The sequence below is a fragment of the Crocodylus porosus genome, unplaced genomic scaffold, assembly GCF_001723895.1.
Source record: "Crocodylus porosus isolate Cpor-Errol unplaced genomic scaffold, CroPor_comp1, whole genome shotgun sequence".
Taxonomy (NCBI): domain Eukaryota; kingdom Metazoa; phylum Chordata; order Crocodylia; family Crocodylidae; genus Crocodylus; species Crocodylus porosus.
The window spans coordinates 108,624,501-108,693,778 of NW_017728931.1; the positions used below are offsets into that span (position 1 = coordinate 108,624,501).

Genomic DNA, 69,278 nt, shown 5'->3' on the forward strand with positions numbered 1-69,278 from the left:
GGAGTACTGTGTCCAGTTCTTGGCCCCACACTTTAGGAAGGATGTGAAGAAACTTGAGAAAGCCCAGAGGAGAGCCATGCACATGATTAGAGGTCAAGAGAACAGGCTTTATGAGGAGAGGGTCCAAGCTATGGGACACTTCAGCCTGGATAAGTGAAGGCTCAGGGGTGACTTGGTGGCAGCCTATAAGTATATCATGGGTATGCATGAGGAACTGGGAGAACATCTGTTTACCAGGACACCCCAAGGGAAGACAAGGTCTAATGGTCACAAACTCCTGGAAGACCGTTTTAAACTGGCATAAAGAAAAACTTCTTTACCATCCCAGTATCCACAGTCTGCAACAGACTCCCCCTGAAAGTGGTGTGAGCACCTACTCTGGATACCTTTTAAGGAACGCTTGGATGTTTATCTTGCTGGGGTGATCTGACTTTAGCTGACTTCCTGGCCCTTGGGTAGGGGGACCTGATGATCATGCAAGGTCCCTTCCAGCCCTTATGTCTATGTAATCTATGAAACATAAAAGACCCCAAATTTCTGGCTGGCCACTCAAAATACCTCTATGCCTGCACCATGCTCTTTTCTTGAAAGCTTTTTTAAGTTCCCTTCAGCCCAGATATCTCGATCTCTGGGCTGGGAGAGGTCATTTGTTTCAGTAATTTCTGCCCCTCTGAGATTTCGCTCCAGCTGATGCTGCTAGCTCATTCAAACCCCGCTCCTTTTCAAGGCCCAGAGTCCTTTAGTGGCTTGATGGAAGGATTTATCTAAATACTTAATTAAGCAGTGTGCTCTATGACTCCATGTAAGCTGGCTTCATAAAGTATGGTGACTTTTCTATTAGCATAATAAAATGTTCTGTTGTTATACAGGAATGCAGAAATCAGACACTAATGATGGGATGTGACTGAAATTACAGAGGAACATGTATAAGAAAAGATAGTGTGACAGTGTTTTTTTTGAGGGGAAGAATAGGGATTCCAGATCTCTTGTATGGGAGGGATAATGTTAGTAAGAAGTGGAAGGATTGCAGCACTGACTTGGACACCAAACAGGTAGAAACAGCACTGTAATGTCATGGAAAAGATACAGTAATAACCAATTTGACCACAAGCTCAATAGGATGTTCTATATTTCCAATGCCTGCTGAAAACACTGTGCTTACAGCCACATACAGTGACACCTGAGTAGTGCCAGTGAACTTCATGTCCTTGTTTCTATTACAAATGACACTGATACAACAGACTTGAAAGATGTTACTGACACAGTTCCACTGAAAAGTGAAAACACTGCCCCAAACCTGTTGGGATGTCTATAAGCTAAGATTCATAGAAGAACTAAATCACTTCTGAGATTTAATTTGCCCCTTATCCTATAGTTAATGAGTAACTTTTATAGCAGTTTTTTTGTACCTGTTGTTTATGCCCTTGTAACTTTCTATATGCCATTTTCATGTATGCTGGCATTAAAAGGGGAGACCTATGGATCTTATAGGAATAGATTAGTAAACACTTTATGGGTATGCTCACTAAGTTCCATGTTTTAAAAGCCTACAAATCAAGTCAGAGCAAGACTTTGTTTGTAAACATATATTATATAATTATATAGGACCCATGTGAACGGTTTCTTCATATTTATTTTGTTGTCTAAATTTCAGGCCACAGGACAGCTCACCTGCATAAGATTACTTAGATACAAATGAATTCTTAGGATCAGGGCCATAGTTAAGAAGGATGCTACTATTAAGGATGCTAGAAAACCTTGTTTAGGGACAATGAACACAACAAATTGGCCAATTGTACAAGCTTCTCTGATCATGAATTAGGTTTCTGTCTTGCATCCTGAAAAGGTAAGTTGCAATTGATCATGAGCCATCTAATGGGACAACCATTATGTATTGGAATTCAGAGATCACTGGGCACATTTACATGAGACAGTTACTGAGCAATTGACTGATTAACTGTGCAGAAAACATCTCGGCAGCTACGTGTGCCCCTTTTTAGACACACAAAACTAATTAACTCCACAGCAGAGGAGTCTTGTAAAATACAAGTGCTACCCTGCTACAGATTCACAGCAGTGCATGTGTAGACAATGTCCCAACTGGCTGGGACACAAGGTACTTCAGTGTGGGGCTAGTCAGCAGGCAATCCACATGCTGAGGCACCCAGCCAATTGCCCCACAGCATGTAGATACAGAGGAGCAACTGCTGCTGCTGCTAGCTGTGCTGCTGGCTAGCCCCATGCTGAAGCAACCTGTACCCCAGCCAATTCACCCACAGGATATGGAGCCTGGTCAGAGCAGCTTTGGGTCCCCTGCCAGCCCAGGTTGCTCCGACCGCTTAGCGTGCTGTACACAAATACACTCTGAGGCAATATGCTCCAGAGCTTTTTGCTCCTGGATGCACATTCAAATGGCGTGCTTGAGAGCAAGAAACTCCAGAAAAATAAGCTCCAGAGTTTATTCATCCACATTAATTGCATGTGTAGACATTCCCACTGAGTAATAATTATAGCCAATGTTGTGCAGGAGATCAGGCTCAGACTAATCTCTCTAGCCTTAAAATCTATGGACATGTTCTTGTTCCCAAATCAGTGACATTTTTATTAATTCAAATGCTTCAAATCAATGAATTTTTTGCCATTGACTTGAATGGGAAAGCAGCATTGGGTTCTGGGTTTGTATTAGGATATTACTGGAATTATATTGTTTCATGCATGAGAACAGAATATTATGATGTTAGGAAGCAACACTGCAATATTGTATGTGACAAATGCAGAGTAAAAAGCAGTAACTCAGTGGTGTTATTCTTGGCTGGCTTTTCTATGGAAGTATCTCACATTTAAATCTGTTTCTATTTTGCTCATTCCAACCCTGTTATGAATATTTATATGCTGAGAAGCCCTTATTGATATGACTCAAGAGGATCTTTTATTTGATTAAATAACTTCAGATTACTGAAATATTTGTGGCCCTATTGTCATTAAAACTCAAAAGTCGGTACTATAAGAAAGCATGTGCTTGAACTAACATGCTCAAGCTATCTTTGACTCCTAAACCCCAAACCATATTTGGGATTCAAGGTTTAGTCCTTCACTGTTTTCTCTAAAGATATTTTTCAGCATTAGATTCTGAGAAGAAGATTCTTGAAAATGTTCGTAACTTACCATGGGAGCAGACTGAAAGAGGGATGTGCCAGGCATCTTGTTACAGCTGCCTGCCAACAAGCATCTTAGCTACTTACTTGCAAGGTAATTATTCCTATAGCTTCTAAGCATATTAGACCAGTCTTGAATGTGTTTATTCACATAGCACCAACTGAATGTGGGAGATCCAATGGCTCTTACTTTATAGATGGGGAAGTGAGGTACAAAATGTCACATGACTTGCCCAAGGTCACACAGGAAGGCTTTACGGAAAGGGAAATTGAAACTATTAATCTACCAAGTTGCAGGTCACAACCCTAACCACTGAAATAGTTTTCTTCTTGGTAAGAATGAAGGGTGTCTAATCTTAGGCCCTACCCCCCCTTTAATATATATTTTAAAAGTCCTCATTCAGTAACATGATTTTTCAGTGAATTTTATACCCAGTGCCAGCAATGTGAAGCTTGTGCCTTCAGTCAGGAAACTTCAGGTTCAAAAGGAGTGGTAGCTGGCTAATTTTTAAAAATGTGCCCAATCTAGATTTATTAGGGCTTTTACAATATTAAAAATAGAGTTTCTCTAGTATCCTGCATAAAGGTCTAATTTATAAGAAGGACACATGTTTTCAGATGGGAGCATCTGAATGGACCTTGGACAGTACATAAGGTTACCAAATAGGCACTTGGCAGAAATGGGAAGGTTAATATATTGTTAAAATCAGAAATAATAAGTATCTAGCAATATCACCCTGAGGTCATACGAACAAATATTTTGAAATGTATTAACAAATATATACAGTCTGTTTCAAAATACACAAGCACATACAAACTCTTACATTAAGAAAATGTAATGACTGGGCATCTATTGGCAAGAAATTCCAACGTATGTTCTTTTTTGCATCAATAATTCTGCCCTGCTATCCACATATTGCCTTTTCTATTATTGTATAGTGTGGTGGTAGACAACCCCTGGCACGCATGCTAGAGAATGCCACACAAAGGCATTTTGTTTGGCATATGCGCCTCAGGGCAGGCAGCAGGGATGGGGACAGTGCTATGCTGCCACAACAAAGATCAGGCCCCTTGCAGCTTCTCCACTGTCCACCCCCGGCACACTAACATCATACAAATCAAGGTTGTGGATGTTTTAGGCACTCTTCCAAAAAAAAATTGCTGAAACCTGGTATAGAGTGGCAACTTTTCTACTTTAAAATTACAGGCATATATATGGTTTCAGAAATTGGAAAGCATCTGGAAATAAGTACATAGCCAGAACTTACTGCCAAAATGTTGTTCTTAACAATACCATAACATAACAGTAGTACTTTGTTATTAGAGCTATTCCATTCTAGTATCTCAAAGCGCTGTATAAATGTTAACATGTTCAGTCTTTCTGCTGACACCCAAGCCTGAGTAGCCAGAGTGTTTTACACTAGTCCATGTCTAGCCAGGAGCTGACACTTCTGGTATTCAAGCAACATTCTTTCCTCCATTTGAGTATGGATGTGTATGATTAATGCAAATGTTGCAATCTTTACAATGCATTAAATTTTAAAATAATGATTTATAAATTGAAAGCCAAAACAAAAGCTTGAGAAAGAGAAGAAATGATGGAAAGGCTTTTACCAATATACGAGAGTAAAAGAGAACAAAAGGTGAATGAGGAAAACTTAATAATAATGATGACTAAAACAGCAATCCCTTTTCTGTACTGAAATTTGTCCTAACCAAAATAATATTGGAGTTACCAAATATTGCTCAACTATACCTACACATATTACTCCTGAACAGACATTGTGCCTCCCAGACACTGCACAAGCATCACTACTGCATGTGTGGGGTGCAGCTTCTAAACCCACATAGCAGCTAAGCCAGGAGGGGTAAATTAATTGCGCTGTCATGTCCCCGTCTCCCTTGGGGTGCTGCTCTCTTTCTAGCTGATAGTATGGAAGATGTTCCATGCCCACGTAATAGCAGACAAAGAAACAGTTTGAGAAAGAGATGCCTGCCTACCTCTTTCTCTTTGCCATACCTGCACAGCTAAGGGCAACACAGATGCTTGGGCTAGATCTCCTTCAGTACAAAAGGGAGAACTGTTTGCAGGGTTTTTGGTGTCAGGACACTTCAGTTTGGAAACTTGCTCTCCCTTTGGGTTTGAAGCAGCCTGAATTTGCTGCCATTAGGGTCTCTCGATTCTCCATATGCTCTTTTTTTTTGGATTGTGTCTGGATTCCTTCAAATCTAATATATTTAAGTTTTAGAAGCAAATATTCCATTAAATCTTACTTGTAAAACTAATGCAAATTGTTGGATAGAAATGTCAACATCATTAACCAGAGGGAGGTGTTTACTGGGGTATAAAAGTAATTGTTTTAGGTCTGGTCTTTAAAAATTTTCATTAATTATCTGGGACATGACATTATATAAGCAGCTTAGTAATGAAAATAGGTAGCTGGATGCAGTACCACAATGCTGATGGCAGTATAAATAAAAACATTCACTGAAGACAGTAAAGTAGCTAGACATTCACTGAAGATAGTAAAGTAAGAGTGACTGCAAATATGAGCAAGACTGCAAAACTAATATAAAGGGGACTTGAATTAGAAACAAGGTTAAAAAATAACCAGGGTAGATGCAGCTTAGAAAAATATAAAGTACTATGCCTGCTGAAAAACAAGCTAATATTGCATGAAAGGAAGAAACTTGTCATGCAATACTGCTGCAAGAGGTTTAACTTGGTGGAAGTCAGTAAATGTTTGCAATTTGCTGATATGAAAGATAGTGGCCTGCATACTTGGAAGCATCACATCACAGAGTGGAAAAGTGATAGCTCTTCTCTCTATTGGTTTTGCTGTGACTGCACTGCAAATTTAGCTTAGAAACACAAAAAGGTAATGCTGAGGAAGATAAGATACTGTACTGTACTGCACCAGTTGGATCAATACTGGCTATTCGTATTGTTTACCAGTTCAGTATCCTGCCAGTAGAGGGCTCTATTATCCCTCCAGCACAGGAAACAGAAGCACTGCTGGAGGGGCTGAGGCTGGGAGAAGAGACTTGAAGGTGCTGCATTAGAACAGGAGTTTGCAGGCAGGAGATAGCAGTGTGGGACTGGGAGCCAGCTTTGTGGGGCTGGAGGCATCAGGCAATCAGGCATCATGAGAAGTAGGGAAGGAGGGCCTCAGAACAGCACACACACATCCCTGTGGCTGCTAGGATGCTAACAGGAGACCAGTACCCAGGAGTTAACTGTGGACTGTCATCTTTACAAAGCTCAGCTAGATGTCCTCAAAGGGATGAGTTAAGATCTGTTGTGTTTCTTGTTTTAGGTTGAAGCCTTTCAAACAAATATGTAAAAAAATGGCAACACATATTTCCTGCAGCCCTATACAGCAAATAAATAAACACACAGTAAAGCAGGGAAGTGGTTATGGGGACCCACCAAGGGGTACCTTCCATTTCTGGGAGCTTCTGCAGAGCTGTACTGTATTCCTAGCTCACGGCAGGCTGATCTCACTAGCAGTTATCCTGTTCTACCTGCTCCCTGAGGCACACTGCAGAGGACTGGCCGTGGTATTGTCAAACTGGATGGAATCCAGAGCAGAGCAACAAAAATGATAAGGGAAATGGAGGATTTACATAGAAGAAGAAATGGAAATATATTTTTGACTGATAACAGTATATTTTCCCCTCTGTTCAACACTGGTGCGGCCACAGCTGGAGTCCTGCGTTCAGTTTTGTAGTGGGCCACCCCACTACAAAAAGGGTGTGGACAAACTGGAGAGACCACAACAAAAAGGGTTAGGGGTTGGGGCACACCACTTAATGTGGAGAGGCTACAGGAACTGGGTTTATTTAGTCTGGAGAAGAGAAGACTGAGAGAGGATTTAATGGCAGCCTTCAACTACCTGAAGGGTGGTTCCAAAAAGGATGAAGCTGGACTATTTCCAGTTGTGGCAGATGACAGAAAAAGGAAAATCACTAGATGTGAGGGCAGGGCCCTTAGGGCGGGGTGGGTGATGGATCCGCGGGGCCGCGCTGAGACGCCCTGATGAATGCCCAGGGGGGCTGTACCGGCTGTTCCCCTCCGCAGGCCATGGCGAGTCTTGTGGCGGGGTAAGGGGTGCACTGCTTCTGCTTGGCACGCTCTAGCTCAGGGGCAGGCAACCCTGGCCCGGGATTTTGCTCGGCACTTGTGCCTGAGGCAGACAACGGGGAAGGGGCCAGGGCTGTGCTGCCACAACAGGGATCACACCAGCATCTTCCAAGCCGAGGGTGCAGGTGTTTAAAACGTGGCTGTGGCGGCAGCAGGCGGGGACAGGCCGGCTCCCCGGGTGCATGGCCGCTCCCTCCCCCTCGCCTCCCGTCTCTCCTCCCCTTTCCCCTCCCCTGTTCCTTCCCTCCTCCTCCCGGCTCCTTCCAGCCGCAGGTCCCGCGCTGAGCCGCGGCCGCGGGCGGCTCCGGAAAATGTCCGAGCGCGGCGGCTTCTACAAGCAGGAGCTGAACAAGACGGTGTGGGAGGTGCCCCAGCGCTACCAGAACCTGACCCCCGTCGGCTCCGGCGCCTACGGCTCGGTGTGGTGCGTGCGAGCCCGGCGGGAGCAGACAATGCGCGGAGGAGGCGGGCGCCGGGCGGGTCCCCGGGTGGGCGGCGGGCCGTGCTGAGCCGGGAGCCCGAGCCCAGCGGCACACATCGGGCCCCGGCCCCGGCCCGCGGGGGATGCTGCGGGCGGCCGTGGGAAGAGCGGGTGTGTGGAGGGCGCTTCCCCCGCCCCCGCGGGCCGGGACAGGCGGCCCCACAATAGCGGCGAGCCCGAGCGTTTCTTCGGGGTTGCCACGGGAACCCGGGCCGGGCTGGCTGCTGCGGAGAGGCTCCCCGCAGCCTGCGCCGGAGGAAGACCCTCCTCATCCCCGAGCCGCAGGCGGGCACGGGACCAGGCCCTGCTGCCGTGGGCGGGCGAGGGGGGACCCGCCCGCCCGGCCCTCGGGCAACTTCACGTTTCTTCCCTGGGACGAAACTTCGGGTGGGTAGATCCCGGGGCCGTCTTTCCCCTGCCCCTCGGGTATCTTTTCGCTAGCCGGCGTTGTCCTGTGATCTGTGAAGCCTTCACCTCCAAAGACTTCGTGTGAAACCTGTTTGGGGATGTAGGAAAACAAGGCGGAGGTTTACTTGCGTCCATCAAGGAGGCGTTCACTTTCTGACCACATCTAGCTCACTGCACATTGCCACACTGACGGGATCTGCGCAGTCATTGTCTCTGGGAATGGGATATCAAGGCTGCCTGCCTGCCTTGGGAACGGGGGAAGGAAGCATTGAGGGATTTTTGGCATGAATGTCAAAGTGCTGCTTATTCGTATTGAGAGAAACCTGGTTGCCTGGTGTCATGCTGGCTCTAGGGTTAGGGCTGAACTCGATTTTCATGCCTACAGCTCACTTGATCCTTATCTGTGGTTATAAGAATGCCCTCTCTAAACCATGTGTTTATGAGAGATACTAGTGCCTGGCAAAGAGCTTAATGATCATGATCATAGAATAGGAGCTGAAAGAATTAGGATGAACTGCAAGGAAACATCATTTGAGATGGGCAGTAGGACAAATGAAGAAGTTCAAGGGGTCAGCATCAGTTCAGTTATGCCAGCATAAATCCGTCAAGTCATTCTGGATCTACAGTGGTCTGGAAGAGAATAGGATTGTTCTTGCTGTTGTCACTGGGTTTCCAGGCCAGGGAAGAATGCAGATTGTTTGTCATGCAAGGATGTATGGCCTCTGCTTTCTCTTAAATGCTTCTATTCTTAGTAACTGGTTGCTTACCTATCACATACAAGTTATCCATTTGTGCTTCCTGTCCTAAAGGAACAAGATACTTTCCCACCTGATTCACCCTTTCCTGTATTTATAAGAAGCCTGGAATTGCTTTCAGAAAGTATGTTAATTTTTAAATGGCCATTGTCATTTGGAAAATATTTGTCTTTTCTGAATTATATCCATTGATTTATTTTCAAAATATATTTTTTACATTTTCAAACTATGTTTATCATCAAAGAAACTGAAGATAACTATTTTCTTGATTGATTTATGTGCAGTTGACAAAACCTTTTGAATAATAAGTTTCACTCTTGCCCCTGTACAGTCAGTTCCCCAGAACATGCTGTATGTTATTCTTTTTAATTGATATTATTTTTTTGGAATCTTTCATTTAGCCAAAGGGAAGAGAGAAACATTTTTAAAGCAGGAAGATATTAAAAGCTGTAACTTGATTTGGAGGGAGGCTCAGACTTGTGTAGTTCCTCAAAATTTATGTTAGCTAAATTTTAGGTTTGTCATTTTCCTGTAAACAAATGTGTGAACATCAGCATCTTTCCTTGCAACTAAAGAGGCAATCCAGTGAAGAATGTGCTGTTATGAATCGTATCCTTGTCCTGAATTAAGAACTCCCAGTTTGAAACAGAACTTTTTACCCCAATAGTTCTCAAATTATTTACTGGATTTACTGTATAAAACACGCACCACAATTTTGATTTTTGTCTTTTTCTCTTATGCTCAGCTACTTCTGAAACAGAGCTATTCCACTGAATCTGTAGTGTAATGCCAAAGGTTCTCCAACAATAAAAAAGGCAGTGGAAATGTATGGTACTTCACTTGCTGCACAGCTGGTCTGTTTTCAACTGCAATAGGAATTACAGTTTATTCCACTTACTTGTTTCCTCTTTGATGCTCAGGAATTTCTACTAATCAATCAATGAGGAAGCCCAGAAATTAAGACCCAGACTATCAGGAATATGCTTCCAGACTAGGAAGGGTGGCTAACTACTGGAATGTAAATTTGGGTCAAATTTAACCCCCTAACTTTGGTAAACTCTTACCTACAGCAGAAACTGGTTTGTCTGAGTCCAGGGCTCCTAATATGTCCCATCAAAAGAAAAAGATTGTACAGGCAGTCCTCGACTTACAATGTTTCGAGATGCACCGTTTATAAATTGACACCCTGTTTCAACTTTCTGATGACAGTTTTGACTTTACAATGCTTGATCTGATGTGATGCCATGCCAGCAAACAAGTTGGCTGTGTCACCTATCTCCCTGGAGAACATCTGTCCAAACTTCCTTGAACACTTTCTTTAAAAAAGCAGACAAGCCTCCAGAAAAACTTGCAGCCAAGACTCCTGAGAAGACTCCAGCCAAGAACCCTTCAGATAGTCCAGCAAAGTCACCTCAAAGAAGTCCTTCCAAATCGATATGATTGCTATTTACAATATAAATACATTACTATAGCTATATTACTCATCTATAATTGACTGAGTACAAAATTCTGGGGTATTTTTGGTGAAAATAGGGTATGGGGCCTTGGTTCAGGAACAAATCCCCCATTTATAACATTGTTTCTGATGAGAAAATTGGTTCTGAGTTACAGTGTTTCGACTTCAGATGTGGTTTTCAGGAACCAATTGTGTCATAAGTCCGAGGACTGCCTGTACAACAGTTTTAGTATCCATTGACACTTTGAATCTTTTCCACATACTGGAAACCAGTTGATAACTTGTGTATCTGTCTTATTCGGCCAGAAAAAATGGTCACTCTCCTGACTAATGTATTATAGTTCTTCCCTGAGTAAATCCGTGTTTCTTCAGCCAAGTACTTAAAGCATATTTAAGTCTTACTGAAATCACTGGAATTAAGCAAATTCCTAAGTGCTGTTCTGAACTGAAGCCATAGTCCTGATGTCCAAACATTTGGCTTTTAGGAGTATCAGATTTTCATTTTTTAATAGAATCAAACATTTCTTAGCAATAGTGAAATGCCCCCTGCCTTTCTAATTCAGGGCGGTTCTGTCATAGTGCTTCTCCTTCCATTTGAACGTAACTTCCCAGGCATATATAACAAGCTCGCACAATTATAAATGGGAATTTGTGTAACAAAAGTTGTAATCTAAGTATTTACACTTGGGCCAATTCCTGCTTGCCCTTTTCATACTGGTAGGTAAACTAAAATCAATAGAACAATTTGTGTTATGTGAATATGTTTTGGTCCAGACTCTAGATGCAACCAATTAGTTAAGATTCAGTAAAAGATTACGATCTTGGAGTGGTTTGTGTACGTTGGTTAACTTAGTAGAAATGCATGTATTTTCTTAAGACAGAGATAGAAATAAAGGGAGATTCATTCAAACTTTTTTCATAGAATCATAGAAAATTAGGGTTGGAAGAGACCTTTAAGTTTCTAACTTAAACTTCCCTTTCTGCAACTCAACACCATTGCACTCATTGTTCTGTCATCTACCATCACTGAGAACAGTCTAGCTCAGGGGTGGACAATTATTTGGGCCTGACGGCCACTTTTGGCATTTCGGTGAGCTGTCATAGACCTAGATCCAGGTCAGCATCCCTCAAATCACCAACCACCCTCCCCCCCACCCCCCAGCCCTCCAAAATATTGCCTACCCCTGATCTAAGAGCAGAGAGAATAAAGGTTAGGAGAACCTAAGCTTCGTTCCCCTCTTCTCCCTGCACCCTTTCCTCTGCCCAGAGTATCTAGCATGCAGCCAGTGCCTTGCTGTATTCCTGTGTGCCACCTTAGGCCACATGGGTGCAGCTCCCATCAACCTGGCTGTGTGATGGGGACTCAGAGCAGGGGAGAGGGTGCAGGGAGAACGGGGAAACAGAGTGCAGTACTGGCTCAGCTGGTCCCAGATGACCAATGGCTCCCAGCCCCCGTCTTAGTGCATCCCCTGCCCCACTCCAAGTCTCTGGAATGTGGCTGGGTCAGGCAAGAGCTGCAGCAGGTGTGCCCACATGGCCCAAGGCAATGCATAGGAACATAGCACAGCACTGGCCCAGCTGTACGCCAGGGACTTGGAGCAGGGGCGTGAAGGGAGAATAGGGCTGGGAGCCATGGGTTATCTGGACCCAGCCAGGCCAGTGCCACACTGTATTCCCACTTGCCACTTCAGACTGTGTGGGTGTGGATCCCAACCTGGCCACGTGCTGGGGACTTGGAGCTGGGCAGCAGCTGCACCAGCTGCTCAAACTGCGTCCATGTGGCTCGACCTAAAATACCATGCAGGAATACAGCACAGCACCACATTATCGGTGCCTGTGCCTCTACCAGGCCCCATCCCAGCAGGCCCTGGATATCTGTGGCTTTTGTCCCTCTTCCCCCTGTACCCACTCCCCCGCAAGTGGGGAGAACCCCACCTAAACTTCAACTCGCTGGGTGCCAGGCCGTCTGGTCTACAAACAGGATTGGTATGCAGACAGCCTTGCTGAGCAGAAGCCTAGCCAGGAGCTCAGCACGCCCTGCCTTGGAGCATATGCTAGGGGCTCAGCATATGCTGAGGACAGGCCAGCCAGGGAGGGGAGTAGCTACTGCTGCTGCAGCCAGCTGGCATGGGGAAGGGAAGAAGGAGAGGGGCAGCGAAAACCAGGGTGGTGCAGCTGGAACAATTCACCTTCAGAGCAGCAACCATGAGCCCAATAGAATTATTTGGTGGGCCAGATCCAGACTTCGAGCTGTATTTTTCACACGCCTGGCCTAGTACCACCCTCTTTGCAGGTAGCTGAAGTCAGCAATTAAATCCTCCCTAAGTCTTCTACTCTCCAGAGTAAATAAGTCAAGTTCCCTCAGCCTCTTCCTTAAGTCTTGCTTCCTGGCTCCTTAGCCATTTTTGTTGCTCTCTACTAGATTCTCTCCAGTTTATCCATATCCTTTCTGTAGTGGGGGCGCCCAAAACTGGACACACTAGTCCAGGCTTGTGGCCTCATCAGTGCCAATTAGAGGGGAAGAATCACTTCCCCCAGTCTGTTGGCAACACTCCTACCAATGCAGCCCAGTATGCCATTGGCCTTCTTCACAACAAAGTCACACTGCTGGCTCGTGTTCAGCTTATTGTCCACTGTAACCCCCAGGTCCTTTTCTGCAGAGCTGCTGCCCAGCTAGTCAGCCCCTAGCCTGTACCAGTGCATGAAATTGTTCTGTCCTAACTGCATGACTTTGCACTCATTTCTTCTTGAACTTCATGAGATTTCTTTTGATCCAGTTCTCCAATTTGTTGAGGTATCTCTGAATCCTAGTCCTACCCTCCAGTATTCTTGTAACTCAAAAACCTGATCAGACATGATTATTTGGAGTCTATTTTTAATTTTCTTTATGTGAATGCAAACTATATGCTTTAGTACCAGATGGAATATATAGACCAGTTGTTCTCAAACTTTTTCGAGTCATGGCAGTCCTCCTTAACTTTTTTTAATTTGGTAGCACCCAGGCTGAAAGCGACTGTTGTGTTGCCTTAGTGGTTGCCAGTCAGGGTGCCGCTGCCACTTTCTCAGCCACGTTGAACTATCTTGTGGTTTTTTGCACAGCCACGTCAAGAAGGGTGGTGGTAGGAATGTGTGCTGCTGCCTGCATTAGGGTATTCTGATAAGCCTGAAGTAGTGAGGAACACCCATTTTTGTGGCAGCCCTTCCCCGTCTGGCCCTCACCATGCTCCGCCAGGAAACGAAGGTGTGTGGGCCAGTTTTACCTGCTCCATGTGCCTCTATTACCAGACGATGCCATGCAAAGTCAAACCAGGAAGGACTGTGGCAGGAACGCATGCTTTAGGCTTGTCAGATAACCCTAGTGCAGCCCTTCCCAATCTGACTGTGCATGAGCCGTGGGAGGCAGTTCCAACTAGCTGCTGTAGCACCCCTGAAAGAGTCTTGTGGCAACCCTGGGTGCCATAGCACCCTGGTTGAGAACCACTGGTATTGACCGTTTCTGACCTAAAGTTCTGCTAATCTACCCATTCTAAAGGCAGGCAGTTTAGGGGCTCGTTCTTGAAGATCTGGGAAAGCATGCAGCAAGCCTGCCAAATATCATTCCAGAGAGCTCTGGTGATGTCCTTCCCTCAGGCACTGGGCCCTTGCAGTACATTCTTTGCTACTCAAGTAAGCTAACTCTGCAGATACACTGCACAGACTTCCTTACCTGCACACTTAGATTTGACCCAGTAGATGTTCATTCATTTACTTTGGTGGGTGACGAATCAGATCCTTTAAGCTTAAAACCCCAAGCCCTGTGAAAATAATGGTGGTATGTATAGCACATGATTTTCAAAGAGTCATAACTTATTCAAATAAAAAAACAAGTTTTACTGGAATACTCAAAAGCCTGTTTTCCTTGCAGAGAGCTGCCCATGTTGTACCAAATGTCAGTTTTCCATGCCAAGCTATTTATCTTGGAGTCTCTTTTTTAAAAAGTTGTGAAAAGAAGTTATAATGTAAAAGTATATCACTTTTATTGGCAGTTAAAAATTAATGTTTATTTTTAGTGCAGAATGTTTTAGCTCAGAATTGCTCTGTGGAAAAATTCAACATTTGTCATAGAGCAAGATAAACATACCAGGCAAGAAGAGAAGGCTTCAGGAAATTGTACGCGACTGGTAACAAGAGATTAGCATGGAAAGTGTTATGCAACTTTTATAACAATTACTTCTGTCATAATAAAAAAAGTGATTTATTAGAGAAACTGCCACACTAATATGCATTTTAGCATCTGCAATACAGAACCCTTTTTTGAAGAAATGCATTAATGCATTAAACATCTCAGAGGAAATCTTACATTCTCACTGACATTAGTAGAACTAGGAATTCACTCCCACTGCTTGTGAGTTTTAAAGTAATTTTTCCTTTATGTATATATTTTTTCGTTAACTTAGTGGTTGCAACCTACTGAAGTTTCCGCAGAGAATTTCTTAGTATCTGCCCATGTTGATTGGAAGGAAGTCACTTTGAAGTGTATGATGTGAAACTTTTCTTCTGTGTTGCCATCTTGCCTCAGCATTAGGGCAGGAAGAAAAAAAGGATTATACCATAGTTACAGGATGTGCTGCATTTTACATCTTCTTTTGTCTTCTTCAAGTACAGCCCTTGGGTGAGTGGCCTGCCTGTCTTGATCTCTTCCCAGGGTGGAACCATGTGATTATACCACTCTTTGTATGAACCCCTGGGGTGTCTCCCCTTTATTTCCCAAGTGCTAAACTAAAAGACCCAACTGTGTTTGGCACCTGTAAGTCTGTCCCTCCAGGAGCTGCTAACAGCAGCTGATTAACTCAGAAACCATTTTTTCAAAACAAAGCAATATGTATTCACTCAGAGTTGGACAGCGTGCAGGGAAAAGTATAGAAACAATAAGGTCTAGAGACATATTTCCTCTTTTTTACACTTAACTTTTTCCAGGCTATCTTTGTTAAGCTCTCTTCCACTCCATTGACCCTACCTCTGGCTAGAAGAGATACAGGTTTTTGCACTCTGTCCCTGGGTGTTTCTCTGTCTGCCTGCTGATAATCCAATCTTCTGCCTTTTTCCCTGAGACAGCATCTTTTTTTAGTGTATCCTTTGAGTCTAGGTTTTAGTCCAGGAGGAGAACACCTTGCAAGACTTGCTGGAGCCAGGCAAAATTATTCCCCAAACAACAGCATACCCCTGTTATCTCAAGGGCCCTAGGTGTTGTTTATGATGGCTCCTTCTCTATGCTAGTCTTTCATTTCCTGTCAGCTTTACCATTACAGTCTCTTAACTTAAGTACAATAATGTCATACAGACAAACTAAGCACTATGTACTTTTAAAAAGCAATACACATAATTTCTTCATTCTCTACAGACTATAATAAAATAGGTCCTGATTTACAAAAATAATCAGGTGCTTAAGGCTCCTTGATATTAATGAGACTTAACCATGTGCTTAAAGTTAAATTTGTAGGCATGGTTTAGTGGGGCTTTTTGAGGCATTTTAATCTAATAGCTGAATGAATCAACTTTCCCAGTGGAAGTGCCCGACCTACACAGATACTTTGGAGCCAGGTTAAACTAACGTGATGCTTCTTCTGGTAAAGTGCCTTTTGTTTTGGTTTGGTTTTTTTGTCATGTTTGTCAGCAGCCTAATTTAGCATGCTCTTCTAAAGTCCTTTCCTGAATTAGTCTCATTTTGTTTAAAAATATAGCAATATAGTCTCTAAATTCTAATGTTTCTCCCCTTCAATCCTGTAATACTTCTGAGCTTAAAATCACCAAATGCATGAGGGCTTAATGAGCAATGCCTTAAGGGCTGAAGTGATGGTCTTACAATCAGATCTGCATCAATGGATCCTTGTAGCCTCACAGAGTCAACAGATTTCAGGGTCTTTGCACAGTCTAAAGGGTGGTGTACCCATTTGAATTTGTTTGTTATATTTGAACCAGCATAGAATTTCTGGTCGAAGCAAAAGAGAAATCTACCAATACATCAGTGGGAGAAATGGGGATACCATCAAGCCATAGTCTTTCTTGGCCCCATCAAGCCATAGTCTTTCTTGGCCCCAATAGTATTTAATTACTCATTCAAATTGGAACAACTCCAGCAGGAGACATGGAGAGACTGGCTTTGTATCTCAGAAAATAGGGTAGACCAAGCAGACTCAGAACTTGAACCTGAATCTCCAGCAGTGCCCTAATGCAGGGGGTTGGATATCTTGAAACAGAGTCATCTCACTTTAGGCTCTCACTCTCTCACATAAAAATGATTCAAGTGTCACTTTCATTCCCATAAAGACTGGGAACACTTCCAAAATATTGGCCTTTTTTGCAAACAGTGAAAGATGTTTCCTGCCCAGATCTAGTTCTGATAAGTTCTGCCATGGTCCTGAGAAGGGCATTTGTTGAAGATGATTGCCAAAGTGCCTGGAATTCTTCGTGCAGAAACTTATAGTTATTTACAGGGGTTGGAAACCAGACTTTTCATATAAGACCTGGTAAACGATAACATGAAGGGAGTCTTAATATCTTTTTTCTATGATACTTTTTTTTTTTAAAGAGAAAAGGGAAGGAATCCTGCCAGGAAACAGGCTTTATGTTTCTAGATAAAAATTGAGGTACAATTCTGAAATAAAAATTGAACAGAACGGAGTCTGCTTTTCCTGATTTTTTTCAAAGCTCTGTCATTTTGGAGTTCATGTTATTCTTGAGCTCATTCAGTCAGTCCTCCCATTTTATGGTGGATCTTGATACTGATACAGCCTGCTTCTGATTGCTGGAAACTTTGTATTAAAGTTATTAATTATTATTTTTGTCATTTGTATTAAACACCATTGACCGAGGTGCTGTACAAACACACAGAATAAAAATATCTTCCCTGTTCCCAAAATGTTACAATTTATGTATTGGACAGTAGATGGATGTAGACAGGTGCACAGGGGAATGGAAGAAAACAATGAGATAATATTGGTCAACATAAAAGGAAGTGCACCATCAGTGCACCATCAGCTTAACAGTTGTCCAGTTTTTATAGGCATCATGGAAAATTATGTTTTGGATAAGATAACACATTCATTTTGTGAATGTTTATAATATGCTTCCCCAAACAGGAAAAAGCACAAAGCAGCTTGTTTGAAAATTTGGGAAGCAGGCAATGACACTGAGCAGAACAGAGATGGGAGGAGTTGAAGGTATGGGGCCATTTAAAAAGGGGAAGGTTCTAATTGTTATGTGTGGACAAGATGGAAATAGTAAGTGGGCATGTCTACACGGGATGCCTTAATGCACCATGGAGCATTAGCATGTCACAGCAGAAATCGTGCTAATATGCTAATACTCAGCAGAATTAGTCTACTGTACATTAAGCATCACAAAAAAAATATTTGCCTTTGCCACTGCATATTAGTGCAGCTACTGCACTTTTATCTAAGACCTTATATTAGAGGTACTAAATTTAATGCACAGTAGAAAAGGCACATTAACAAACATATAGATGCACCCAGAGTGTAGCAAACCCACTCCAGCTTTAAGCCCAAATGAAGCAGTGTTAAAAGCCTTTTGAAACTGCTCCAGATGTAAGATCCCTTACTTTGAGAAGTGAAATGAAAGGGAGATGGAGTGGTCAGTGAAGTTGAGTGCGGTTTTATTTAAGATGAGAACTAAAGTATGCTTGTATTGTAAGGGGAGAAGAGTGAGCACTAGAGTTCAGTAGGTAGGATAAGATCACTAGGGCAATCAGAGGAGTTAGAGGGAACTTACATGTCTGTGCTGGGGTGGAGGAAAGAGTTGTAGGAGGGAAGAGAAAGCAAGTGGAAGGGAGGACAGGCGAGTAGTGAATAAGAAATAAAAGGTAGAGTGAAAATAAGATGTAAATGAAATGGCAAATAATCACATTGTAGGAGGAAGGAAGGACTAAAGAAGTAAGTGTCAAAATGGTAGGTAGGATTGCAGCTAGGGGATAGAATTTAGTTGGAGAAGTAGAGTTATTTGGCTAGGAAGATGGCAAAACTGAAAGAGGAGAAAATTAATGTGTAGCTGAAGGAGCCAGCCTGATCAAGAGAGACGGTTTGCTGCACAGCAATAGGGCGGGAGGAAGTGGATGTTGGGAGTGAGCCAGGGTTGGGCCTTGTAATAGGAGATGGGGCAAAACAGTCAAGGGTGGAGGAGAGCAAAAAATACAAGAAACTAACGTCTATGAAATCTGTGAGTGGAAGAAGAGGAATAGAGGTCAGGGAGGAGAGGGCTGAGAGCAGACAAGAAATAACTAATGCTGCTGGACTGGAATGCCTAACAAAAAGGCAGAATAGTGATGACAAAGACTCAGTGATGATCAGAGAGGGAAAACACAGCAATAGAAAAATTAGTGAGAGCAGTGCCGGATAAACACCAAGGTCCTCTTTGATGCATGGGAGAGTTGACTTAGGGCTGTAGGTTAAATGAAAAAATGAAAGGGAAAGGCATAGCTAAACTTGCAGATGAGCAGAGATGTGAGTTTTCCAGAAAGTTTTGAATTGGAAAATTTTCCAATGCCCCAAATCTGATTTAACATGTTTATTTGGCTTATACTTAGTAAACAAAACCCCCATGTTAATTTTATGTCCCAATAGCCATAAGTATTTGAACTGAAATATTTGATTAGGAAAAAAATGACATGCAGCACACTTAATGTGGCTTAAATGCTATATTCAAACAAATTCAAAGATTTATGTGGAAATAAATTATTTTTATTGGAATGCTTGTAAAAATGTGAAGACTATACACAATAGCATGTACTGCCCCTTACATTGTTTAAATTTAAGGAAAAAAAAGAAGGCACTGAAAACTGTTGACACTAATTTTAGCACACCCAAAGAACTGTGCATGATATGCTGTGGTTGCCCACTCATCTACTTGAACAGAGTTTAACTCTCTTTCACTAAGGCCATTGTGGCACCTCCAGTTTCACTGTCACTATCTGTAGAATCACTTGCAGTACTTATTAGTTCCATTTCAGAATCAGATTGAGGCAAATCTGATTCAGAACTACTTGAACCCCATTCTCTTTCATTAAAGGATGGTTTTACCAATGAGTCCATGGGTAAGGGCAACTTATCATCACACGGCATCTTATTCACTAATTGAAGAAGATGCAGTGCGCTTCTGACTGATTCTCCAGAAGCAAAGAGATTTTGAGAAATAGAAACAAACTTAGAGGTGCGTTCATTTGTTAGGCTATTCCTCTTTTTCATTTTGATTGATCTGAAAGCCTTCCAGTTCCACTCACAAGAAGCTGCTGTTGGTGGGATGCTTAGGATCCTTAGAGCAATCCTGGACAACAGTCATGTGTTCCAGTATCCCTTCCACCATGTGAGATGAGACATATTCTCTGCTGCCCACCAAACGATGTCTTTGCTCCGAAGTTTTTCTATTGCACAATACTTGGCAATGTCTGTCATCATGGCTATTTCGTCCATGTTTGGGATATTCTTAGCTACTTCCATGACTGTATTGAGAGTAGTACATAATTCATCTTCTGATAAATGTTGTCCTCTGTTTTGAGGATCCAAAAGGTTTGCTGCCAGATGAACTGGATGAGAGCAAAACTCAGATCTCAGTTTGTTTTACTACTACTTTTTTGGATAGAAGTGAAGAAGGCAAAAGCTCAATTAGTTTTACAGTTAATTGTCTGAGTATCTCTGGAATATTTGAAAGGGTCAGTGTATCTCCTTCAAGTTTCTTGATAGCCACTGAAACTGGTAGTAGCAAATTCAGTGTTCCTTGAACTCGAACCCAAACCCAGAACACACTGTTATTGAGAATCTGCTTCCAAATGTTCACAAGAATAATCTGGGATACTGTGTCATCTGTTGAAGCATACTGCAAACAGTTCTTTGTGCACAACAAACTATGTAAACACTTTGTAGTCAAGCCCCATCTAGTTTCTTTTGGCAATAAAAGTTCACTTTCCTTTCCTGCTTCTCTTTCTGTAATTTCTTCAAAGTCTGATTAGCAACATGATGATTGTTGAATACCTTCACAATTGCTTTGCAGTTTGCCAATATTGCCTTCCTTGTATTAGCACTTATGATGTCCTTTGCCAGAAGATTAAATCCATGAGCAAGACAGCCAAATGCTATTCATTGGAATTACTTTTCCTTTTAATATTTGCCTTGCAGCTTTCATGTTACTCGCATTATCAGTTACAAGGGCTTGTATCCTGGAGGGACCTGCACTTTTAATCTCTTCACTCAGTAATTTGGCTATGTATTCACCCAAATGACAAGAAGATTTGGTAGCAATTGCTTTCAGGAATATTGGTTCAGGTGTTCAGTATTCAATAAAGGATTTCCTTGTACATCAGCCTATCCATCTGACATCAGAGTCAGTGATTCTGCTTGACCAGTCGTTTAACTAACTGTTGTTTGAACTTTGTCATACTGTCTATCGAAAATGTGATAATAAGCAATAACGTAATGGTAACTGATATGATGGGCAAATTAGTTTGTAATGTTCCTTCCAGTATTGATTTTTATTTATGGATAGAGGTGTACCACTTGCAAATATAGCTTGAGCTAAAATCTCATCTATGTTTTCTTAATCTTCTTTTGACATTTTGTCCACAAAGCTTGATAAAAAGCTTGACTGTCTTGAACACCTACTCATCATGGATCGCATATCTGGTGATAGTCATCTTGAAAGCAAGGATCCTGCTGCTTCTTCCCCCAGACCTGGCAGCTCGATATTTTCATTTTCCATTTTTTGCAAATCTGCTATTTCACTTGAGCTACCAAGTTCTTGCAACAAAAGGGGGGAACAATTTTAATTTTAGTCTATTCTAGTCTTGCCTCATCCATCAGAAGAAGTGGCAGAGAGCTTGCTTCCCTGCTCCCTGCCAGAAATAACACTTTGCTGCTCAGTTGCCCTAGGACTGCAGAGCCAAAGGGAAGTATAGTTTGGCCTCTGCTATCAGCCAAAGGACTAAGCTCACTCTGCTAGGTCAAAATAGTTAACTATTTATCTATTATGTAATTTTTTTACATAAAAGCAGCAGTGGCAAATGAAAGGGAGCAACAGTTGAGCTGCCCCCACCCCATAAGCCATGGCTCCATTCCACGGCCCCTGCCCCCTCCCTCACCATGGGGGCATTGATCTGCCCCCACTTCTGATTTACCAGCTAGAGACAGCTCTCCACGCTGCCTGATCTGCTCCATGCTGCACTGCAGCAGCACGCAGCATGGGCATTTATCGGCCAAATTATCAGCCTCATAGGGCGGATATCTGATAGAGACAATTTTCTTCATATCAGTACCAATCTGATCTCGGATCAATGTATTGGTGCACCTCTGATCTGTAGCATGGGGCATTGTTTTTGTTTTACTAGGATCTTCTGAAACTATGTTAATCACCTACTTCACTATCGTTGCAGTGACTGTGCAATTGGCAGTGCCCTCATCTCCCCTACTTTGATAGGGTGTTTTTCATGTATAGAAGGGTTTGAAGTGGCAGTTTTTGGGTTTCTTTTGGTTAGTGAGCTCCTATGAACAAAAAAGGCAGGACTCAGTGGCACAGGGGGCCCCTTCCAGTCCTGTATTTTACACGCGTGAGTAACTACTCATATGATTAGTTCCACTGACTTCATCCATGATGTCTGTAACCCTAAGCCCCTTCCCAGAGGTCTTCAACATGACTATTTTTGTATGTAGTTACTAATATATGTAATTATTAGTAGAATGGGCATCTAAAAGGCAAAGATCAGATAAAAATCACCCTGGTAAACCTAGGGGGTTGGAATAGTTTAGTTTAGGATTTCATTATTTTAGAAATGTGGTTGGTAATTGATTTGTTTTAACAGTTGTAAGTAACAACTAGATTTTGTTGGTACACTAAGGCTTGTCAAATTGCAAATTAAGGAACAGCTGTCTGCAGTTTCAGTATTTTATGATCAGTACAGTATATCTAGAGTGGTTAACACAGTAGCAGTTTGCTACTTTTGTATTTGAATCCTAGCTGTAAGTTCATCTTAGATCATTGACACCAGTCATACTGGACCTAAAACAATTGAATCTAAAACTCAAGAAAGTATGTAAGAACAATATCTAAAGAATACAAAATAGTTTTACAATGCAATAAGGCATTATAATCAATAAAGTAAAGCAGGGGTTTTCAACCTCTTTTGGTTGGGGTACCCCCAGTGGCCAGTCAGGAAGCGGGGCAGGGGGGACCCCTGCGGCCATTTAATGAGCGGGGCAAAGTGCCACAGGCCTCTCTGCACCACTGCCACATACCCCCAGGGGCCTTCCAAAGTACCCCCAGGGGTACACATACCCTCGGTTGAAAACTCCTGGGATAAAGTAATGGTCATTACCAGGAAGACTAATACATTATTTCATTGTAACCTATTACACATCCTCTTTCCTTTTGTCTTGCTGCTTTAAAAAAAAAAATATATATATATATATATATATTCATATATGTACCCACATATAATTTGGTATTATCAGTAGGCAAGAAACAGTGTGTGTTCTGACTTTGTACTGGTTTATCAGGATTTTCTGGGCTTCCTCTGAGGCACTGTGCTGTTGAGACAGCTTAGGCAAGGAGGGGTTTTGACTGGGCTGCACTGATGCTCCCATCAGTACTAGAAAACCCAGATGTTCCTAGCTAGAGAGTCTTGCTCTGTCACAGGGTATAAGGCATAAGCTTTTGTAGCTGACAGCCTATTTCATCAAATGGGGTTAGTGTGTATGGGGAAAGGTATTTCTGTTCCTTGTGTTTACTTAGCTTGTTTATCATTATGGCTTATCAAAGGCTAACTGCATAATAGTAGGACTGCAGGTTTGCTCCCTTCTAATTCTGCTATGGTTCCAGTAGTTCTTATGGTATATTTTCTTGTAGTCAGAAAGCTGGAACAAGTGCTGTTTCCCAAGGCTACTGCTCCATAATTCAGTAGACTGGCTGCCTCAAGATCAATGTCTTCTGAGTCCTTTCTAGTACATGGATGTTTGTAAAGATGTGTTGCACCCTCTATATACAAAACTAAAACTGCTACAGAAATACAAATATGTTCAGCATCATCACTTTCATTCCGTCATGTAGTGTTTACTTTCACCATAAAAGAAGAAACTGATCAGTTTTCATCACAGTTTTACACAATTCAGACTTTATGATCAGGAATGGTAAACTAGAGGCTCGGGTACTTCATGCCTAGTGAAGACACTAGGGACCCTCTTTCCTTTCTTCCCTTCCCTTCCTTTCCCTTTTGCCCCCTACTATATGGGAGGGAGCCAATATCCTGTTCCTGTCTCTGTAAGGGACTCACTGCAAACCTCCTTCTTGGTCTGTAGTATATCAGCATCTTTGTTCCCATTGCACCACCTGGAGCTGGAGGAAAAGATATGCATACTCTGCATTTCCCCATCACCCCATATTAGGGCATTTTTCCCCTGCCTAGAGGAGCTAAGAGTGTGTTCCAAATTCCTTATTCCCACCCATACCTGCCATCGTGAAGGGATGCAGTCCAATTCATCTTCTTTCACACTTCCTACTCTCCCTATGACAAACTCTGTAACCCTCGCCCTCCTTCCCCCATACCAGTGACTCCCTTTTGCTGCCATGGTAGGAGATCCATGTACCTTCCTCCTGACTCTCCATCCACATTGCTAGTGCCTTCGTTCTGCCTTGTTTGTGCCATTCATGGTGTTAACATTTTAGATTCTGTTGGGAAGACTGGCAGAGATGAGGCGGGGTATAGCAGTGCTGAGAGACATTGATAAACACCAGCTCTGATCTGAAGACAGTTGCAGAGCTGCTAGAAGGTGTGCCTGGTAAAGAGGTGGCAAGGACTATGTGTCCTCCATTTTTTACCTTGCAATTTTCTGATTTTCACCCAAGTCAGTAGGTTGGCGCTCACTGATGCTTGGGACATTGCCTGAGATTTTGTAACTGCTCAGATAGACCATGTACTTGTATGGGTATAGTAGCTCTCCGGTTAGAGACAGACTTAGAAATTTGCATGAAGTTGAATGCAGGCCTTGAAAGCTTATCCAGGAGATTATATAAAATAATAAATATATTAGCTTCATTCTACCTGTTTCATACTCTCACACACAGATAAAACAAGGGTTAAAATTATATAACTAGTTATTTTAATTACATGCTGTTTTCTGTAACCATATAAAATATATAAACCACAGTATTCCAAACCCAGGAGTTAGGCATGAAAATCATGAAATTGGTTTTAAAACAAAAACTGCTTTTTGTTTTGTCTTTTCTTTTCTTTTCATTCACCTTCTGTCATTTGAACCTTTAAGCTACTCTCATTTGATATGATCTAGCTATACTTTGCAACCATGAAGCTTACTTTTTTCAGAAAAAGTAAAAGAAGAAAGGGGTAGTTAGCCATGTAAGTCTGAAGTCAGATGGAAAGCAGGGCAGGGTGGCACCTTAAGAGCATTTATACACATACCTTTTGTCCCGCAATATGCTGGAGATCTGCCACTTCATAGCAGACTTGATTAATTGAGTCTGCTCCGCATGCAAGCTGACACGCACTGTGCTGCAGTTGTATAAGTAGCAAAACACATGTCAGTGCACATAAAATGGTGACAGTCCGCTTTTGAACCAAAGCACCCCCAACATGTTTTAGTTCAAAAGTGGACAGCCGTCATTTTCTTGGTGCTGATGTGCATTTTGCCACTCATACAATTACATGCATTGCAGCTTTTCAAAGCGCCCAGCGCTGCTGCGGTGCTTGCACATGTAAATGAGCCCTTAAAGACTAACTTGTTCAGAGAGGCATAAGCTTTTGTAGGAGATAGCATTTGAAGAAGTAGACTATGAATAGACTTGCAGGATCAGGGGTATTAAATAGAAAAGAATAATTTGAATACAGAACATGGGGAGGAAGCAAGGAAGGAAGGAATAGAAAAGAGAGTTAAGATTATTTCAGCAGCTGGTGGTTTCATAAGAACATTAAATATTGCAAAAGTTTGTAACACTGAAACAGTCTTTTCTACAAATTAAACAGTGATAGAAAAATGTACTGAGCAGTCTCTGACCAGTGTCAAAAGAACCCTATCCTTCTAAGTGGAATAGTAGCTATTGTTCCAGCCTGTTATCTCTTGACCCTGCCAAGGCAGCAAACAAGAGGGGGTACTGAGGGGGCCTGGGTCAGGAGAAATCACAAAATTAGTTCTTGTTAAAAATAAGGTAAATAAAACATGTTTCCAGGAAATTTAATGTATTGCATTAAATACAGTATTGCAGTAAAGAACCATTTAAAATGACTTTCCCCTGAAATGTCTTTAGCCCTGCTAATACATGAGGATCATAAATTCTAAGTGAAAATATACTATCTAAAAATGAATTTGTTTTCACTGTCCAAGATAAATTAAATGCAAACAGTAAAGATTATTGTGGAGATTATGGAACATGTCTTTATCATTTGTATAGCTATTATGGATACTTATTTACTTGCATTAATTGTTCTGTGGAAGCAAATCAAAAGGGGCTGTTACAAGGATCAAACAGGAAATGAAAAACTGACCAGCGATAAAACACCTGTGGACAAACAGTTTCATGGGAGTTCAAGGAACAGTAGTTGGACTGTTAATTGGAATGTTGCTATTCCCAAATAGAGAGAAGTAGTTAGCTATGCTCAAGTGTCAGGCAAAGTTACAGAGCTTCGTTGGCAAGTCAAAGGCCTAATATCAAAAGGGTACTCAACAGTTAAAAATTGTCTCTCCAGAGAGAGGAAGGGGGAGCGATTTGTCACAGCTGCTCTGAAGAGCTGCTGAGACCCAGACACTACAGCAGGAGACAGTTTCTCCCAGCACAGGGGGCACATCTGTTAAGATGAGTTTACTGAAACCAACAAGGAATAATTATGGTTCTGAGATTTTAATAAGTTTGACCCCTTCCTCTGATGCCGTATGCCTTTTGACGGTTGATATATTTGTTGTAAAGCAGTTGTTCTGAATCAGTTTAATCAGCAGCTGGGCACAGGCTTCAGGAGGGAAGCTGGTTGCAAATGCCCAGCACAGTGGAACCAGTGGAGTTCTCAAGCCTGGAAGCAAGGATTTTATAAGCTAGCAATCCAGCCAAAAAGGAGAGCTGAAGATATTGAAACCTGTCACCTTTCATTGCCTTCATTCTGGAGGGTAAAAGGCTTGGTTCGCATTGTAAGCAAAGAGAGGAGGATGTAGCTTAGTGATCCAGGGGGACGTGGAGAGAACTTGGACTTCCACTTAGGGAATAGCACAGCACCCAGAGCATAGAGGAGAGATCATAGAGACACTTTGCCTTTGGTCTGTAACAAATATAATTGGAGAAATTTAAACCTAATTTTAATAACGTAGTTGGTGACGGTGATGGGGAGACAGGCAAAGAAACCACTTTAGAAGGACATTGGATCAAACTAATTGTCATTTGGTATAGTCCACTGATTGGGAAGGAGCTATGCAGTATTCTCAACTGGGGTGTCACAAGACCCTCTTAGGGGTGCCGTGGCATGGTGCTGCTACCAAAGAAGCTAGGTGAACTGTCCCACACACCTGTTTCCAGGAGGAGCATGGGAGGGGCAGACCAGGAAGGGCTGCAACAAGAGCAGGTGCACATGCCTGCTTTAGGCTTATCAGATAACCCTAATGAAGGCAGGAGGGCATGCTCCTACTGGAGGCACTGGCTGTACATGAAACATGTGGGGTGGTTTCACTTGGCTGTGGTGATGACAGCAACAGCACTCTGGTTGAGAACTGCTGAGGTAAGCTGGAAGCAGTACAACGTTGCTCTCAGCCAGGGCCCTGCCAAATTAAAATAAGCTGTGGAGGTATACCCTGAGCCTGATCTAGCCCATTCATTTTAGACATGCAGTTTCTCTTCAAAAGTCACATCACTCTACTTTGGCTTTTATTCTTGCCCCTCACTTTTTTCCATCCTGGTCGAAGTAGCTGCTGTCTTAAGAATTACTGAAGCCAAAAAATCAGTGCTTTATACCATCCAAAAGCTATGCAGCCCTGAGTCATTAAAATGGTAGAAAGCAATCTGTGTTTAAACTCAGCAGTTGTCAGTCTACTAAAATGCATAATTGAACTAAGTAGGGAAGAAGTTTAGCAAAATGATGGCACATTAAATACAGCAGTCCCTTGAGTTCTTATACAGAGCAGCCTCAGACTTCGTACACTAATGCAAGCATGAGGGAGTTTTATCCAGTGACAAGGGTTAGGTGCTAGCCACAGACCAGTGCCCAGGATAGAAGTATGTATTAATTCACCTGTGCATCCATTCCTTTCTTCCTGTGTGCCATGAGTTACAGAGCTAGAATATATGTGAGGAACAGATGTTGCTGAGGAATGTGGAATGAAACCCAGGCCCCAGTGAAATTAATAGAAAAATGCCTGTTGACTTTCATAGAGTTAGGATTTCACCCATGGACTCAGGACCAGTCCTTGTCATGCTGATGAGGCAGTGGATGCCTGTTTTTACCTTCCACAATGTCCTTGCTGTTATGTGTACAAAGCACCCACTAGAAGTTTCTTCTTTGCCAGCATCTTTGACCATATCACCATCTCTTTGAACTCCTCCATACACACAAGCAGTGTGTATTCTTATTATCACTTTCAAGTCCTGTATACACAAGCTCCTAGCTTACTATTCCTGATCATATCTCTGCCTCCAGCCTACCTGTCAGATCTCTTATTATTATGGCTTCTTTTCCTCCACCCTACCCATGATGCCAGCTTTCTCTTATGCCTGTACTTTCTTCCTTCCTTCGACCTGCTCAAAGACTGCCCAGATGCTTTGTAGCCACAGCCCTCACCATCTACAAATCTCTCCTGAAGATCCAGTTCAATCTATGATGCTTGCAAGTAATTAGCTAAGTAATCTAATTATTTCACTTATCTCATGAGTGATTCACTCCTTCCATCCATAATGCCTGCAAGAAACTTGCTAATTAAGTCTACTTCCTTTTTCTGTGTATTTATCTAATTAAAAACAAAATCATTGCTTTGCTTTGGTATTAGAGTTTCTGTGCAATCTAGTGGAACTAGATTTCTGTCATCTTGCTGATATCACCATTTTCTTCCACATCTACCTTCCCCCATTATCTTATTAATCTCATTGTTGCATCTTTTCAGAAGCGAGGCCCTCTCTTTTGCAACTGGTTTCAAATGAACAGATCCCTGGCTGAATCCCACCCCCCATTGACATTAATGAGGCATCATTAATGGATGTAGGAGATCACACATTGAACTGGCTGCACTATTCCAGGGCCAACATTTGGAAGCAATTTGTGGCAGGATTAATGTCTTCTGTCTGTAGGAGGTGGCTCCTATCATAATTTTGGGAACCATTTAAATTAGCAGATGATAACACAAAGTGTGACTACTGAATGTCATCATCTCAGTTTATTACACATACCATGTTGCTGAGTTTTCAACTCTTTTACTCAGTGAAGGTTTCCCGTAAGATAAATGTGTTAAAGTTCATCTCTGTTTCCTCATGTTGTCACTAACTATTGCAGATTGGGTTATCATCACTCTAACAGATAGAGTGATAGAGAACTTCACAGATATCTGTGTTATAGTGGCTTTATTTCAGAGGGTCTCAATTAGGGTGCTATGGCACCCTGTGGTACCTTGAAATCCTTTCAAGGGTGATGCAAGATGCCACACAATAGCACTGTTAGGTGTGCAAACATGATTCATGTGATAAACCCAGTGATTTCAAGTAAGAATCCATCATGTTGAACACATTTGGACCTCTTGTGGTTGTTCTGAGTTCTTTGTAATAGAGGAATTGCTGTATTATTTTTCTGTAATTAAAAATGAGTGAAAAATAAGAGCTGGCATTTTCCAAAAGGTTCCTTGAGTGTAATGAGGGATGCCTTGAGTCTAACAAGGTGGGGAGCCACTACTTTATTTTAATGGAAAAGTAAAAAATGTTAGAGGTTGCTCTGTTAATGAGGGGAGGTAGATTCTATTTATTGATTAGTTCAATAATTGATGATTCTTAAATTTTCTATGTATTGTCAGGAGGTAAAATATATAAAAGGACCAAATTTTCCCTCCTGCATCAAAGCAGGCAAAACTTCCTTGTGGCCACTGGTTCTACCTTGCTATTGTTTAAAAACTGAGTCCCCATTTTTGCAAATTGCAGTTCACTTGTTGAGCTCTCCACACCTGAGTAGTCCCACAGAAGAAAATAAGATAATGCAGGTACATAAAGTAAAGCATGTATGTAAGTGTTTGTAGGACTTCTCACCTAAATTACATGGCATGCATTTATACTAGGGCTGTCAACTTCCATTAATGCGGATTAACATCTTAATTGGTTCTTAGGTTAATTTTTTAAATGTGCACATGGTTCTGGAGCTTGCGCCTGGGCTCCACTCTGCTGCTATCACTGCCACTTCCAAGCCACACAGCGGGGATGCGGTGGCAGTACAGAGGACCACAGGGCAGCCCGGGCATGGGCTCCAGGCAGCTGCAGCAGGAAGGCAAGCAGGCAGTGAGGGAGAGGGTGCATGTGCACAGACACAGACACAAGCAGTGGCAGCATGCATGTGGCCAGGAATGCAGCCCAGCAGTGTGTAGAGCAGTGACCAGCAAGTAAGGCTGTGGAGGGGAAGGGGTGAGAGGAGATGTAGAGGGGGCAGATCATGGGACAGAGCCATAGCAGGAGTGGCATGACTTCCTGCTGCTGTGCACACCCCTGAGGGAGGTATAGGGGGAACATGCCCTCTGGATTTGTGTGTGGGGTGGAGGTGGGCTGCCTGCTATGGGCTGGGGCTCTGCACCCTGCTGCCTTTGCCCTAGGACCTGCATGCTGGCCATGCCACTCGTACCCTGCATTCCTGGTGGCAGGAGGCATAACGTCATGTCACATCATGTAACCCAGGGCAAAGGCAGCAGGGTGCAGAGCCCCAGACCACAGCAGGAAGCCTACCTGTGACCCACGCACAAATCCTGGGGACACACACCTCCCCTGGAGTGCACGCGGTGGCAGGAAGCCATGCCTCCCCCACACCCCTGGATGAACTACCTGTGGTTCTATCCCATGACCTGCCCTAGCCCCAGGGCTGCATTGACTCCAGCCCATGCCCCTGCCCCACTCTCTCCCTCACCATGGGGGCCTCAATCTGGCCCCCACCCCTTCCTCTCCACAGACTTACATGCTAGGTACTGCTCTATCCACCACTGGGTTGCATTCCTGTAGGTTTACCATATTTCCTGTTTCAAAAAAGGGGACACCTGTGAGTAATATGGGGGGGCAGTGATATGCCCATGTCCTGCCCTACCCCCACTCCCAAGCCACAGCACTCCCAGCCCTGCTGCTGACCCACAGTACCCTGCATCCTGCCAAGGCATGCAAGGACGCCCCTCCCTGGGCTCCAAACCCCAACATACACCACAGCCCCCCACAATTTCCCCCTCACACATACACTCCACCCCCCAGCCATACAAAATAGCTGCATCATTTTGAGTTTTTCTGTGTATAATTTTTAATTTTTAGCTGTGTGATTAAAATCATGATTAATTGCAACTGATTTTTTTAATCACACAACCAAATGCAATCAAATGTTTTAATCTTTTGACAGTCCCAATTTATACTGGTGGTTTGTTTCTTAACAGTGGCTTCTGAAACAACCTTTATGTTTGACTAAGTGGATGTATCAAGATTTTAATTTGATACCAGATCTATAAAGATTATTGCATACCATGTAAATGTTCATCAGTTATAATTAGTATTTGCTAGACATTGTGGCAGCATCCCAATAATTAGTAAAGGTTCCAGTCTGTTCTCTAAGCAGCAGTATTTGAATCCCAATATTCCCTAAGAGCCTTGAGTTTGGGTAGGAAAGAGAGGCCAACATTAATGAAGCAAATTATTTGGTTATGTTTCTGGGCCAGATGGGGAAAGACTATTACCTAGAGATGATTCTGAAAACATTATTATAGGAGTTAGTAATTTGTTAGAAAGATTGCAAGGGAACCATCTATGAGTAATTGTGGTTGTCTCTGTGTAGTTTTCCCAGAAAAGCTCTTTCAGTAAGATATAAGTGATGAAGCATGAAGAAATAAAGTCACAAATTGAACATAAAACTTTCTTGATGTTCATTTTGGTATGTTAATAAGGAGGGCCTTGCCAGACAATGTCAGTGAAGATCATACCTTTTTTTTTTACTTTACTTATTTTTCTTCAGTTCTGCTTATGATACCAAAACAAGACAGAAGGTGGCAGTAAAAAAGCTTTCAAGACCTTTTCAATCACTTATTCATGCCAGAAGGACATACAGGGAGCTGAGATTGCTTAAGCACATGAAACATGAAAATGTAAGTGAAGAACTTCTGCTTTCCTCTTTGTTTCCCTAATACAAGTTTCTTTCCCAGGTTTACTTTAGCTTCATTCTTATCAGCAGAGTGTGGATCTGTGTTTACTTCTTATACCTAACACCTTTGTTTTTCCAGGTATTGATCCTAAAACCACTGAAATCATTGGAAAGACTCCGATTGGCCAGAAAAAAACTAAAACTGCTCCTTAATAATACAACAATTTCACAGTATTATTGGATTTTTAAGACCCTCTGATCACTTATGAATACAAATCAAGGGGTCATACACCTCACTAACAAGAATATGTTACACTAAGGAGGAGTGCTGTGTAAAGTGTCAATCACTAATAAAAAATATTTGAGGAGCTTTGTCAATTTTCGACTTGGTTGAAATATTAAGCTAAAATTCTGTTATCATCAATGAGAACTAAACAAGAGTAACTTATAATGGGAGTATACTATACTCATCTGAACACAGTTTGTCCCTTAACCTGGCTGGAAGACTAGGTTTTGAGGCTTCAATTCAGGAATGAATTTAGGCATATTCACATCTTCAAGCACAGTTTCATCAGCATCAGTGGGGCTACCCATATGCTTAAAAATAGTTTACTGAATTGGAGCCTGAATGCAGAAAATCTATTAAAAGGGAATCAAATTTAGTTTATAAGAAGCAGTTATATAAAACAAAGAAGGTTTGTTATGACAGATTGAAAAGTGGACTGGAGGAACATAGTTAAAATAATTTCAACAAACACGGAACAAGAAAACAGGAAGAACTTAGGTTGATTCTAAGTGGGGAGAGGAGGGTGATTTAATTAGAACATCTCTTGGAAGCCGCTGTAATTAAAGCTCCTGCAGTATCATGTGTATTCAGTATCCTGTGCTTCAAAGTGGTGGCGGGGTGCTTTAACTAAAGCTTGTTTGATGACCTTTAGTTAAAGCACCCCCACTGCCATTTTGAAGCATGGTGATGCTGAATACATGTGACATTGAAGCTGCTGGACAGTGCTGTTTAGATTAATCAAGCCTCCTCCAACATGTTCTAATTAGAACACATCAGAGCAGGTATCAGGCATGTGTATAGGTGCCCTTAGTTCTATTTTTATAAGGTCATGTAATGTCAATCTCAGAAGGAATTCCTTTTAAAATGTCAAAGTCTTAATCCAGATTCATCCAGTTTTGTTGGTTTTGTAAGGTTTTAAAGAGAAACCATGATATAATTTGACCTGTGTTGTTCTAGAAATTCTAAGAGTGATTAGTGTAGGTAGTGTATTGTCTCATGTATTTCTGAAAATAAAAAAGAAATCCGCTCTTCTGTTTCAGGTTATAGGATTACTAGATGTTTTTACACCTGCAACGTCAATAGAAAATTTTAATGAAGTGTAAGTAAAATTTAGCATGAAGGTGATTATTTTGTCAGCAATTAAGGTAAATACAATTCATTTGGGGTCAGCTCAGTGTTAATCTGTGTCTGTCCAGGCTACCACAGGGCCTCCTGAGACATATATTTTAGTGCCCCAAATCCCCATTTTCCCCATGTGGGGCATCTTGTTAGCTGGATTATATCTCCCATAATGTATCATGGTCTCTCCTCTGATTGAACCTTTACTGTGCATTGTGAAAAAAAATGTAAAAATCTGGACTGAAAGAGTTTTTCTTTGAAGATGTCTAGATGGCTAATTGTGGGGAAATAAATATTAGTATATGGAGAAGGAAACTACATGAGAGTGAAGTTAATTTGACATTTCTTTAAAATGGGTTTACCTGCCTCTAAATAAATTATTTTATTTTTGCAGGTATCTTGTGACAAATTTAATGGGTGCTGATCTGAATAACATAGTAAAGTGCCAGAAGCTAACAGATGACCACATTCAGTTTCTTATATACCAGTTACTTAGAGGTCTTAAGGTATAAATTATATGTTTACATTTTTTAAACCCAGAAACTAAAATATGATAATGAATATTTGATTGCAGTGACAATATTTAAATTATTTTGACTATATGTTTTAAGAGGTGATGAGGTAAATCTTCAGAATATCTTTGATGCCTTACTTTTTAAAACAATAATCCTTTTAGAATTTACTAAATTACTTATGAAACTACAGACCAGACCCTAGTCCCTCTGAAAACTTGCTTAATTTAAGTTACATGGGTAGTCCTAAAAGCTATTTTCATGTGTAATATTAAGAACGTTAATAAGTAGTTGCAAGATATGAACCCTTGACCGTGGTGCCCATATACGGAGTGTTAGTTATAGAAGTACTTTTTATGTGGCTCTGTGAACTAACGATGTTCTGACACTTGTGAACTCATGTGCACGGCATTTCCCCCACAAGAGAAAGTAGTGACCAGTATGAGGACTTGGCATTCATGAAAGTGAGGAGCTTGTGGCAAGTAACATATGTACACACTTTGAAAAAAGTGAACAAGTTTGAATACTTGGGACCCAGAACCTGGAGGTAGTTTCAGATGGGGGCAAGGGTAATGATTCAGTGAGGTTCTGTGTAGAAATTTGCCTTTATGGAGTCAGTCTCAGGATTGGGGCACTAAATTGTTATAGTTAAATTTTATCCTAGGTAGTTTCACTCTTACATTCAAATGGTTGTCTACTTTATTAGTGAATATTATGGTGGGGGGAGCTGTGATTAGCTGACTTGAAAGGAGGCTGGAGCTCTTTGTTTCTAAATTCCAACTTGTGAAACAGACTTGTGATGCGGTCATATGCAAGTCTTTTAGTGAATTAGCCTGTCTTATTTGTGCAAATAGTTTATTTGGTTTTAATTTATTTATTGATGCCAATAAGGGTTGTCAAATTGACCCCTTAACCTTTTTGCCTTAGTTTAGTTAAAACTAAGTACCTGAGTTCAATACCTAAGAGGAGATGGGTTGAACTTATTTATCCAATTTTCAAAGGCTTTGAAAGGGAAATTGTGCTGTATAAGTGCCAACTATTATTTAAGAACTGCAGCCCCAGATGGAAAATTAGTTTTCAATCATATATTCAGGTGTTCTTCAGTGCTCTTGAATATTGAGATTACCAAATTACTTTCCTCTTTCCATTTTCTGGAGTAGCAGTTTTGTTGTCTCATTAACTTAAGAACTTTAATAATGGATTCTTAAATGGAAATGTTCTCTTAAAATAGTCCTTGAGATTTCAGTTCATTTAACCAGTATCCTGCTAGTGTTGGCTGTAAAGAGTATAGCTGATGAGGAATATTCTTGGGTGGTATTTGAGTTTGGGGCACCTGTGCTCTTGGGAAAAGCATAAGACCTTTAGAAGATGAGAGACTGGGGCTTCCTGGAGAGACTTCTGGAGTAAGCCCAGGAGCACGTAAGAATGACCAGGGATATTCTAGTAAAATGGCTTTCATTGGAGAATCTCAGTTTGCTGAAACTTACACTGTGCACAGAACCACACTAGTTTGAACAAAACTTTCAAGAGGAATGACTTGCCAAAACCAGAAAAGGACAGATGTCCCCCAACTTAAGATAGCAAATGGCCTAGTGGTTTGGGCACTTTTTCTAGTCAAACCCAGGAAGAATGAGGACTTAACTTCAGTCTCCCACATCTCAAGAGAGTACCCAACACCCTCCTCCCCCTCACCTCCCCTGGGTGTTAGTTACTCTGAGTTAGGGCTCTCTCAATGTCTTCTGTTGAAGATGTCCTGCTTTGTATTACTAATTGAATAGTCATTTGATCAGAAGAAAAAAAACACCATATAGCACCCTGGTTAGGGAGTTCGCCTGGGATATTAAAAACTCAGGTTCAAGTTCCTGATCTGACCCAGAAGAAGTACGGCCTTGAATTTTAGGCTGCTTAAAGATGTGGGGAAAGAAAACAAACAAAGATGCTTTACTTTAAGCTTGGCATGTCCCTGCACCAAGCTCAGCACATGCCCAGAAGAGGCATCACATTAGTTGGACCCAGTTCACCCAAGCCTCTGTATAGATCAGGCACTTCAGTGGGGTTTTTTGGTGCTTTTATCTAACAGCTGCTTGAATCAGCTATTAGATAAAAACACTAAAAAGCCCCACTGATGCGCCTGATCTATACAGATGGTACAGAGCCAGGTTGAACTAACACGCTTCCTCTTCTGGTAAAGCACTCCTTTAGTTTTGTTTTTTCATATCTATGAGCACCCTTAGTCTTCTACATCCCAGATGAGTCAGCTAGCCATAAAGCTGTGGGCTGTTCAGGGATGGGAGTTTCTTTCTTGTCTTGATTGAATAAGTGAACATTTCTAAAATCTCAAAACACCTCACAGGGTGGGAAAACAATTTCCTGTCCAGTCATAGTGAACACAAGGAGTCCCTTTAAAATGTACACATGAATTCTTGCTTGTAGTGAACCAATCCATCCTCCCCAATACAACCACGTATTTTCTGCAAGAGGACTGATTGAGGTAACCGATTTGCCTTGGGCTGGTATGAAGCCACTGATTTTTGTAAGTCTATGAGATCAAAATAGAGGGCCAAATTGGTAGGAAATGAATGCTTTTTTATCCAATACCATATAATAGTCAGAAAGACTTCTTTTGATATGAGAGTTAGCATTACAACTCTCAGGCTGTAAGCACTGCTTTTGATTATATAATTTTAGTTTTCATAGGTGCCTTTCCTGAAGTGTTTACATTTGACAGATGGAAAGCAGTTATATTACAAATGAGTCACTCGTTTGTGCTACCTATATTATGTTTGTACTAGGTCAGGCAGCATTTCTGTCCGTTCACCTACTAAATCTTTATAAAAACATCAAACACAGTGAAGAAAAAAGAGTAAATAAAGAACTTCTACCTCTTATCCACTTGCCTCTACCCTCAAATTCTTACCATCTCCTTTTTACTTTGTTTCACAGTATATTCATTCAGCTGGAATCATTCACAGGGTAAGTTCACTAACCTGAATCCAACATGACTTCAAATTTACCTGAATCCAACATGACTTCAAATTTAAGATCCCACCCCCTCCACCTCAAATTAAATTCTATACATGGAAAATTATAAATTGGTTATAATTTTCCATGTATGGAATTTAATTATTGGAGGGATGTCTTAAATGTCTCCCTTCCCACTGAAACAGCAGGGAAATCAGTGGCATAAGTAGAAAAGAGCGGCGACAGATGGGCAGCCTGATTCTGGTCCTTTGTTCACCCCTGGTGACTGCCCCCCCACCTATCCCCTAACCACTTGACCCCCACCCCTGCCCAGGGCCTGTGCCCTAGTCACTTGCCCCCATGCCTCCCTACTACGTCTGTATAGCCCCATGCCTCTGTGTCCGGTTTGCACCACCACGTGCTCCAGCATTGGATCAATGCCACCGTGTGCTTCTGCATTGGGTCCCATGCCTCCACATTGGGTCCCACACCACCCCATGCCTCTGCACCAAGTCCCATGCCACTCTGTGCTGGGTCCTTCACTGCTCTGTGCCTTGCTGAGCGGATTCCTGCCATGTCTTTATGGCAAGTACTGCATTTTTATTTGATACTCTATTCTAATATGAGGCTTTGTTCTCCCCATGTTGAATGGGCAAAAGCCTTGTCTTGGAATCAAATAAATATGGTACTGCAAAACATTGCAGCATGCACTTTTCAGTATCAGAGTTGCTGTGGCAACCTTGTTACAATTCTGTTTTAACTTTATGAAGTGTGCCTGACCTATCTCTGTGTTTGTTCTGATGTAGGACTTGAAACCCAGTAACCTAGCTGTAAATGAAGACTGTGAATTAAGGGTAGGATTCATGCTATTATGAAGATTAAGATTCTTGTAATAACCCTGAAGCTAGCACTTCTCTGAGGAGGCATTAGTCACCATTCTTACTCTCACATTATTTAATCTACTTATTACTGTTGCTCTGCTGGCATAGAAAAAAATAAATCACATTAATACTGTTACTTCACCAATGTTATAAATTACCATTTCATTTATAGAAGGTCTGCAAAATGCTTACTCTGTATAAATCATGCTAACACTTAAAAGCAGGCCATAGAAGGCATTTAGATTAATAGTCTAACTGATAGATGCTTCCAAATGTCAACCTTTGGAAGGGGTGGTGCCAAGGGGTGGTGCCAAGGCTCCAGGATCTAGCTCAGGATGCCTAAATGAAGCATCAGACCAGCATATATGGCAGCTTCTGTACATCTACAGGACATTAGATTTTAACAATTGTTTCATAACGATTAAACTGAACTAATGTATAAAAGACTGTTTTGATAATCTGGATGCCTGCCCAAGATGTTCAAAAAACATGAGGTTTTTTTTTTAAATAAATTCTGAGCAGGTCCATTTGCCTTCTGGTTTCTGAGTATTTGCTTGGCTTGGCATTTTTAAGTTGTTTTCCATAATCATGAGGGACAGAACATGTTATTTTTAATTGACAATAAGATTATAATGTAATCACTTTATTCCACCACTGTGGGGACTTAAGAAAAATATCAAGTATCATGAGACTAGCAATAAAATCATAATACATGGCAAAATTGAATTATCAGTACTGTGCAGTTAACCTTCAGGGCCAATTCTAACATAAGCTGAAGACCTACAGCTAGTTCCTGTGGATGCTAAACTAAATTTCATAATCCGCCTATTTACATTTTCATGCCTAGATTTTAACACTCGTTTTGGAGGAATTATGGGACAGCTTGTCTTGGTCATTTATTTTTTAAAAGTATAGTATATGCTTTCATACTATATGGTGTTAATGAAGATTCTAAATCTTATTTTCTGGAGTGTATATCCTCCCTGCCATCTTACATTAGGGTATTATGCTCCATTTTTTTATTAGGTGTCAAAATGTTTTGACAAGCAGATTGAGGTCGTTCTTCAGGGAAAAACTAAAAATTAGATGGGGACAAAACAGGGAAAATAAAATGTATACTACATAACTGAGAAGAAAGTGTTCACTTAAAAAGGAAAATGCAACCTGCTATAATACCTTTTCTTGTACTCGTATTGAAATTCCAAGCTCTTAATCTGATGATCTTTGCTTCAAATGCTGTATTTTTATTATCTGCCTATCTAGAACAAATATAAAAAGGTTACATTGAAAGAATAGATATAAATATTAACATTTAGTAATTATTAATTGTGTAAAAAAATCTGTTAAAATGTTAAGACCTAACATAACATTCAAACTGGGTTATAATTAGGGATTTTGAAGGAATATCCCAGGAATTCTTCATGCTCCCATTGGTACAGAGAAGACTTGCCATCAACTCAATAAAAGCAGGATTGAATTCCCATGCTAAGAGGGGCTTGACTGACTCTTAGTTTCCATCTTTCATGAAGAGATGCTGGGTACCAAAGACACTTTTGGCACTGGATAGTATTTCCACTAGAATGGTACAGTTTTGCAGAAATGGCTTTTATGTATTTTAAGCTGCTGATTGATCCAAATAGAGAAATAAATATTAGAAGGCTAAGAAATGTATTTAAAAAAAACCCCTGCAATTGTTTTTTATCAGACATAAAACTACCAAAACAAAGGACTTTCACTGGGAAATATTTTGCCAACCAGCAAATGTGTGATGTAATTTAAAACAACTCCTCTTTTCATTTCACTGGGGGAAGTTGTACTGAAAAGCAGATGGCATCTTGTGAGCCAGTAATTTAAGCTTTCTTGTTATGCAGTATATATGTGCTTCTTAGTAGCATCAGGGTAGTAAATGATGGAATATAGAAACTATACCACACACAGCAGACTTTTTTAGGTCTAATAGTAGTTAGATTATTGTTCTCTAATATTTGAAGGAAACGGAAGTACAGACAACAATCAGAGTTGGTAGAAGATACTGTAGTTCCTCAATCACAGACACACCTTGATTCTTGGACTGAGTTCCACTGATATTAATGGGCTCTGTATAAGTCTGCCAGAAATAAAAAATGTCACAAACCAGCTACAATATTAAAATTAATGAGTAATTATGTGTTTATTCTGTAGATTTTAGACTTTGGTTTAGCCCGACAAACTGATGATGAAATGACTGGATATGTAGCAACACGATGGTACAGAGCTCCAGAAATTATGTTAAACTGGATGCACTATAATCAAACAGGTAAAGTAAAAGTAGATTTTGCGGTTTGTTTTGACCTACAGATATATTTAGAAAGGGAAAAGCAACTACTGTCTTTGACAATCTGGATGTTGTTTATCATGCAAATTGTTCTCCTTATTTTTGACAGTTGATATTTGGTCAGTTGGATGCATCATGGCAGAGCTATTGAAAGGAAAAGCCCTTTTCCCAGGAAATGACTGTATCCTTAATATAAAATCCAATTACATGAAATGCGAATGCACTCAGTTCTTTTTCTTTTTCTTATTACAGAAATGTTATTATAGCAACATTGACCAGGTAGCAAACTTCCAATACAGCAAACAATGTTTTTCTAATTATTAAGTTTACTGCAGATGATACCTAAACATAAGAACCATCAAAAGAAAAAGAAGGGAAACAGCTTTTCCTAGATCTCAACAAGCTATATGCAATCTTTTTTCTCTGTCTGGTATTTAACCCAGGTAAAAAAAAAAATCTGATTTCTTCCATTAGTGCAGCTTCTCAAAAACAATGTGTATTTATTTAAATTAAATTAGTATGTATATCATTTACTGTTGTGAAACTGGTGGCTTTTGTACATTTTCTGCATACAACAGAAAGTAGTGAGACTATTATAGTCCATGCTGTAGTATTGATGGGCTCTACTCAAGCCTGTTTCTTTGAGTGACTGGAATGCAAAAAAGACAGTTGCTGAGTAAAATAGAATAATAATAGGAAATGCAAAGGAAGTAAAAATGGAGACACAAGAGAATGAAAGATGAGGAAATAATTACTGCATGAGATCAGAAAACCTCTTTATACGAAAAACAGGAGCATAGTATACATCTTATTTTGTTGTATTTCACGTTGACCAACACTGCTGCTGAAGTTGACATTGCCAGGTGCAATAAGGACATGGCATATCAGAAAAAACAACTAAGACAGCTGGCATGTAACAGATCATATCTTGCCTTTGACCTTGCAACAGATTTTAAACCATGTAGGCTCTATTGTTACAAAGTACATCATGGCAACCCTCAAGTTCCTTCACATTTCTTGTTTCAGATTAGTTGATTAGTTTGTGTATTATTTTTTAATTTTTTATTTATTTATTCAGCTCTACTGATTGCATTGGAGCTATAGTGCTCATTTTAGACCACCTGCATAGGACTTTATGGTTTATTTACACACTAAAGATTTGGTTAATGCTTGCTTTTATTATCTTTCGGGGAGTTTTCTTGAACACATATAGATATTGATCAACTGAAGAGAATAATGGAAGTTGTGGGCACACCCAGTTCTGAACTTCTCAAGAAAATATCATCAGAACATGTAAGTTGACAGTTGCATATATAAACTGATTTAATAATTTACTTGTCAGTAGTAACTGGTGGAGTAGGACATTGGTATTATTCCACTGATTTTTCTGAATTGATAGGCTAAGTACAAACAGTCAAAAAGCCTGAGACTGAATTGATTTAATCTTCACAGGTTAGTCTAAACTGCATACATTGAACTGGTAAGCAAGTGAAGACATTCACTTTCGATTCCAGAAATGCAGCCGTGTGTCTGGTTTATCTTAAACCAGTTTCAGCCATTCTAAAAGTGGTTCATGTGCACTGAACTTCTGTTGTGTTACAGATTTGAACCAATTTCTGATCTCTTATACTGGATTATGTGTAATTATCGTCCCTAGCCATAGTGAGCATTATGCTGTCTCTTTGAAGTCTTGGCTGGTTGTGCTGTAGTAGCAGCATTTAGCAAGTACAATAGAGTGAAATCTTTAAAATTGCCTGCAAGATTTAAGAATCTTCAATTTCCAATTAAACTAAGCCTCTCATTCATTTAGTCATTTTTGAAAATTTTGATTTTAATTTTTCACTTTGGGATTTGGAAACTGAATATGTAAGAATGTAACTCAAAGTTTTGCACCCAGTTCTGGTAATCCTTGATTTTTCTGCTGTGCTTTAAAGTTAATGTTTGGCCAAGAAAATTATGTTATCATTAGAGGCTGCTTGCAGATATTTAAAAAAAAAAAGCACTTTACTAGAAGAAGCTGCATGTTGTTTCTACCTGGCTCCATAGCATCTGTACAAATTGGGAGCTTCAGCGAGGCTTTTTGATTTAATCAGCTATTAGATAAAGCACCAAAAATCCCCACTAAAGCATCTGATTTATATTGACGTTGAGCAAGCCAGGTCCAACTAATACACTGCCTTTTCCAGGCATGCACTGGGCTTGGTGCAGGAGTGCACTGAGCTTAAAGTGGCAGTTTTGTTTTAATATCTGCAAGCAGCCGGAATGGTTTTTGTTACATTTTGCATTATAAATATTTGTGAGAAATCTAAAGAAAATACTGAATCCCAGAACCACCATGTTCTTCACTGGAGTTCACCATCTGGATCTCAGTTTTGAGGGTCATACCTACTTACCTTTTGCTAAATACTTTAGTGAAATCTAGTTTAACCTTAAGCACATGACTAAAGAAATAATTGTGTAATATAATTTATGTGTAAGTTGAATGACTGGGGCAACCTATTAAAACAGATGTTTCTTATCCAATAAACTGTCTTTCTAAAATCTGTAATTCCATCTAGAAGCAGCAGTTATACTGTAAAAGTTGATGAGTGACTATGTACCCTCATTGAAAGTAGAAGATATCACTTATCTCCCCCTTGGAAATACCCATTTTCTGCCCACATTCTGTTCCCTTCTGCCTTGTAACTTCTGCTTGTTCTAAATGTTACTTGTATCCTTGTCTTGAAGAAGAATAATTTTGCATTCCCTGCTACACTCTTTTCAAGGCATGGTCAAAGCTTTAATGGAGAATCCAACCTTACTTTCATTAATAAGCAGTGCATTAAAGAACAGGAAATTCAGAGGACCTTTTATATAAGTCAGATGTTTCTGAACAGATTTCTGAATTAGTTTGCAGATATGATGTCTCAATATAGGCATGATTTCACTTTGAGCATTTCCAGATGCAGACTTTTATAAATTCTCTGTGGAGATTACAAGGGCAGAGAAAAAAGGTTGGTGAGTAAACAAGATTTAGTCAACATGGTATCGAATGTTCTCTAGAGGTCTCCTGAAAATAAAGCAGAGTTGATGCCCAATTGTAGATAGACTCTTCAAGTGCAGAATCAAAATGTGAATAAGTCAGCAAAGACCTGGATTACCAAATATATGCTAGTCTATTTGTCCTAAGAAAAAGTATTTGCCCATAGTTTGCATGCAGGAATGTGTGACACATGTCTCACTATACGGTTTGTAAGCCCACAAAGTCTGATAATGTAAAGCAATGATGCTCAGCATCCTGGGGTAACCTTAGATCCTATTAAGGTGCCGCATAATATTAGCACTCTTAGGTGTGAAAACTCATACACATGATTCACAAGATAAGCCTACAGATTTCAAATAAGAACCTGTGGTATCATAAACATTTCTGTCTTGTTGTGGTCTTTCTGAGTTTTCTGCAGCAGGAGAATTGCTCTTTTATTTTTCTGTAGTCAAGAGGGATTAAAGCTAAGAGCAGACTATAACAGGGAGCCAAGGGCTTCTGTTACTTTAAGGGAGAAACCACAGCAAGTATGTCCCCAGGCAGGGGAAGACAGCTGATCTGGACTAGCCACAGGGGAGTAGGCAGCCAGAGGCTGCAAGTGAACTACAGCAGCTTGGCCAAAGAAACAGCAGTAGGCGTCTCTAAGGGCTGAGAGTAGGTACTGATACAGTAGGGACCTGTTGGTTATGGAACAGCTGAGGAGTTTGAATGATGATCCTGACGACTACAGAAAGTACTCCCAGAGCAGCTCTATAAATGGAATTACCAAATAAGAAGGGACAAATGCCTGTCTCCTGTAGATGCCTTGTGTGCAAAAAAAAGAGTGGCCCTTTGAGCAAACCCTAATCCTTTAAAAAAGCTATTTTCATTAGTAGAAGGATTGCAGGTCCCAGCACCTTGATTGCCGTGAGTTGGCCAGATGCTGTTTACCTGCCTAAGAATGCGGGCCCATGGAATGGAGCCCATGGAGACTATACAGGATTGAGGCTCTGCCTCCTTGAGATTGTTTCAGGATTTTATCCTGGTATGTCTACTATTTGACACAGGTAAGTGCAACAGCTCTCATTTTAGAAAATCACTTTAACCCCTCTTGTTTATAGGCCTGGATTTATAAGAACCTACTAAACTTTTAAAGATGATTGGCTGCATCTAGACCCATGCACAGAATGAGTTTGTATGTACGGTGGCTTCCATGAGAGAGAAATTTAACAGATAGACATTTATTTTCCAGAGTTGCCCTACTTTCTATTGGGCAAAAACATAATATGTTTATATACTTTAATTTGTTCCCAGGCTAGAAAGTACATTGAATCTCTACCATATATGCCTCAGCAGGATTTGAAAGCAGTATTTCGTGGTGCCAACCCATTAGGTAAGAATCTCAGACTGATCCATTTTAGTTCCTTCACTAGCATTTCAGTTCAGGTTTTACTTTTCTATATACTAGGCCCTGTTGAAAAATAACGAGGAATGCTGGCCTAACCATTCCTGACCCTTTTCAATATCAGACCACTAACTTCCCTTCATGAAGCTTATTCCAAGCTTTTTTTCCAGCAGGAAGATAGTGCCAAGTGGATTGCAGTCTGTCCTGAGAGGGCAAATGGATGTTTTCAGAAACTAAAGGCCAGTTAAATGTTTCATGAATACATAGATAGAAATTAAACTGATTTTAGTGCAGAAAAAAAAGTAGATCAACCTAACAGAAGTATTATGGAAATCATATTTCATTTATTTAAAGTGTCACACTATTTTAGGTCAATGTGATTCATACTAAAAATATTAGTTTAAAATCAATCCTGTGGACAACACCCATCACCTTATTTAAGCGAGGCTCCCTTTTGTACAACTATTGAGAGTAACAGAATTATTTTTAAAAATCTTATTTTATTTTATTTATTTATTTTTACAATGGGTTGACTCTCAGAAGGAATAAAATCCAAAGTGGCAGTTTGTTCATTCCTATATAGAAAAGCTTTTGAGCATTAGTATTTTCATCTAAATGTGAAAATACACTACAGTCCAGTAGATTATTATTCGTGTGATGTCTATTGAGATCTCATAATTTTGTATTTAAAAATTAATTGCCGTTCTCTGTTTTAATTTATCTTCTAATTAATTTGTAGCATCTGAATCAATATTGTACTACTTGGGGGCCAAGAAGTACATTTAAGCAACCGATAGTGTGATTTGAGAGAGATGCTTGCAAGAATTCTAATCAATACATGAAAGAGGAATAATCTAACAAATGAACAGTGATAAAGCTTTATATACTGTAATAAGTATTATACTACTTGCATTCCTCCATATCTCCCTCATATATAATATTGTACAGTTTAGTATAAATTTAAAGTGAACATATTCATGAACACGCTTTACATAAAGCATAGAACTGCTCATATACTTTAATTCTAAGCACGTGCATACGTATTCATAGGATAAGACCTTTTGAAGCCCAGATCAGTGACTAGATATGTCTAAATCAGTTGGGTGTATAACCTTAAAAGACCCATTATAATTTGTATCTTGCACTAAAAGAGGACTCAGAACTCTATTTAGAACGTGCATCTTCACAGGCCGTGTGCTGTCACACGGCTTTGCAATGTTCTGGGGTTCTGCCAGTAAAGTTGAATGATCTTGGAAGGAATAATGAGGAATGATACTGCATGTATGAAATGACACAGTATGTGTGGGATATCTTAATCTTCTTTTCTCTAAAATGATTTTCCTATATCTTGTATTAATTATTGATAACAATGTAAAAGATGATTCTCAGGAGCCATATGTATCTATCACTCTGCCAGATCCCTTACTGCTCAACATTTTCTTCTGCTAGTTAAAGGGTTCTAAATTTAACTTGAGTTTCTGTTTTGCCCTAGCTGTAGATCTTCTTGAGAAGATGCTTATATTAGACAGTGATAAAAGGATAACTGCCTCAGAAGCTCTTGCACATGCCTACTTTGTACAGTATCATGATCCTGATGATGAGCCTGAGGCTGAGCTATATGACGAGTCAATAGAGAATAAAGAACGAACCATAGAAGAGTGGAAAGGTAAGGTGGAATTGTGCATGGCAGTTCTTGTGTATGGAAAAAAATGGCTTTGCTTAAAGAGAACGTTTTTTGCATGTTCTCACTGAAAGAATGTCAACCCAGGCTGAAACTTCAGGATAATTTCATAGACATTAGGGCTGGAAGGGACCTCGTAAGATCATAAGGTCCAGCCCCTGCCCAAGGGGCAGGAAGTCAGGTAGGATCAAAGGCACCAAGCAAGATAAGCATCAAAATGTTTCTTAAAAGTGTCCAAAGTAGGTGCTTGCACCACCTCTGGGGGGAGTCTGTTTTAGGCTTTGGGGGCTCAGACAGTAAATAAGTTTTTCCTCATGTCCAGGCTAAAATGGTCTTGCAGGAGTTTGTGACCATTGGACCTTGTCATCCCTTGGGGTGCTGTGGTGAACAGGTGTTCCCCCGTTGACAGGGGTGAATAATAGACTGCCACCAAGTCACCCCTGAGCCTATGCTTCTCCAGGCTGAAGAGTCCCATAGCTCGCAGCCTCTCTTCATCACGCCTGCTTTCTTGCCCTCTGATCATGCATGTGGCTCTCCCCTGGACCCTTTGAAGCTTCTCCGTGTCCTTCCTAAATAGTGGAGCCCAGAATTGGATGCCATACTCCAGCTGCAGCCTAACCAAGGCCAAATACACCAAGAAGATGACATCCTGGGTCTTGCTCGAGATGCATCAGTAGATACAAGTCAGAGTTTTGGTCTCTTTGCCAGCTGTGGTATCACATTGGTGGCTCACATTCATCCTGCAGGTCAATCATGACCCCCAAGTCTCTTTCAGTCATGGTGCTAGCGAGTGTAAAATTGTTGAGCCTGGAAGTGTGATGCGGGTTTTTCTTCCCCGAGGTGGAGCACCTTGCATTTCTCTGTATTGAATGCCATTGTGTTTTCATCCACCCACCTTGCTAGCCTGTCAAGGTTGGCCTGGATCAGCAGCCTATCCTGAGGTGTAGACACTTCCCCAAAGTTTGGTGTCATCAGCAAACTTAGCCAGTCCACTTCTGACACCAGTGTCCAGATCGCTTATGAAGACATTAAAGAGTACAGGTCCAAGAACAGAGCCTTGGGGGATGCCACTAGCCACAGAGTGCCATAATAAGCCAAATCTGTGTGTGTGTTTTGTGGATTTTTTTTCCCTGTGGTTCTAGCCCCTCTATCATCATATCAGTGGATTTTTCACAACGTGCACACAAACAGCTCCAGCTGAAGGGCGGGGGGCAAGTAATTCCATAAAGGTCAGGTAGACTCTCACATTTTCAACCTCAGTGGGGCAGATCCTCTGCTGGAGTAATGGATCTATGCCACTTTACACCAACTGAAGTTATGACGTCAGTCTCTCTTCTGCAGTAACAGCAAATGTGTCCCCGTGTGACTGTTAGCTGTCTCCTGTATGAACATTCACAATAAATCATACCTATAAAGTAAATAATAAAAATCAATTATGCCTATAAAATGTGCACCTAGGATAAAATTGACACCTCTGTAAAGGGAACCAACTTGTGGTTTAGGCATTACTTAAAGGCATTACATATTGTGAGTTAGTGTCTCTCTCAAGCCCAGTGCTTTTCCAAATTGTGTGTCACAGTTAGATAGCTTATAGATATCTGACCCAAATTGTCCGTGGCTGACTACTATGACTACTAAAAGGCCTGTGGTGGTTCCCATTTGCCAAATGCACACATGTGGGGAAGGGGAGACAGAGCAGTGCACAAGAAAATCCTTGATTTCTTCATAAACTTTCCTTATGTGTGCCCATACATATGGGAGAATTCAGGAATAATCAAAGGCTTGCAAAATACTTAGACAGATTCTGCTATGTGGTTCATAAGCTCAGCTGTAGATCTGCATGACTTGGAAAAAAGTAAAAACTTCAATGCTTTTAAAAAGGTTGTGTGATATTTGGGGAGGATTGGGAGAGACAGGGAAAGTCTGTGGACACAGGTTTTGGGGTTTTTTATGGGTATTCAGGCTCTGAGGACTCTATTCCCCACTCCATGCTAAATGAGGAGTTCTGGGAAGTGGAAGGAAGCTCTTTGATTCAGTGCTTACCAGCCCGGGAGCAAAAGGGACAGTACTAACCTCCACCACTAGGATAAAGAACCTTACATCAATGGGAGAATCTCTGTAATCAAGTCCCATTCCAGCATGCTATTCTGTCCCTGCTCTTTCCCTGACACACCTCCAACCTTTTTCTCTTTGTTGAGGAGTCAGAGAGGCTAGTACGAGAGATACTTCTGCCAAATTGCAACCAGTGAATAGGTCTTTTGTGCAGGGAGAATTATTTGTCCAGCTCCAGTTAATTTATAGCCTTTTGTACTGTTTCCATGGTCAAAATGCTCTTAAAAGAGCAGAGGCTCCATCTCTAACGAGATGAGAGTTCCCACATGACATATAGTCTGAATACAGCAAAACTAGCTGACAATATATTTTTGCCTGCAGCTAATCTATATACTTCCAGCATGGGTTCCTAAATTCTTGCTTACTCTTCTATGTAATGAAAGCTCTTCTGAAAAGGGGCCTTTGTATCTGACAATGAGGGAACTGCTCATTGGGAGGAATATATCAGGCCTGACCCTGAGTAGCAGCTGGGGAGTGCTCAGTGTGTTTCAGGCAGGAGTTGGTGTGAATACACGAGTAGACTGTTTGCCCTTCACCACTGAGTTCTGAGGCTGAATTGGTTCCTGGGCTACAGAAGAATAGGGTGGAGCTATTCCAAATTATGCTGATACTCCTCATTGCCACAGCTTGTTCTAACCCCTGGAGATCACTAGAATGTAAGTGAGCCCCTTACATGCCTTTTTTTTTTCCTTCCCCATCCTACCCACTATACCCCTGGCATGCAAGGATCCCTCTAAACTGAGTAAATCCAGTGCAGTAGTGCAAATTAATCTGAAAGCAGTGCAGGAAGTGGGCCAAAGTGTCTAGTTGAAGAGAAGCAGCCCAAGTGATGTGACCTGGGAAGGGTCTTCCACAATCTGTCTTTGGACAGATGAGGAGAACTGACTGTAGACAGCTACATCCATAACATTTCTCTGCAGCTGAATCTGGCAGCACATGCTACCTTCAGGGCTAGATTAAGGCATAGGCAAACTAGGCACGTGCCTAAGGCCCTAAGTGAAGAAGGGGCCCAGTTGTGCTCATTTTAGATATTATAATTATTGAGTGAAAAAAAGTAATATAAGTATGTAGTATTAAGTAGGGGCCCACAAGTGTGTTTGCCTACGGCTCACTAAAGGGTTAATCCAGCCCTGGCTACCATGTATGTATCTTGCATGCAGTGAGTCTGTGCTGCATTTGGCATTGTACCTACAAGAATATAAGTTGTCTACTTGCTGCTTCTTCAGTTGGCTGAGCCTTTGACAGGAAGATTAAACAATTTCCCTTTCGGAAAGTTAATTTCTCTTTATGATGCAAGACTGTTTTGGATTATTATAGAGACAGTCTTGGTTTAACTCTTTCTGAACTAAAACTGGGAAGTGGAATGACTTCTCTTTAAAAAAAGCCCCAAGAACATTTATTGCAGAAGCTTCAGATTCCGGTACATCAGAATATTTCTTAGGAGGCTCCCCTGTGTGCAAAGGCCCAGTACAAGGCCTGTGGACCATTTAACATCTTCAAAATAAGACTTGAACAGGATGTATATAGTATGTATGTCTCACTGCCAGCCCTCTGCACTGGAATAATTTTTGTCTGTATAAGCACAAAGCTTCCTCATTCTTTTCTCTGCCCTTCAAGAAATATCTCATTCTCTGAAAATAGAAGAAATGTTGAGTCTGATGGTAGGGTCTGTTGACTTCAATTATTTGATTTTTAATAGTGTGAACAGAAGCAGAAATTTCTTGATGCTCAAACCGTTTCTCAGAGGAAAATCACAATTAATATTTTAGATGCTGCATTCAGGCAAGCGTGTGTTCCCATTCCATGTACTGAATAATTAAGTGCACAGGCAGTCTTATATAAGATTTCTTTTAAAGGTTTATATGGGTAGCAATTCTTTAACAAGTTCTGGGGAAAGCTTTCTTTATGGAGGTGGACCTAATTGAAATCTTTGAAGGGGAAAATCAAGGTTTTGGTATTGTTTTGCGAGAGAAGTCCTTACTTCCTTTTTATGACTAGAGAAGGACTCATTTCAAGTACTCTTCTCCCCTCTGTCCCCAGCTTAGCTAGAAGAGTGTCAAAATCTGACAAAAAATTCTGACAAATATCCTCTGTTCCATTTATGGAACAAGGAATCCCAAAAGAAGGAATGGAGCCATTTTTGCCTGATTACTTATAGACATTTACTAGAGACTCCCTCACAAACTACGAAACGTACGGGTCTTCAGGTTTTCTCACAGCTCAGTGTGTCTGTCACCAGATGCTGGCTTACTGTGAGGCTTTTGCATAGCTTTTTTATCTGTGTTCACTGGATTTCCTGGGTAAAATATAAATGTCCTATAGATTTCCTGTTTCTTCTCAAGTTTCAGGACGTTCACACAAGTATTACTGCTGTATTAAAAGAGGAGTTAGTCTGATTTCTTAACACTTTTCCTTATGTACGTAAGTGTTTGATGTGTAATATTAAAACAGTTAAGTTGGTTTACTGACCAGAAGAATGAAGTCTTTTTGGACTGCTCTGCTGATGATTGTGATGTTCAAATATAACTTTTTAGCTACTGAATATATCCCATGCATTTATACCAAAAATATTTGGTCCACAGACATTTTGTGAATGTAATAACTTCTGAGTGGGTGTCAGCGTGGGCCAAATCCCAAGCATTAGTAAAATCTTGGCTAAGAAGTAGAAGTTACTTGCCAGCAGACTGGTGAAGTGTATGTACAAACTCTGTATCACATTGACAAAAAAGCGTGGGATGTTGCTTGCATAGTTGGCAACCATATTATCTCTACCCACATGGTAAAGGAAAAAATGCTAGAAGGTAAAACTTGCATTGCCTGACGCTTACACTTCTCTGTGGGCGCGTCTACACAAAATACTACATCACCGTAGCAATGTACTACAGTGACATAGCACTGGCAGGCAAAAAACGTGATGCCACAGCTACGTTGCCTTTAGTACTTCCTAAAGGAAGGACTAAATGATGGTTCAGTAGCAACATCACCATACACATGCCGTTTAAAAAAATATTCATCATGGCATTTGAGGCATGAGACCTGCACCATATGAAAAGCGGCTTGTCATTTTGACATTGTTCTGTAAAGCTAAGGAAGAGTCACCATCAGACTAAACAGATTACTGCATTTTGAATATGTTGTATTTCATATACGTATTTAGAATCAAAAGCGTATGAAGTATTGTTAAAATTAGTAGAAGAAAGTCAGTTTCTAAGAGAACATTTTTTCTATGAAGTATGTCTTTTTCAAAACAACACTGCTTATTCTAGTATGATATTTTGTTTCTGGGTAATACAATGCTTAACTTCCCCTCTAGACTATAGCAGGGACAGGGTATCTCAAACCTGCTTTAGATACATGTGGAAGGTACTGAGGTTTCCTGATCAATATTTTCAGCATCTGAATTTTAACAGGATATACAGAAAAATACTCTGGGACGTGTCAGATTCCCAAAGAGCACACGCTCCTTTCTGATCCTTTGAAACACTGCTCCCTCACCAAATGCCACTTTCCAGCCCAATTCAGTCTCCTTTTTCCCAAGATGCCAAAGCTTTGCCAAAATTTCCAAGTCAAACTGGAAGGAAAAAAATATTCTAATTTTTATGAGGAGGCTGTAATAACTTTTTTTTTTTAGGAGTTTCCACTCTTAAAACATGCATCCTTCTTATTAACTCACTACTTCATACAGGATCTGCAGAGTCTCTTATCTAGTTGATGGAAAAGAAAATGATTCTGCTCCATTGTTACATAGTATAACAAAGTCTGAGGAATATTTGTCAGGGAAATCAATGGAAAAATACAGTCAGCAAAGAAGAAAGGAAACCACCATGTACAGAGAATAAAAGGAAGCAAAATAGTCACTTCTCAGTAGGAAGTTTAAAGATAACTTATGGAAGGTACATCATTTTCTTTTTACATTGAAAGCCATCTTACAGTAGAAGAGTTTTAATATATCCATGTATTTAATAGAATAGGATATTTAAAACAGGTAACAATAAAAGAGTCCTAAGAGGATAACCCCAATTCTAAGACTATTTCAATCAAAATTTTCCAAGCAGAATGTTTTGAACTAAATCCACATGTAGGCAATGACATAAAAGTGGCCTGAGTATCAGGAGTGTTGACCACCAGTGGCTTCCATTGACTCCAGTCAGTTTAGCAAGCCTGAAAATCGTGTCATTCTGTTTGGGTCCCTGAAAAAAGATCTAGTGACTAACTTTAAGAACTCAGCTTTCATGTTTATAGTACTCAGATTGCAACAAGCAATTTGGATCCAAGTAAACTTAGGTTTGCTAGAATCGAGTAGCAGATCCGTGATGGCAAGAACGGGGGGGTGCAGTAACAGATGTCTGTGCACGTGCAGTAAGCTCACTGCACCTGCACCTGGCAGCTGAGACTGCAGCTCTTGGCAGTGAACTGGCAGTGAAGAAGGGTGACAGCACCACATTCTTGCTTGAACCCATCCCTGCTGGAATCTATTGCATTAATTCCAGTGTTAACTCTATTGTCTGTATAAAGGCAGATTAATTCAGAGGTCGACAACCACAGCCCACAGACCAGTTCCTGCCTGTGGAGCCGTTTGACCGACCTACAATTGTGCAGCTTCAGTGGCATTTGGTGAGGGGGTGTCAGCTGTGATTGCTTTCCCCATGCTGCCAGAGAAGTGACAGCCACAGGAGCTCCCCCTTCCCTATCCTGCTGCAGGCAGAAGCAGTCACAGTAGTGCAGCAGCTGGCTCATAGCATCTGCCCAACCACCTGCCTTTGACCTGAGCTGGGTCATTCTGGCCTGCAGCCTATAAAAGTTGCCAACTGCTGGACTAAGTTGTTAAGACATATGGGGAAGAATAAATCCAATCTGGATTTTAGGTCAGATTATTTCAGAGATCTGATGTGGCCAAAGAAGAAAAAGAAAGAGAAGGGGGTCCTGCATCATTCAGACTTTGCTGCACTGTGGAGCCACTGAATCCTGATGCAAAAGGGCCTGAATATACCCCACCAATCTGTACCCCAGGTATGATCCAAACCCAGAAGTTTGCTGGTAAGGATGCTTGAGGTCATGCCTTTGAGGCTTCTCTTTACCCTCAGATTCCAGCATGTCAGAGACTAACAGCTGGGGAGGAGCAGGTTAATTGATATTCTTCTGGGTTTTGAAGCATACTGTCAAGCCCGGTGGGAAGGCGATGCTTGTGCTGAGATTTCCTGATATCGTGGTATAGTTAGACCTTCACAAACTTAAATGGCCACTCCCCCCAGATTTAGTCATTTTCATTAATCACATTCCATTGTATGTAGGTGACCAGTGGTTTCCCTCTTTTCTTTTTAAACCTGGAGGGAGGGTTGCCCATCTTAGCACAGGAGTCTGATGGATAAATCATTTGCTCAAGAACTGCAGGGAGGCCTGACTTCTAGAACCTCCACAACCAGAGTTTCTAAATTCTAGGAGCAGAGGTCCTAGACCCTCTGCTTTGACCTTCCTGGAAAGTATCCTAACCACCTGGCTGTGGGCTGAGCTAGGCTGAAAGCACTCTTAACCCTTCCTGGTGGTGCTGGCTCATTGGAAGCCAAGAGTGTAAGCGTCTTGGAGTAAGAGGAACACCCAACAAGCAGAAGCTTGATCCTGTAGTCCAGTTCGAAGAGAACTCTCCTGAGAAGGAGGGAGCAACATGTATTTTGCATGTAATAGTTATTGAATAAAATATGTAAATTGCATTAGCAATTATTCTTTTGTGACTCTCACCCTAAAGACTTCAGGCTCATTTACATCTCCAGTGTGGCAGCACTTCATGGCAAAGGAAATATTAGGTCTTATTGAGAATAATATGAACATGCATATTTCTTGGGAGCAGAAGTTTCTATCAGTTTTATTACAACAATTAACACTATATATAATGGCTTTTAAGGCACATTAAGTGCCACCTTGAAATAAGGGGACCTTGAAAGACCCATTTATATAAAGAATCTTGTCCAAGTGGGTAATGGAATATTGGGCTAATTTCAGAAGAAATCAATAGTATGTTTCTCCCTTTTTTCTGTTCTTCAAGCTTAAAAATCACTGTTTGATCATGAAAGGGACTGAGCACCCAATTTAACAGGGATAGTAGATGCTTGGCTTTTTTCAGGCTGTGCACTGATGAACTTTCTTATTCTCTAATACGTATTGCTGAGGTTTGCAATCCAACCCTCACATGGAGTTTCCTGGCTGGCAGTTTAATTGTATAGAAAATACCACTACATGCAGTTCAGCGCATGTTATCTGGAATGCTGAATGCATTATGCAGTACCTTGCCTTAGTTACTGCAGCTACATTTCAGTGCATCTGTGCTCTCAGTAGAGTAGAGGGAACAAGAATAGAATAAGGAGCTTCATTACTGCAGAGAATCTATAATATACAACCTACAATATTCACTTATAGTACAGTTTCAGGAACCAAACTTGAGAAGAAAATTAAGGTTCTAACCCTGTTCTGTTCTGAACTATACTCAGTGACTCATAGGCTATTCTAGCTTACACCTAGCTGCCAGTGGCTTTCAGGCTGTGGATGAATGTTATATTTGTAGGATAATATATGTCCTTGTAGTGCTATAAAAAGGTTTACAGATGTGCATCCCACGTGTAGCACTACAAAAATAGGACAAGTGCTAGTTGAAACAGGACCTTCTCTGTAGTGCCATATTCTGCAGAACTATACATAATGTCTGTATATTCATATGTAGTACTACAAGGAGGTCTCTTGCTGCCCCTCCTTCTCACAATGCTCCGTTCATGCCCCCTGCTCCTTGAGGGAGGAAGAGAAAATAGCTGGATCAACGAGAGCCCACCAAGGAGCAGAACCACAGTCCAGCCAGGATTGGCGGTTGCAGCTCCGCTTACTGTGATAGAGACAGCTGCTCTTGCCACAGTGCGGGCAGCATTGATCAGGGAGGGCAGCATTGCGTCAGGGAGACCGCTGCCACAGGGTGATGAGAAGAGCTGCTGCTGCTTCTATCCCAGTCCCCAGGGCAGAGCAAAGCAGAGGATGGGGCTGTGCTGTGCAGGTAAAGGTAAAGCTGAGAGCAACCCTTTATCGCTTCCTGGCTGAGTACACATCACTGAATGCCTTTGAGGCAACTTTGTAACTCTCCAGCCAGGAGGCTCTGCATGTCTGTCCCTGCCTGGTACTGCTACATTTTTGCAGCACTTTCAAAAGTGCAGCAACACCTGTAATGCTACCTATGAACATCTGCCTTGGTCACAGGAACTCTTGCAGAAGGGAAGGATCAATCACTGTGGTATAAATGCATCCCGGCGAATCCCCTCTTCTTCAGGTGCCTGGAGTTCTGTGGAGAAATACCACCCAGCTCTTTCTTAACCTGGCAAAACCTTCTGCTGCTCAGTTAATGTGGCATTTAGTTACTTTGCATAACCAGATCAGTACAAAGCCACTATGATTTTAGCTAGGCTTTAAAGACTTTCTCTAAAGAAATGCCAGACATAGACATTGATTTACTGCCTCTGAATATGGATTATTTTAATAAACCAGTACATATGAGCAGGTGTGATCTGTTTTATATACTAGCTAGCTAGTAACTAAAGGCCTGATCCTTTATAGATGTGAAGTCTGCCATTTAGTTCTCTGAGAAAATAGGCTTTTCATGGGGGGGGTGTAAATCCATAGATATGGTTCTCTGTTATGTAGTCAAGGCATAACTTGCTCCTTGGTGAAAAGAGATTGATGTTATGGGGAGTAAAAATGGTGACTCATAACATAAGTAAGGCATAGTGCAGTGTTTCCCAATGTTTTCCAACCAAGGCACACTTACATTAATAACATTTTTCTGCAGCACACCTGTTAAGGCATTCCCCATCCTCATACTCATCGCTTATTGCCATGGTGAAATTCTGCAGCACTCCAGTTCATTTGTGACAGCACACTTTTGTGCCGTGGCGCACTGGTTGGGAAACACTGACATAGTGGCAAAAGAAATCCTGTACGAAAACCTTAGTGATTAATAAATTACAGCAAAATCCATAAAGAATTAAGTATAAGTGGGCAGGCTCAGGTAGGTGCTTCATATATAATTAAGGCAGAATAAAGAACACCCCCTGCAACTCAAAGTGTGACGGGAAAAAGTATATTTTAAAAAAAGTGGGGGGGAGGAGTGTCTTCTAAGAGTTCCATTCTGTGTTATATTTTACCTTCACTAAGTCAGCCTGGCAGGCCTGAGACGTATTCTGTGTCCACTTCAGGGTTAGACTGTTTTAGACTCAGTTGCTAGACAGGCGCTCCTCAGAATGGTAAACTCTTACAGTCTAATCCATCGCCCACTGAAGTTCATGGAAAGAGTCCCGCTGAATCTAGTGGGTTTTGGATCAAGTCCCACTTAGCTTTTATTTCTAAATTTACTATTTCATACTAACCAGCTGTTTCAGAAATCTTTTGTATCATTCTTGTCTGCTGCTATGTCAAAATTCCACAGGCAAACACTTTTTAAAGGTTTGTATTTAACATTCAAATAGTTCACACCTATTTTTCTTTCATTTTTCAGAGCTTACATATGAAGAAGTGATTAGCTTTAAACCACCTGATTTAAAAATGGATAGCCTGGAAATAGAACAGTAAATACAGTTATGTTTTGCCTTGCTGCACTCTGAAGACTGTTAAGCATATTACAATTTAACATATGTTCACAAGAGTAGATTTTACTATCCAAAGATTTTGGAGAAGATATGGAAAAGCAGGTGAATGAAACTGAAGCCAGATGTCTGTTTTGAGGTCTTTTGTTTCTTGGGGTTTTTTGTTTTGTTTTTTTGGTTTGGTTTGTGTTTTTACCTTGTACTATGAATGTAATCCCTCATAAAAGGTGATAAAGAAATGCTTCATTCTGATAAAATGATGCACTGAGTTATGTTTAACTGTGTTTTCTGCATGTTTTACTTTTTCAGTTGTAATGCCAAAAATGAAGGTAACTTTTTATTATTTGAAATTGTACAGTTAAAGCGTGAATGTATGCAAACATCAAGGTAGAAGTCCATACAAGCAACCCATTTTTTTCTGGCATTAACCTTATTTTATCTGGTTTATTTTGTTTTACTTCATTTTATTTATAGCTAGTGCCTTTATGAAAAGAGGGCATGGTAGAGAGATAGACATAATATGCAACTGTAGTCGTATCTGTGGTGGTCTTATAAACATATTGGATGTCTCTTGAATGGTCTAACACCAGTTGGAAGTCAACAAATAAATCTGTCTTTTGTTGCCATTGAAGAATCTGTTCTCATTATTTTCCCAATAATCTTTTGATCTGCTTAGTCTAAGTGTGTGAGACTTTTAATTTGTGGTGCTACTATAGGTCATTCCATCACAGGTGTCTTGGTAAATTTGTGCAAATTACAAGAATTCACACTACAGGGAACTCCTGCAGTCTTCCAGACACCTCACACGTGCTGCTATAAAGATACTGTATTCAGGTCACAGCTTTGGATTCAGTATTCCCTTATTGTTTTCTTTTCCTTATCTTAGCCTTGAGAGACTGACATAACATTTGAGATTAACAAAACAATAATAAGGTTTAAAATTAGTTTGGACATTTGTAAAAATCAAAATATTGTAATCTCAACTTTGAACAATATTCTAAGAGTACTGAGAGCTCTGAACAGCTGAACAATTTAAACTTAAGATAATAAATAGTATGATATATCAGATGCTAATATATCTTAAAGAATTAACATTATAATTTAATTTACCCATTTGGAAGTATGATACTAATAAAAAAAAATTATTAACAATCTTTGGTATACAGCTTCTTGTGGTCAACAGCTCTGTCATTTTTACTTCTGTGTAATTCATAATGGACTGTATCAGTGGATGTTATTCATTTTTATATGTTTTGTTTTGTTTCACTGTCTCTTATTTTGAGACGTCATTTTATATTAATTTATTACTTCCTTTTGCCTTGATATTTTGTTGTTAGGTTGCATTGCACAGCTAATATTTGAACAGATGAGTTTTAACACATTTATTTATTTTCTCTGTATTTTAGCTGTGTTGATTTAAAAAAAAATAATTGACTACTAAAGAAACAAAAGCCAAAGTCTTTCTTCATGACAATGTACTATCGTCTATCATTGATATAATCCAAGTAAAAATCTATGAAAACTATATCTTTGGGGTAATTTTTCTAGGAAGGTAAATAAGTATTTATTACATGACAATATCATTTATGAAAACTTGTTTTCTAGATAACTTAATAAAATGCACTAAGCTTAACTAAGACATTTTGAAGTACTACAAAAATATAGTGCTTTCGGGGTATACAAACCTTCTAGTTTCCTGACTGGAGAGCTGCAAAGTTGCTATGAAGGGGAACCAGGGGCAATAGGGGGATGCTTTGCCCTGGGCTGTTAATAATCAGGTGGCAGCTGCCATCTGTATACCTCAGTATGTTCACTTTCTTGTAGTGCTATGAGCATATTTAGTGCCACAGATGTAATGCATATCCATGGCCTGAAATGCAATAGAGCATGACCAAAAGAACTCATTTATCCTTACAATTTATTATCTAAAAATAATTTCTTAGTGCTTGATCCAAAGTCCATTTAAGTCAATGGAAGTATGTGGATCAGGCCATAGTGGCCACTGCATGATTGCTTATGATTTTGTGTTACTGCATTTATGGCCTGATTTAAGTTACAAAATCGTGATTATCTCCAAATATCTCATTTACTTTATATTTTTTATTTTCCTGATTTTCTTGCAACACTTCACTGTTGGTACTGTTGGTTACCTCACCTGCCATACCTCTACTGTAACTCAGATGAGCAATAAATAGTAGTATCCAAAAACAGGAATATTTTGCATATAGATGGAAGGAATCCAATTTAAGAGCATAGGAATTGGCAATAGATAAGTGCCAAGGTGCCTCTAGAGCAGTGTCTTGTCTCTGACTATGGCCAGCACCAGATGCTTCAGAAGGAGGAAGCAGCAGGCAGATACTGTGACCCCAGGATCAGGATCCTGACCTCTACTAATTAGAGATCATATAAACCCAGAAATGCATGGTTTAATCTGCCTTCCAAAATTGCTTTCATTCATTAGGACAACTCTGGATTATCTTCATATTCCTAGAAATATCCAGTCTAAGGGAAGAGTTACTCAATTCTGCTTTGTGCTTGAAAAAGTTATCGTTCTTCCACCAGATATGTTTATTGCTAAAAATATTCAGTACAAATGTGTTCACAGTTACAGTTAAACTAAATGACACACTGGCATATAATAAAAGATAATGCAAACTCAACTATTTTGATGGATCATCGAAAGACACAAATTATAATCTCACAATAATGTCTAGAAAAATGAAAGTCAGGGACAGCTTTCATTACGCAGACTTGAAAGATCTGGAAGAGATTTCTTGGAATGTCTGCGACTTCACTAAAAACCCAAAAATCAAAATACGCCACTCCTTACTTAACATTGTAGTTACGTTCTTTGGAAGTTTTGCTAAAAACATCTTTATTTTTCTTTTTTCATCAGAAGTTGCTTGTTTGGCTCAAATGATGTTCACTGTGTTTGAAGTAGTGGTAGCCTGTTATGATTACTTCTTTAAATTCTGAAGATGTTGTTTAGTCAAGTTATTGCAAAGAACTATTCATTATACTTCACTGCAGGGGTGTAGGTTGTAGCTGTGTTAGTCTAAGGACATAGAACTTTCATTCCATCAAGGAAGAGCGCACACCAACTACTGAAACTTCCTCAGCCTGACGAAGGGTTTTTGAACCCGGAGGCTTGCTTAAAAATTGTTTTCCAACTATTTAAGTTGGTCTAATAAAAAATACCAGATTCACCCAAAGAACCTTGTAATACTTCACTGTACACTGTGTACAAGTGTTCTTTTGCCAAGAATATAATGGATTTACAAACTTTAAGTTTTAAAGAGACCATTGTGATCATCTACTTTGCCCTACATAATAAAGGCAATAAGAATTTCATCACTTTCCTGAATTAATTCGTGCTTCAAGTTCAGTAACTGTGGGTGAATAGGAAAGCATATTTTACGCATATCTTTTAACATTTCTAGTGATGGAGAATCCATCATAATCCTTTGTAAATTGCCCTAGTTGCCATTTTCTCTCTCTCTTAAAACCTTGCAGTTTACTTCTAGTCTAATTTTGTCTACCTTCAGATTTCAGCTGTTGGATCTTGTCTATGGCTATGACATACCAATGTTTTGTGCAAAACTGAGAAGGCTTTTTATCATTTCTAATTTTTGTCAATTCAGATCATTAGATGCAGGGGTAGCAATGGACATAGTCTTCCTGGACTTCCGTAAGGCATTCGACACTGTCTCTCACCCCGTTCTCATTAAGAAACTGGGGGACTGTGGGGTCAACACCCACACAGTCAATTGGGTCACCAACTGGCTGGAGGGCCTCACTCAGAGGGTGGTAGTGGATGGGTCTTTCTCAACCTGGAAGGACATGGGCAGTGGGGTTCCGCAGGGCTCGGTCCTCAGGCCCGCACTGTTCAACATCTTCATCAGTGATTTGGACGAGGGGGTAAAAAGCACCCTGTTCAAATTTGCTGATGACACTAAGATGTGGGGGGATGTAGGCACACTAGAAGGAAGCATCAGGCTTTAATCAGACCTAGACAGGCTACAAGGGTGGGCAGATGTGAATAGGATGGAATGCACCTGGGGAGGAACAACCGGCACTATACCTACAGGTTGGGGAACTCCCCTCTTGTCAGCACGGAGGCGGAAAAGGATCTTGGAGTCATAATTGACTCCAAGATGAACATGGGCCGGCAGTTTGGGGAGGCAGTCAGGAAGGCCAACCGTACCTTGTCCTGCATCCACAGATGCATCTCAAGCAGGTCCAAAGAGGTGATCCTCCCCCTCTATGCGGCACTGGTCAGGCCGCAGCTGGAGTACTGCGTCCAGTTCTGGGCACTGCACTTCAAGAGGGATGTGGACAGCATCGAGAGGGTCCAGAGGAGGGCCACTCGCAGGATCAGCGGACAGCAGGGCAGGCCCTATAAGGAGAGGCTACGGGACCTGAACCTGTTCACTCTCCAAAAGAGAAGGCTGAGGGGGGATCTAGTGGCCTGTTATAAATTAGTCAGGGGGGATCAGCGGGTATTGGGGGAGTCCCTGTTCCCCCGAGCATTGCCAGGAGTGACCAGGAATAACGGTCACAAGCTGGCAGAGGGTAGGTTTAGGTTAGATATCAGGAAGCACTACTTCACGGTCAGGGCGGCTAGGATCTGGAACCAACTTCCAAGAGAGGTAGTCCTGGCTCCTACCCTGGGGGGGTTTAAGAGGAGGTTGGATGAACATCTTGCTGGGGTCATTTGACCCCAGTATTATTATTTCCTGCCATGGCGGGGGGTCAGACTAGATGATCTACTCAGGTCCCTTCTGGCTCTAGAAAACTATGAAACTATAAAAGTAATGCCAAATCCAGATTTGGGATCTATAGAAATTGGATTCAGAAAAGGAATTCATTACTTGAAGGCAAAGGTGCAAGCACAATGGGAGATTGTATCTCAAGTAAGAGGAGAGAGATTATAAGAGGAAGAAATTGGTAGGAGAGGGCTACAGGCCTACTTTCATGACCAACCACTTTAAACAGGATGTTAAAACTAAGCAGAGGCTCTACAAGGAACGGGTAAAAGAAGTGCAGAAATAAAGTGAAAGTGAGGTTTAGCTGAGTTAGCCCATACACAAAAAATTTTTAAAAATAAATAAAGCTAGGGAAAGAATCTTCAACCATGTAAGTAACAAGAAAACTAGGAGGGAAGAAATGGGAACACTACACACTGAAGATGAGGTGAAGAACAAGGTTAATCTAGGTATGGTCCTTGTGCTAAATAAATGCTTTCCTGCAATCTTCAATAAAAATGATGATGTAAATGAGGATAATCATAAACTACCAAATGGAAAGGATCATGCATATGGAAAATACATCCAAGGTGGAAGCAAAAATCTAGATTGCTTACTGTGACAAAACTCCCAAACTACTAGGAGAATTGACACATGAAACAGGAACTCCCATAGCCCAGATTTTGAATTAGTCTATCAAATCAGAAATAATACCTGGGTGGATGGAGAATAGTAGACAATAGTGCCATTCAAGAAAGGGAAAAGTGTGGCTCAGGCAATTACAAATATGTTGGCTTGACTTTGATACTAGGCAATGTATTCAACAGATATTGAAGGAAAGAATAGACAATAGGACAACATAGTTGGCCAGATCATATTATCCTATGACAGGATAACTGACTTCTTAGACAAGGGTAATGCAGTGGATCTCATCTACCTAGATTTTAAATAAAAGCTTTTGATTTTGTGTCTCATGGGAAGTTTTCAGCCACACTGGAAAGGATACGGATTGATGTAATGATAATATGAACAGTTGGCCGAAAGTGAAACTACAGTAAGTCATGTTGAAAGGTAAGTTATTAGAATGGAGAGTGGTTACTAGTGGTGTTCCTCAAAAATCAGTCTTGGCACACACCCTGTTTAACATTTTCATTAGCACTCTTGGTGTGGGAATTAGTTCCACATGTTTTAAATTTGCAAATGACACAAAGATGGAAGATAATGCTTATACAGAACAGGACTGTATTATACAGGAACAATTAGATAACCAAGGAATGGACCAATAGACAAAGTATGGCATTCAGTAACATGAAATACAAGTCATGCACATAAGTCCGGACAGCAAGAACACTGGAAATAAGATGAAAACTTGTAGACTGGAGGCAAGGATGGAAGAAAGGCACCTAGGTATACTGGTTGACTATAGGATGACCAAGATCCATCGTCTGGTTGCAGATGTCAAAAAAAGCTAGCGCAATTCTAAGTTATACTAAGCAGGTTATATTCTGTTGAGATGAGAAAGTATTAACACCACTCTACAGAGCCTTGGGAAAACCCCATTCAAAATATTGTGCTCAATTTTGATTTACCTGTGTTCAGAAAAGATTATCTTAAATTGGAACAGGTACAAAGAATGGCTACTGGAATGTTTAAGGAAAAGGAGAACCTACTTTAGAAGAGAAAATTAAAAGCAATTGAATGATCTAGTGAGCTTTGCTTACCAGAATGAAGGTTGAGAGGGGTAAGATTATTTTTATATATACCTACTCATAAATGTATCATGGATGGAGAAGAGCTATTTAAATTAGAGAACAATGTTGGCACAATTAAATGGCTACAAATCACTTATGAACAAATTTAGACCAGAAATTATGAGAAGGTTTCTAACTATTAGGGTAGTTTTAGAATGATCTTCTGAAAAAGGTTCTGTGGACAAGGAACCTGAATCACTTCAAGATGGAAATCAAAAAGCTTATGGAAGGGACAGTATGATACCGGTTTACTCTTGAACCAGTAATCAGTATATTTTATATGTGGATTGAAATACTTCATACCCCTATGTTAGGGGATATGGTGATCATCACGCCATGTTTCAGAGCTTCTGTTAGTCACCTATAGGAGGTACATGCATCTTTTTTCCTCCTAAATGTTTTAATGGCTTCTAGGCTTTTATTCACCTTCCTCTGAAGTACTGAACATTGGTCATAGCTAGAAGAGGCAGTTTTGACTGGAGTCTCCTGATGCTTTAGAACCTCTCAAGTACCTGACTGGAAAGTCCTGTGCACAGGGTCAAACAGATTGCCAGACTTGGGGTCAAATTAGGCAGGACTGGGGGAATGGGGTGCTTTCCTCTGTAGCAAGAAGCATAGTCCTCTTTCCAGGATCATCTGATCATATATTAACCTAATAACTTCTCTGACATTACAGTGGCAGGGCCCTTATCTCCCCTGCTTTTTACACATGCCTGTTAGGGCACTTTGGACTTTAGTTTCATAAGGCACTTGGGGGACCTGGTGTGAGTAAGGGGCTCAAGTGAGCAATGCTTAGGACTCTGGATGAATGGTTACCTGTTAAAACAACAAAATGGCTAATACATTTTAGGGGTTGTGGCAGAATATAATTGAAGTTGGCAATTGCACTGTGCAAAACTGATGAAATATGAAAAGCTCATTATGAAGTGGTAGGACCAAGTACTTGATAAAATTAATTGTTTTAGAATTCCTAGTAATTGTTCTAGAATTCCTAGTAATACTTTATCCATATTTAACTGATACAAGGGACTAAGGAAATGGTAGCATGAAAAGTGTTCTCATATTTTCTAAAAAACACAACTTTTACAAGAAAAATTACCTTTCTTGGCCTCTCTTTGAAGTTGCTGTAAGGGAGCTTTCAACTTAAAAGCCACTTCCTTCCTTCCTGCCATGCATACTACTAGCTTATATTAAAGAGCACATGCCCTCTGCTTCTCAGAACCCAACCAAAGGTGAGCCTCTGAAGAAAGGACTGATTTGCAACACATTTATAGCTACAATCAAGACTTATTTTCATATCCTTTGCAATATTTGTAACTGCTGGAGGAGCTCCATGAATCTGATAATTTTGCTGCTGATGGAAATACACTTAGGTTTTTAAAAATTCCATTCTAAAACTGTTTAATAGTCTAGATTATTAGTACCAAACAAACACAGAAAAATGGATAAAATCTAACCTTTTCCAGTAACAGAAAGACTTTCAACCTACCTAGTACCAATCTAATTAGAAATGTTAACGCTAATTAAAGTATCTCTGTTGCTCTCAGCAGGGGCTCCAGTGACAGCACTGTTTGCTGTGATGTGGTACTCCATAGAAACTAAGCAACTAGTACTCATAAGTGTACTGCAAGTCATTAAGCCTAACCCTGTCTTGAGAAAACTGTCCTGCTTTACAGCATAATAGTATCAGGTGTCATTAATTTATGAGACTCTAATGTTGGCTTTCAATGTAGTTTGCAAAGTGCATTACTAAATAGGATCCAAATAAGGAGGTGAAGATAAAAATGTAAGGATTTTTATCTGACTGGCAGCAAGAGGCTTAGAAACTGCATTAGAGCAGCTGCCATTGACCTTGTTTCTGCTGTAATATAAAATAGCAAATTGACATTCATAAAAGGGCTACATCCCCACTGAGGAGAATGGATATATTGTGAGCTTTGTGTGCTGAGAGTGATGTTCTAACCCATGATGTCTGACCCATTATACTATAAATTGCACTATAACACCTAAAACTGTTCAATTTAGGTCTTAATCAGGCAAGCCTGCATACATTAACTGGATGTTCATGTAATCCTATTGGCTTCAATTAACATACAAAATTAACTTGCAAATTGCAGGATTGGGGCTTTACTCAGCTAAACTTTCTACCAGTTTAGCTACAAATTTGAACTAAGGCAAAAGTGCAGCTGAGTACAGTGGTGTCTTGTGGCAATTCTGAAATGAATATGTATTAAATTTGTTATAATTGTCAGCCTCTAGTCGGCAGTACTTTATTCTTTATGGTGAGTGGAGTATCGGAGATTACTACAAACTAATATTCACATTTACTATTTATTTTAGAGTAAAACTCACAGACTCCAGTTAGGAATAAACCTCTAGAGAGCTGTAACTCTGTAAAAGCAATGTGATGTACTTCCCCCTTTCTATCCCTTCTGTCCATCCAGCTTCCAATCTAATTACCAGGGATCTGCGTTTTTCCATGTTTTCCTGTGGGAAAGGGAAAACCCAGATCCCTGCTAATTACCACATTTACTCAAATATAAGATGACTCAGAAAATAAGGTGACCCCTTAATAATTAGATTCTATATAAGGAAAATGTATATATTTGTTAAAATTTTCCAAGTATAGAATCTAAGTTTTCAGGGTTGTCTTCAGTTCTTCCCCCCACCCCCTCCACTGCTGCTACAGCAGGAAAAGCAGTGGCTGTGGGAGAAGGGGGTCAGATGGCCCCCGTGCCCTCTGCCCTGCTCACTTCTTTCCCCTGAAGCAACCCCCTCCCCACCCCGCCCCCGCCACCTACACCACGCACTCCCAACACTCCCTAGTCTCTGCCTCTTCCCCTCTCCCTCTCCCTTTTACTGTCAAATGCTGCTTGGACTGCTCCATCCTGGAGCACAGCATGCAGAAGCTCAGCCCTTTCCTGGCTATGCAGCAGTGTTAGCACTGCTAATTGACTGGGCAAGGGAAGGAGTTACCATGGGCTCTGTGCCTGGGAGAGACCCCAGCTCAAGCTGGAGGTGAGCTGTAAAGGAGGAAGGAAGAAGGTAGGCAGAGGGACAGAAGTTGCAGAGGGGAAGTGTGGGGGGTGGGGGCACAGGAAGCTGCTGTGGGTCTGAGTCTGGCTCCAACCTGGGTTCAGGGCCAGTGCCAGAAGCAGAGCTGCAGCAGCAATCTGCTCCCCCATCCACTTTTTTTTATAAATATATGATGCAGACTGGGGAGTAATCTTGTCTTATATTTGAGTAAATATGGTAAGAGGGAAACTTAGCAAAAGAGAGGAGGAAGAGAGGATAAGAGCAACAGCAATAAGAATTTTTGGTTACTTAAACTAGAGAGATATACAACTTCATACTATCAAATAGTTTTTGTAATAAATTATCTATTACACTGACCACTATTGTCTCTCTGTGTTCTCCTGTCTGTATGCCTCTCTTGTCCCTTGTTTTATGCACCATGAAATCACTGGACTGTGTTAGCATGATATGGTCTCAGTCCACAACTGTTGCTGTGGATCACCTCAGTAATTGCCACCCAAGTCATATCTATGTGGCAAATTCATCGTTCACCTTGCAACAGTGTTCTCAAGTACCCCATATTTAGAAACAAAACAGTGTGGCCACATCTGCCACAGGCATATTAATTGGCTTAGGTGTAGTCTAATTAGACTCCAGAAGCATGAAACCTAGCCACAACACCACTTCTAGTTTAGGAGGCAACCCATCCAAAGTGTGTCCAAGGCAGTGACTCTACCAGGGTGCTAGAGCACCTCAAGTGCCACCAGATCCTTTGAAGGATGCCATGAAGTGTGAAGAGATAAATTGCCATCAGCAATCCCTCGATGTGATGATCTTTACCATGGCTCATTGTTGGGTCTTCAGGTGTCCTAAGAATCCAATCCTTGGGCCACAGATCCATCCATAGAAGTTACAGGTCTTTCTGCAGCGAACAGTAGGCTGCAGGGTAGGATTCCTCTCCTCCTTCTTCTCTCTCTCCTCTCTTTCAAGGGCAAAATGCTTTACCTCAAAATGGTCTGCTACTTAGTGGAGGTTGTGGCACCAATGAAGTTGGTTGACATCCAGCTTCTCCTGACTCTTGATGTCAGCATCCATTTTCTTGAGGTATGCTTTCAGTGTGTCCTTCTAGCATTTCTTCTGGCCACCACAAGATCTCAGACCATAACTAAGCTGGTAGCAGAGCACCTGTTTTGTGAATCAGGAATCAGGAAACTGCACACAATGTCTGGTCCAGTGTAGTTGCTGCTTGAAGATCACTGCCTCAATGCTGCTAGCATTGGTTTCAGCAAGATGCTGGTGCTTGTGTGGTGGTCTTCCCATTTGATGCAGAGGATTTTCCAGAGTCATTCTTAATGATACCTCTCCAGTTGGGCTGAGTTCATTTCCCAGCCCAATGGTCAGGCTGGGGTTGGGAACTCAGCCCACCTGGGCTGAGTTGCCTTCCCCAGCCCAATCATAGGGCTGGGGAGGGAAACTGAGTGATCAGACTCAGTTCCATCCTCCAGCCCGACTGCAGAGCTGGGGTGGGAAACTGAGCTGGGGCTCAGCTCCCTTCCCCTGCACTGTGATCAGCTTCCCACCCCAGCCATGGGAGATGGAAAGAGCCTGGGCTGGGCTCCCCACCTGGCTGAGCCTGGAGCCACTGGGAGTGCAGCCCTGGTTCTCCCCTGTCTCCCACCATCTGGCTGCTTCAAAAAAAAGTTTTGAAACATTTCAACTAGCCTCATTTTGTTTCAAGGCTGTTTTGAAGGCTTTCGTTTCATTTTGATTTTGCTGTTTCGAGCTCAAAATGAGTTGAAATACTGTTGAAACAAAATGGCCGGTGAAATTTCACACAACCCTACTCTCCAGTCTCTTGAGATGACAATGATAGGTCACCCACACTTCACATCTGTAGAGGAGACTGGGGATTATGACAGCATTGTAGACCTGGAGCTTGATGTCTTCTGAGAGATTGCAATGAAGAAAGACATGCCAAACCAATTTCCCAAAGGAGGCACCTGCACACCTGATCCTGTGCTGGATCTCCTAATCTATGTTCACTGTGAAAGAGGTGGCTACCATGGTAGGGGAATTGCTTGACTACATCCAGGGTCTTCCCCATGTTAATTTAGGGAGAGGAGTCATATTCATGGTCCAGGGGAGGCTGATAGAGCACTTTAATCTGCCTGATGTTAAGAGAGAAGCCCAAAGTTTGGTAGGCTTCTCTGAAAGGTCCAGTGCAATCTGGAAGCTTTCTTCACTGTGTGCAAGGATGGCACAGTCATCAGCATATTAAAGGTTAAGAATGGTTGTTTTGAGTACTTTGGCTTTGAACAAAAATGTCCCGAGTTAAAGAACACTCCATCCATGTGGTATTCATTGTCAGTTCCAGAAGGAAGGTGGCCCTTAATGAGAACCAGGATGACTTGCAAAAAAATGGAGAAGAAAGTTGGGGCATTACACATCCTTGCTTGACCCCAGTTCAGATGACAAATGGATCTGTCTCTGAACCACAATAAAGAATAGTGACAGTCATCTGGTCATGAAGGAGCCTCAGGACCATGGTATAGTTTTCAGGACATTCACATCTGGCCAATACTTTCCACAAGGCTCCACAACTAATGGAATCAAAGGCCTTAGTAAAGTCAATGCAAGCCATATGCAGGTCAATGCAGGCCCTGTTGTTGTTCCCACATTTTTCTTGGATCTGATGGGCAACAAAGATCATGTCATTTGTCCCCTGGGATGTTCTGAAACCACACTGAGATTCTGGCAGGATTTCCTCAGCAAGAGATAGAAGATGGCTCAGGAGGATGTGGGAGAGGATTTCCTTGCTGTGGAAAAGAGGGTGATACCTAGAGGTGCTCCGATACATTGGTCACATATCAGACTGACACCAGTAAAAGGAAAATTAACACCATTGTCCATCAGCTTTTCTTGGCTGGTATAGCCAGTATTGTCACTGATAAATGCCACATGCATATGCACAGCTGCGGCATGCCCATGGCCGGAAATGCAGCCTGACAGCTTGGATAGTAGCTTCTGGCCAGTAAGTCTGTGGGGAGGAAGGGGCATGGGGGAGGGAAGAGGTGTGGGGGGCCCAGACTGAGGGCCACATGATGAGGGAGGGGGTGGATAAGGGGCATGGGCAGGTGCTGCCCAGCCAGGATGTGGAAGGCTGGGCTG

The 69,278-nt window shown here is 41.0% G+C and overlaps 1 protein-coding gene across 1 annotated transcript; it reads left to right on the forward strand.

Annotated features, from left to right (window-relative positions):
- Positions 1-7,542: 7,542 nt before the first annotated feature.
- Positions 7,543-58,124, forward strand: MAPK11 (mitogen-activated protein kinase 11). The gene is made up of 12 exons (XM_019543468.1): positions 7,543-7,723; positions 31,590-31,719; positions 33,042-33,100; positions 33,515-33,626; positions 36,576-36,605; positions 37,400-37,447; positions 39,656-39,770; positions 39,898-39,969; positions 41,002-41,081; positions 44,104-44,182; positions 45,687-45,860; positions 56,512-58,124. The coding sequence occupies exons 1-12, from the start codon at positions 7,611-7,613 to the stop codon at positions 56,583-56,585; spliced, it is 1,086 nt and encodes a 361-aa protein (XP_019399013.1). The 5' UTR covers positions 7,543-7,610; the 3' UTR covers positions 56,586-58,124.
- The last annotated feature ends 11,154 nt before the right edge of the window (positions 58,125-69,278 follow it).

Bases quoted from the DNA above. Each gene is read 5' to 3' on its own strand.
- MAPK11 (XM_019543468.1), top strand. From the start codon at position 7,611: ATGTCCGAGCGCGGCGGCTTCTACAAGCAGGAGCTGAACAAGACGGTG. The intron at 37,448-39,655 runs GTAGGATTCATG...TTTATTCTGTAG, and splicing joins ATGAAGACTGTGAATTAAGG to ATTTTAGACTTTGGTTTAGC. The intron at 39,970-41,001 runs GTATCCTTAATA...GAACACATATAG, and splicing joins CCTTTTCCCAGGAAATGACT to ATATTGATCAACTGAAGAGA.